We start from the raw sequence: 71,802 nt of genomic DNA on the forward strand, positions 1-71,802 counted from the left end.
CATCCTTACATACAAGAGTATATATGTATGTAAAGCCCAAGAAATATAACGATGAAAAGATTGATATAAATTAATGTCTATAATTATATATATTTGAGTAATAATGCAATAACTTTGAAATTCTATTAGGATGATAGGTATTCTATTTTTCTAGGGTTGGGATTGCTAGATGCCTAGGGTTGAATTATGATTTATGGCATTATGGGTGATTTATCATGGCTCTACTTTTGTTAGGAAAATAGATTATTTAGACACATCACACATGAAGTTAAAAGAGTGATTCTTCAACGTTGATAGATAAAATTAAGAAATGTCAAAGTAATAGATACAATTTAAGGAGATGTTTCATCTCAATTAAAAAGTTAAGAAATAATTTTTCATGTATAATTAAAACACATTGATATAATTTTACTATCAAATTGAAAAATGTGTTATATTTTAACTAAAAGTAATTAATAATTAGAATATATATTTATATTTTATATTGAAGGTGTTTAACAAGTAGCTAATAATTTATTAGTTTAGCTTATAATTGATAGTTGATTGTGTTAGCTAGTTTTAATAGGACTCTAGTTATTATGTTTCACCAGGTTTTTATATCTATCTGATTATTTGTATTTAGTCATATATTTGTATACTTTTGGTTATTGATTCAATCTACAATTATTCCATTCCCTCATCTAGTATCATCGCTACGTACGACCCTTATGGCCTCGAACGTGCATGATGCCTCCTCCAAACGCACAGTGACCACCGCCACTTTGTCTTCTCCGACTGTTACTCCGGCTTCTCTCACATCGGCACATCATCACTTTGTGTCGATCAAGCTTACCTCGCGGAACTATTTGTATTGGCGTACTATGTTATTATTAATTATTTTTTAACTATTATTAATAATTTATAATTATAAAAAAATACTTCGTAGTTAAAAATAATTCAATGTATATAACAGTTAAAACAATTATATGAGTGTCTGGATGTTTGTGTGTGTATGAAGAATTACACTGCAAGGTCGTTGTGCAATCATGTAGTATGTAGTTACGGTGCAATCCTTTAAAAGTTCTCTGGTTATGTTGATTCTCACCTGATTATGATTGTATAGGTGGTTCTGTTGATATTAAAAATTTAAATTTGAATTATTATAAACACTATAATAACTAACAACTGCTAAGGGTAAATAAATTAGACTTTTAAAACAAAATGTAATAAGTTGATATCAATTAGCTACTCAAAGTAATTTTTTCATTTTTAACTTATTAGTATATATTGTTATGTTATTTTTCATTTCCAACTTATTGGCATCAATAAGTTAAGCCAAAAAGTTATTACCAAACACACATATTAGATGTTTGGATAGTTATCAAATTAAATAAGCTAAAGTTGATCAAACAAGTTAGGTTTTTGACCTTGATAAGTCTTTTTAAACACCCTTGTATTATGCTCAACAAAGACTCATAGCAATTTGATTAATGCTATTAAAAATGATGAATCATGACTTCATCAGTAGAGGTGCAAGATTCAACATATTCACAAATAAATTTCTGTACAAATTGAATGACGGTGCATTTAAAAAATCTTTGACATAGCTATTGTTTATTTGAACTTCCCAAATGACATTGATCTTTGCCCAATTCAATAATGTAATGGGTGATTTGTCCTCATTCTTTGCAGTAATCTAGCTGTTTGTTTCATTTTCTACTTCTGTATATTATAATTTGAAATATTATAAAATAATGTATCTATATATATCTCTAGATGATCAATATTTCAAAGCATTATTGGTTTGAATTTATTGTTATTAAATTGAACATATATGCAGTATGATTAGCAATCATAAAAGCGTGCAGAGTAGAATGAATGTGTATTAGTTAGTGGTTTCACCATTTTAGGAGACAAAACACTTTTTATCTTTTACTAAAAAGCCAATTTATTCTCATAATATGTGTCCTTATCCCTTTACAAACCAATAACTATTGGGTTGCATGCATGCATGTTAATTAAACATATATGTATCAAGGGAATTGTTGACGTACCATATATACATACATATATATATATATATATATATATATATATATATATATATATATATATATATATATATATAGAGTAATTTTTTGTGATCTATAATAAAGTATCAACTCTATAGATAATTTCTTTCTTTTTTTTTTTTTTGTGTACAAGCTACTAATATAATGGCATAATATTTTAGTGACAATTAGCAGCCAGACGAAGTAAAGGTGCTCGGCCTAGGCAAAGCTAGTTTGCTAAGAGAGGTCAGTCCAAGTTCAACTAGATTATTCAAATCAATGAGAGAATTCACTCTAAATATAGAAGGCACACCAAAAAGATTAATTAGTTCCCGAGCAATGCAACTCGCTTGGTTGTTTGTTATTTGGTTATTATAAATAATATCCTGATACTTAATCGTATTGTACTAAAACAGCGACTAGAACAAGGCATTCAGTAAATAGAATGATATTGGTATTTGCTATCATAAATAGAAAGAAAAGACAATATTTGCGTAGATATAATGATAGTTGCAAAAAATATCACCTGCTTTCTTTCATTCATAATAATATAATAATAGACACCGTCACTTTTCGACATGGTAAAATTATTCATACACATATACATATGTATGTATAGTGGAAGTTGCACAAGCAAGCATGTGAGAGATGTAGCAAAAGGGGGAAATGGGCATGTGGGAGAACAAAATGGGATGTTGCATTATTGTGACAATTAAGAGACTTGGTGATTGTTCCCCTAATCATGTGGAGTTCTCATGGGCTGACACCACATTATTCCCCATCTTATTTATAGGTTTTTTTTTTAGGATTATGGAACATGCCTTAGCCCTTCATCTCTTTCTCTCCATCTTCTTTCTTTCTTCTTGCTACTAGACAAAATCAATGGATACAACACATAAAACAATGCACCAAACTATCTCCATAACAAATATCAAATTTCAAACTAGCCATACTTTGCAATGTGTGCCACAAATTATGTGTGCCACAAATTATTGCAATGTTTATTATTACATTGTTTAAAAAAACACATACTGTTAAAATTGTAGTCACACTTAAAAATTGGCGAATACTATTTGAAGAGTCAAAAGCATCTGCTCCACTTTAATCAAAAGAGACCATGTAAAAAAGTATACACCAAAAATATCTGTTTCACTTTGTTTGAAAAAGACCACCATCCAAGTATAGACAAACTCCGCTATGATCTATTTAATGTGAACTTACATTAGACAAACTCCGCTCTTATCTGTGTCACTAGACAAATTTCGCTCAAATATGTCTAACGCGGACTTACACTAGACAAAAATTCCGCTCAAATATGTGTAACGCGGACTTACACTAGACAAACTCCGCCCTGATTTGTGTAACGCAGACCAACATTTTTCTTATGAAGATGTAAGCTTCCAAACCCATTTAGAGTATATAGATGAAAGCTTAATTGATTACACTATGGATATATAGTTGAGTATTCCATTTTTCACATGTTCAACATAGTGCATTGTGCAAAAATAAGATTACAAATAAATGAAATAATGCAGGGATTATCCAAAACCTGACACTATTAAACTATATAGTAGACATTATAAATATGGAGTAATGAATAAATAAATGAATATATAATAGTCACAAAAGAAGACAAGGTAATCCATGAAGGCAAACCAACCAGAACTTGGATGGCAGCGGAAGAGGAAAGAACAACCGGCAAGCTCTACATACAACTGCTCTCTATGTATTCAAATGACAAAAAACACAGCAACAAAAATACGAAGATAAGGCCGGAGAACATTAAGGAACACAAGTAGTTTGATTCTATGTACAGGGGACTTGTGTCTTCTTGTTGCATGGAGTCGGGTTGAGCTAGCCACTTTCTGTGGGGAGCTCGGCCATGCTCCCAAACCCGCTGGCTGATTTTGGCCTCCACTCGGTTCTTCCCTTCACGATTTCAGTACCGCCCTCGAGGCGAAGCAAATGCTGGCACTCGATGGACCCAGAGCCGGCCAGATTGCCAATGTCGTTGCCCAAAATAGACGTGAGGGATTGCACCGTGCTGTCCTTCCTGCATTCCCGCCTGTACTCCAACGTCATGGAAGCGAGCTCGTGACTCTCCAAGATTGGCAAAGGGGCACTCTGCAGTAAACAACACCTTTACAAGTCGAGAAAACGGATAAATCTTGTAACAGAATCGAATATATAAAAGATGTGTAAAGTCACTCCAATCATTGACTTGAGTTTAGGTAGACAACAAGAACTGTCAAATATATAAAAGATGTGTAAAGTCTGAAGCATCTTCAAGAATGCCAAAGAACCATCGGTTTAGTATAGTTGGTTCGTCATTTCTGCAAGACTGAAATGGTTATAATGTGTATACATGCCCCGTAAACATTTGAGCATCAAATGAGAAGACATAAACCTCATATTCATATATATAATAGCTTGGTTTCATATTAAGAAAAGAAAAAAGTTAATCGGGGAAAAGGAAGTAGGTTATGTACCTCAAGAATCCAGGCAATATATTTCACATTATTAACATGCTGGTTCACATCTAAATCAGTCCACTTTGGCTGCAATGTGAAACGCATAACATCATCACTAGACTAGACGACATATGAGGCGAACACAGTGGGGCATTCAAGAAAGACATCAACAGACTTACAGTTAACCCAGTGCGAACATAGTCTGCTCTCTCATCATCAAGCTTTGGAAGCCTCTTACCGTCTTCATCAATAACAGGAGGCACATCCACAAAATAGCTTCCGATTTCAGCTCGAACCTCATCATCCATTTTTGCTAATTTCCTTGTCTCTTTATTCATCATTACCCAAAGGCTGAAAGCAATACAATAAAGGTCGTCATCCCAATTTCAAAAGACCAACATGAACAGTTTTTCTCATACTTCTCCCCGTGTGCATAAAAAAAATGACTATTACTTTTAAACACCATGAAATTTAGCAGACGATAAGATGTCTCTTTAGAAATTAGAATCATTGCAAAATACTACCAAACAAGTACTCCAATTACAGATACACCTCAGGACAAGGTTCATATTGGCACAAAACTGTTAAAATCTAGACATAGTAGATGGATAGCAACAATTCATTAACAATCTTCAGGAGGATATTCCTGCCTTTCCAAATTTAATCAAATAATCCAACCGCAAAACAGTCTCCTACCTGGAAGCTCTCATTAACATGTCCCCAGTATTACTATCGTGTATAACCCAATCACGCCGCATTCCATTCTTTCCTGATGCAGCTATCCATGTGTCTACTTGAACAACATCACCCCTGAGAGAGAGAGAGAGAGAGAGAGAGAGAGAGAGAGAATCAAAGCAAAGACCATCATTCATTGAATATTTATTCAATCACATTTTGATTAGTTATTCGTTATTCTACATATCACAAATAAATAGTCAGCACTTAATGCACAAGTAGGAAGACTAATTGAAACTAGCACAATAACAAAAGGTGACTATAATTTCAAGAATCAAGCAATAGAATTATAAAAGCTCAAAATCCTTGCATCATATGCAAACAACTGAGGTGATAGCATTATACAAGCACTTGAAAATAAGAAAGAAAAAAAGAAAAGAAGAAAAGAACAGTTGATGAGTGAACACTCATAGGTGTTTATAAGGGAACTAAACTTAAAAGTAAACATTGAAAGATGGCGTGCGATAGTTCATTCAATTCAAAATATATCAAAAAGTATTCACAAATTAAAGAAGACCGTCCAATACATCAATCTTGGAGATAACAAGCAAGACCACAACCTACCAAGTAGGATAGCGATCCACCACAACCTGCATTTTACTGACAACCCAAATTAAATTTTTCTTGCACATTTCTGGAGTTGAACCAAACCCACCACTCAGGAGACCTGCACTCTTTGCGTGATTTAGTGCAGTTTCCTGCAAATGTAGATAGACCTCGTGAAGGAAAACAAAAGATGCAGTAAAAATGTAAAATTATGAGCCTAGGCATCTCATTTTTTCCCCGATTACACAACTAATTAACTAAAAAATTAGCATAAAACTCTTAAATAAATGCAGGAATATACCTGCAAATGATTCATCATTGTTTCTATAGATGCAGTTCTATCAGCTCCAATTTCGTAGGACCTGATACTGAAATTTTGGCGAAAAAGAGAACCATCTTGTTGCACAAAACCTCCCAATCCAAATGAATCAATAAATGAATCAGAACGCTTTGGCTTCCAATCAAGCATCATCCACTGCTTTTCAGCAGCCAAGAAAATTGTTGTTATGGCAGCAAGAAGCATGCTCCAGTCAGGCAACTGATTGATAAAGGTCCTTGGTGAAGATGATGAAATCACCTCATCATCAGTCTTGTCCATGACACCTGTCTTGGATCGGTGTACTTTGGGAGGTGCTTGTGTGTTGGCCTTCACTTGCATGTTTCCAGAAGGAGAGGATTTTGACTTCAAGCCCCGTGCATCTATACTTGCAGGCGCAGTTCCTCCAAGCTGCTTTCCAGATGTTTTTGCATCAGATTTGGGGCGTGGATTGTCAATAGGGGAAAATGCAGCACAAGCAGCAGTTGCAACCATGATTAATTATGACACCTCAGCAGTCAGTGCAACTGCAACAATAACCGCAAAGATGGTCAAGATGAATCTTTTTGAGTTATTGACAAAAGGATGCAAGACAAATCAATATATATATATATATATATACATATATATATATATATATATATATATATATATATATATATATATATATAATGCAACCAATAGCAGCATCCTCTCTGCATGATATTTAAATGAGCTTACTAGGAAATTTAGGATATCACCAAATTCCATGATCAAGGTCATATATTTGCAGTAAAACATTAATTCCAAGTGAAACTAAAAGCTTGAAATAAGTATTAGGAATTGGACAATTAAAAAGGACATAATTCTTCAAAAGTCAACACGCTTTCTTTAAATCTTCAAACAGCACTAGCTCACTAGCAAAGTTGTACGTGGCAAATGGTTAACACAATTTTGGGTACACAAAGAGAAGAGGGATTTAACACCTCTTACAATAACTGTAACAATACACACAAAAGTTCAGATTTTTTAAGCCATAATGTTTAGTTTTGGTTTCAAAACCATAAATACCCTATTTATATATTCTGGTCACACTAAAAACAAAACCTAAAATTGTGATAAAAATTCTGGAGTAAACTAAACATGCCCCTATCGTAGCCTAGCCTAAAACATTAATGCCCAGAAATTTTAGCCTAATTACCGGAGAGAAAGTATGCGGTGGTACTAACTTTAAAATTTTATATCTGCATAATAATAATAATTGTGAACTACAGAATTCTCTAAATACGGAGTAATAATTTTACAACACCAAAATCTCCCTTAAGCCGACAGTTCAGTTCTTCACTAATTACTAAATAATTTTGCAAATTTGAAAAAAAAAAAAAAAAAAAAAAAAAAAAAAAGAGAGGATAATTTCCCATTCCCTCGGCAACCACATAGAAGTTTAGAAATGAGACAATTTGGTAGGATTCTGAAATGGCCCAAAAAAGAGAGGAAAAAAAACATGGATTTAAATTAATAATAAATGCAAACATCCCATATGAAAATTTAACAGGAAAAAGGGATTCAAGCATGTTTATGACCAAAAACAGTATTCAAACAATGAAATACAGTAAGCAGATCTGAGCAAACCAGCTTCCAAACAAAAGCATTAACTCCACATCCCACTCAACAACACCCAAAAAAAAAAATTAAATTAAAAACCAGCTACTTCCCAGTTCCCCCATTCAAGCGTATAGCATCCGAAGCTTCCTATTAAACAGTTCACTCATACACAAACCTCAAAATTCACAAAAAAGGAACGCAAAATTCATTGAAATGGAAACAAAAGCATACCTTTTTCAGCATAAAACCCTCTCGAGTACAATGGAACGCGCCAGGTACAACTATTACACGTTTGCGTACAAATTGATGCAAAGTGTGTGCAGTAACAGGAGACAGCTTTTCTACGATCAGCAAACCCGTGCGAAGCAGGGATTCTAGGGTTTGCGATTGTGAGTTTTCCCCTTTCCCTCGTCCCCTTGGAGAAACTTCTAGTCCGTACAATTTTTGAACATTCAAAGAAATTTCTTTCCAGAAAAGAACATGAGAGAGAAAATTGGAGACGGAAGGCCAGCGGCTTTTTCGGTGTTGAAGATATAAGAATCCAGCTAATTTCACTTGTATATATAGCCGGGTTTCCGACAGGTGTTGGACTCCTAAATATAATCATCATTTAAAAGATTTTAATAATATACGGAGTATTTTTTATAAGTTAATTTTATTTGTACACAAATTTTTTTTTTTAAAAAAAAAACATGAATTTAGGAGAAAAATATTAATTTATTAAAATTCAAATTTTAAATCAATTTAAAATCCTCCCAACCAATTAATATATTTCTTTGGATAATTAAGTACTCTTGTTAACTTAGAGTTACATTAATATAAGACATCATTGCTTATTAATTGACTACTCAATTATTTTTTGAATTCAGTAACATATCGAATTGGTACTATAAATTATTTTAATACAAATATATATAATAATTATACTCTTTATATGTGCAATGTGGAAAATAAGTGTAATGTAGAAAGTGCAATATGAAAAAAAAAAAAAGTCTAATTTTAAAATTATGAGTATATTAGTGTTCGTTAGAAATTATGAAAAATATTTTCAAAAAAAATGAATTTCATAGTGAATCATTTTTCAAAAACAAAACTATTTTCATTCTTAGATGTTTAGCTGAAAATTATAAATAATGTTTTCATGTTTGACGGAAAGTCAAAAAATTATATTTTTTATATTTAATTCATTATTTTAAAAAAAATATGAACATAAATTTATTATAAAATTATTTTATATAAAATATTAATTATTGTAACGATGGTAATAATTATTTTTTATAGTAAAATAAAATAATAAATTAAAATTTATAATAGTTATAACTATTAGTAATTATTATAACAAAACATATGTAAATAACTAATAATTAACTTGTAACTTGTTGTAACAAAAATAAAAACATAAATTGATAAATATAATGATTATAGACTAGCTACAAAAATTGAAGAAAATTTTACTCTTTACATTATGAATAGTAAGCTCGATATTTATAAAAACTTCTAAGTGAATTGCGGCAAATTATTGCATGGACCATGGTCCACACAGCTGTGTTGACCAAAAATAAAAAGTACATTATTTTTATACTGAAGGTACATTATTTTTGTACTGTATGTACATTATTTGACAGTATATATCAAATAATGTACCTTCAGTACAAAAATAATGTACCTACAGTATAAAAATAATGTACCTTTGGTACAAAGATAATGTACTTTTTATTTTTGGTCCATGCAATAATGATGGGTGAATTGCTCCGTAGTGTATCCATCTTGGAGTTCCTTGATCCATTTACTTTTTTTATGTTGGTCCACGTGAGTCAAGCCATGTATACCATCCATCAAATGTAATAGCTTTAAACTAAAGCAATTTAAAAAAAAAAAAAAAAAAAAAAAAAAAAAAAAAAAAAANTGAGTCAAGCCATGTATACCATCCATCAAATGTAATAGCTTTAAACTAAAGCAATTTAAAAAAAAAAAAAAAAAAAAAAAAAAAAAACAAAATCAGTTTTTGAGTCATGAGTCAGACCAATATTTTCATTGTTTTGTCCAACACAACTCAATTCATATTTTAATCGGTAATTAATAAATCTAATAAGTCTAAACTAAAGAAATTGGATTGAAAATTTTAAATATTTTCTAAGTCTAAACTGTAAGATAATTAGCCTATCAGTCAATTTTGACCTATTTGACCATTATTAGTTGTTTCATTTGGTTAAAAAATCAATATAAGTGTTTGGTTAATAAGTTTTTTGTAACTCCAAACTAATAAATTTCAAAAGGCTACTTAAAGCAACATTTTCAATTAGCCTTTTGAGAAAATATTATATCAAACAGCTATCAACTAACAGCTAATTTATCAAACACTTTTCTACAATCAGCTAATATTATCAATTAATTATAACTTCTAACCCAATAAGCCAACAGCATCAGCTAACAGCCATTTACCAAACACGGCCAATGTCAATTTTTTTTTATTTGACCCAAACCAACTAAACTCATATTTTAACTCGATTAGCTAATCAGTTCAAATAATAACCAGAAAAATAGTTGGTAAACTCCTCGTTATAGATGGCCATGAAATAATAATTCAAAAACATGTTTTATGAGTAAATCTCATAAGACATTTTCAGCTAAAATTGGTCATTTTCCTATTGATACGAAATTAAGAATGTGTATTTTTCATTGATTTCATTTTCAGTCTACGATGTGTTTGAAAACTAGAAAAATGACTTGTAAAAAATTTGTTTGGAAAATGAGTCATTTTATAAAAAAATATTTTCATTTGCAATGTTTTATTGCATTCCAGACAACTGTCGTGTTTGGTACTTTGGTTCATTTTTCAAAAAATGAGCATAAATGTATAATTAGATATTTTAATTATTTTGTCTATAATATAACACATTTATAATAATAATAATAAGTATTCAAAATAATAATAATAATAATTATTATTATTATTATTATTATAACAATTTTAAATTTCTAGACAAAAATATTTAGCATCCTATACAGAGTAATCACAATGTAAATCAACAATAATGAAGAATAAATAGAAGGAAAAATTACCGTGTTTGAACCTCGGAAAATGATTTTTAGTGTTTCCTGTGTTTGGCAACAAGGAAAATTTAAAGTCGATAGAAAACAATGTATTGGTCAATGGAAAATAGCTAATATTTCATAAAAATGACTTACCTTTTTTCCTTTGCAGCAGCGGAACAACCAATCACCCCCCTGTCGCAGCCACCCCCACCACCCACCCACCCACTCACCATCACCCACCCCACCACCATCTCCACCTCCACCTCCACCACCACTACCAACCCACCCACCACCACCATTGTATTTTAAATATTTAAAATTAAAAATAATTACTCTCATTTTCCAGAAAATGAATCAAGCACACCAAAACAGTTTTATAAAATGCAACCAAACACTGGAAAGAAAATGTTTTCTGAAAAATGACTCATTTTTCAGAAGTCATTTTCTTGCTTTCCAAACACACCCTAAGTAGCCAAATTGAATTGATTTGTTTTTCACCAAATACAATTTTGTTGTTGAATGCAGAAAGAATGTGTTGTTGTCATATAAAAAGTGTCACCACCAATTGTCGCCGAAAAACTTCGTTGCATAAGATGTTACTACACCCAGAAGGCTAGAAATTTGCGCCGTGAAGAGGCTGCTACAATGTCGAAAATTTGAAGCTACCGCCATAATTAATGGTCGACGTTGCGTTTGGAAAAGAGAGGAGAGAGGAAGAGTGTAGAAAGAGAAGATGAAGAATGTCGCCAAAGTGTGTGTGAATCTCAAGGTTGCAAAAATCGACGCCTAGGCACTAGACGGTCGGTGGCCGCCGCAAGGAAGGCCAGAATCGGCCTCCTCCTCAACCGACTAGACGCTTTAGGTGGCGCCTATACCGCCTAGCTGGTCGTCCCGAGTCAGCCCCCCCCTCCCCCCGCCCTTTTGTTTTTTTTTTTCGTCGGAAAAAGCAAAGCAGCGACGAGAGTGACAAACGCGTCGAGAGGCGATGTACTGCGCCAGAAGAAACATTTGTACTGCATGCGACGAGAGAGACGCCAGATGGGTCGCCGCTACCTCTATTTGAGGTAACCACAGCCCCCACCGCCACAGGTCGAACTGTTGCGAAGCCGCCACTGATGAGGTTGGAGCCTTGGAGGTCGCCTGTCTAGAGCTTTGAGGTGGATGGCGCAGCGAGATCCACTACCGTAGATATAAGATGGAGCTTTGCAACGGATGGCAATGGAGCTTTGGCCTTTGAGATTTCACTATTTCATATCTGACTTCTAAGATTTGTGAGCTTTGGCGCAACGAGATCCACCGGCTAATGTTAATTTTTCTTAATATTAGCGAGATCCACGATTACACGTCCACCATAGTTCCCTTTAATGGCCTTTATTAAATTAAAAATAAAATAAAATAAAAAGAAATCGAAAACAATGTCATTTTCCATCCTTGCGAAACACTGAAAACTCAAAAAAATAATTTTCAGAAATCATTTTTCGAGTTTCCAAAAACACCATAGTCAAACACTAGAAAACTCATAAAACTCATAGCCAAGGACCTTGTAGTCCAGTGGCATCAAACCATTCCCTTTATATGGGAGGTGGTGGGTTCGAGCCTCAGTGGAGTTAATACTGCATTGCAATAGAGTTAGTAGTATTCAAAAAAAAAGAAAACTCATAAACCATGACTTTTCGAGTTTTCAAACATACCCTTATAAAGTAATTAAAAAAATGACAAAATATTATAAAGGTTTTTTTTTTGAAAGGATAAATGGTTTATTTATTTGTGATAAATTTGATAATTTTTTTCAAATTTGTTTTTGTTGATTAGTCATATACGGAGTATTATATTTGGTAAATATATAAAGAGTTAATTCCATTTTTGATCCTAGATTTATATGTGACAATACATTTTAAATCCTTTTTTATTAGAACATCCACTTTTGGTCCTAGTATTATTGTGGCATGACCATTTTGGTCATTTATAAACAAATCAGTTTAAATATCGTTAAATACAATGACATTTTAATAATTATAATTAAAATAATTTCTTTTGGTTCAAGTTTAGTTATATACCTTTTTTAATTCTATAGTTAAATTACGTATGACAATTGAAATAATTCTTTTTCAAACTTTTCATGCGCATAAAAATAAATTTTGGTGCAAAATAAAATAAAAATAAATCAAATGCAATTTCATTGTTATTTGTAATTCTATTTTCCATCTTATATTGATATATATATATATATATATATATATATATATATATATATATATATATATATATATATATATCTTTTTTAAAGTCATTAAATAATAATATTGTAATTTAATGGTAATAGAATTTATAATATACATACATACATACATTCTATTAAAATAAAAAATTATAAATCAAAATAGATATGTCAAATTTAATTTATTATAATGTTATTAAATTAATTGAAATTCACATCTTTAATAATGATGTATCATGTCAAGATCTATCAATTTAAAATGAAGATGAATAAAATGAGATAATAAAACTAAAAGAAATAAACTTTCAATAAATTAGTTAAAAANATATATCCTTTTTAAAGTCATTAAATAATAATATTGTAATTTAATGGTAATAGAATTTATAATATACATACATACATACATTCTATTAAAATAAAAAATTATAAATCAAAATAGATATGTCAAATTTAATTTATTATAATGTTATTAAATTAATTGAAATTCACATCTTTAATAATGATGTATCATGTCAAGATCTATCAATTTAAAATGAAGATGAATAAAATGAGATAATAAAACTAAAAGAAATAAACTTTCAATAAATTAGTTAAAAACATATTATAGATCTACAAATATTGATCCACAAAGTCTATTATGGACCTATTATTTAAAGGGTCACACTTGTGTGAGACCGTCTCACGGATCCTTATTCGTGAGACGGGTCGGGTCGGGTCAAAGTACCATGCAAATGTCATACTTATATGTGCAAATCTCACACTTATATGCTCAAATATAACACTAATCAAAAATACAATTTTTGTTACTTATAAGAGAAAAAATAATACATTTTTCATAATAAGTTATGTTGATAAGTGCCTCTCACTTATAAGGGCAAATATAATACTTTTGAGGAAAAATGTAATACTTTTAAATCGAAATGTAAAAGTATTGTATTTTCCCTTAAAAGTATTACATTTACCCTAATAAGTACAAAAATTTTATTCCTGATTAGTATTACATTTGAGCATATAAGTATGACATTTGTGCACATAAGTGTTACAGTTGCATCTTGATCCAACCCGACCCGATCCGTCTCATGGTGAGACAGTCTCACACAAGTTTTTGCCCTATTTAAATGATGATCTATAAAGGTTTTGATTGTGCTACGTTTATGGGTTGGAAAATATTTAGAAGCAAAACTAAATGGTTTCCAGACATCTATTTACTATTTATGATAACAAACAAAAGTTTAAGGCAAAAACTTGTGTGAGATTGTCTCATGGGTCTCAACTCGTGAGACGGGTCGGATTTTTAATTAACGAGGTAAAAAACCTGACCCGTTAATTAAATATTGGATTCATTATTCAAATATCCGACCCGTCTTGCGGATTGAGACCCGTGAAACGGTCTCACACAAGTGTTACTCAAAGTTAAAATATCACCAAAGTAAATTCTGACAAAACTCATATATCAATGTAGAATTTTAAAATAATAATGTTTTTTCATGCAAGGAAAAAAAATTATATAATATTTATCAATATGTATATAATAAAAAAATTATCAATTTCTCTTTTTATCCATTTATGTAGACATATATTATATTTATAGTATTTTGTACAATATGAAAATATATACACTTTTTTAATAGAATTGTGTTTACTAGCACAATTATACACGTTAATTACTACAATGGTTACTTATTAAAAATATTATTTTAAAATATGTCTAAACTCATAATCTTAATTAAAAATTCAAAGTATTTAAAAATTTGTCTAAATATGTAATATAATTAGGGACTACATTAATCCATATAAATTTAAAAATTAAATTCTTTAATTTGTAAATGTAATTTTCTTAATTATAATTAATAAAATATAAATATAATTAAAAATAAAATTAACAAAATCTGTGTTCATAAATATTTATATTTTTAAAAAATGCATACATACATATCCTTATACACTATACTAATCATACAAAATTAAAATGCTATTTTTTAATTTCTAAATTTAATTATTTTAATTATAATATATCAATATAAATTATAATTACAGAAATTATATTATAGAATTTGTATATATACATATTAATAAATATTATTTGTATATACACTATATTACATAATTATATAAGAAAATGTCTTTGATTGGAGTTTAAAATCACATATACAAATTTTAAAATTTACAATTTTTTTTAATTTCCATGTATAATTTTTTTAGTTATAATTTATATTGTTAGAATTATAATATATATGAAATACGATTAGGAATAATTCAATTTATTTATTTAAATTTTTCTTTATAAATTTATCTAAATATGTAAAATTATAGACTATATTAATCATACAAAATTTTAATTTTAATTTTAATTTTGTATGCTATGATAATAGATACTTGACCAAATATATGAAAATTCAACTATATTATTATATTGTACATTTTAATATATTTTTATTTTTTAAATTTTTATTTAAATTTATAATAACAAATATTTTTTTGTGCATCGCACGGGCAAAATACTAGTTGATTTAATAAATAATACTTCACTAATAAAATATTTAATAATGGTGTAAGAGTAATTAGGTCCTAAAAAATGAAGTATAATATTATAAAATAATGCACAATTTAACTAGTACTCCGTATAAAGATATGGACATAATTTATGATATAACGTACATTGGCTCTAGATTATATTAGATATATTTGTAAATATTTTTATAATATTGAAAAATTTTAATTATTTATTAGTTTCATAAATAAAAGTAATGCGTTAAGTTATTTATAAATACTTTTTTTTTAAATCAATTTATAAATACTTAATTATTAAGGAATACAATTAGTTATTCATGTTTGATTACCATATTACATTGCTTTATATCTTTTTGTAATTTGTGCACGCCCACTTGTGACAAGACATTGTAGTCTAGTGACAACAAGTTGTACTCTCATATGGGAGGTTGTGGGTTCGAGCCTAAGTAGAGTTGATGGGAGGTTGTTGATTCGAGCTTTGGGAGGTTGTGGGTACGAGCCTTAGTAGAGGTGGTGCTTCAATACTTAGAGAAAACTGCGTTATAACAGAGTTAGTATAAATTATATAAAAATATATTTATACTAGTTAAAATTATCATATTATTTTAACTTTGAGGGCAAAGTTTTCAATAAAACCATTCAAAGCTTAAATTTTTCAAAAATGCTGATACATTTTAGAATCAATTTCTCATTTAAGTAATGTCAATTTGAGTGTATAAATATGCAAAATTTATCTCGTATAAAATAATTCAATTTCACTTTGACTTGACTCAAATTGATAATAGATCCAATTTAAAATAATGCCTAAAAATGAGAACTTACATGTCTATTTATGCTAATTTTTTAACATTTCATGCATGTACACCCATAACGGCCGTTTAGTTTGAGGGAATTACGATTCTATTCCCACCTAATTTTGAAGGCAAACAAATTCTTTCATTTGGTTGTAAAAATTGCAATTCCCTCATTTTTATACAATTAGAATCACATGCCCCTTATATTTCTATTACATGGTTTTAGGATGAAAAAAAAATAATCTTAAGACAAAATTATCCTTATCTTTTTTTAAAATAAAATTAATGTCTGACATCTCCTTGTCAATTATAGTGTATCTTTTTCTTTACTCTCAACACAGAACATCAATCAATATGTCAACCTCAATCAATTATGTTTTCTCAAAACTCTCTTATCTATTTTATTGCTTTCATGATGTAATTCTAGAGTTTATTTATAGTGTGTTACATAAATTTTTAAAAGCAAAAAATTGAATTTGATATGTGTGTTTTCACTTTTCAACAACAAACATTGTATCATGTATAGAGGTATAACGTACAGTATAGCATATTTGCCCAAATTTTCGACAACAAAATTTTCATTATTTCTATGCAACAATCGATTGTGTATGGGAATTAATAATAATAATAATAATAATAATAATAATAATAATAATAATAATAAGTATGAGCATTTTTTACTTTATACTACTTATTTCATTTCAATTTTTATGTATACCAAACATTGGATTTAAAATTTTGAATAATTCAATTCATACAATTCCAAACACTGAAATTTTAATTCCACATTATCCATCTCTCATGTATGGAATTGCAATTTCTTTACTTTCTAATTCTCTCCCTCAAACCAAACGCCCTGTTAGAATTAAAATTTTCAGTAATTATATTATATTCTTGTAAACCTAATGCTGAAATTTAAAATTTCACATTATTCATCTCCCATGAAATTGTAATTTTTTTCATCTCTCGTGAAATTGTAATTTTTTTGCTTTCTAATTCCTCCCCAACAAAACTCCACGTAAGTATTGCTCTACTCCTTGCTTACTAGTTAGGTCTAAGTAGTTCTTTTCAAGATGATAAGCAAAAGCAATACTTCATCGTAACGTAGTTCCATTTATAGTGAATTATTCATCTTAGAACTTAATCATTAAAAAATAAAAAATAAAATAAAAATAAAAAAAGAGGTGGGTCCCGATTAGTGTGTGAAACACACTTTAATCATAATCTTCATACATTTGAAACATACTATTTTAAAAGCATTTGATTTTCCAACTTGAGTAGTAAACATATGCAAATCGCAATTTTTTAGATACGTGAAAGATACCAAATTACTTTGATTAGTGGCCAACAATAATTTACCAAGGGTATAATTTTAACATTTTGTGAAGAAAAATTTGCAAGCGAGTATTGATGAACACTAATAAATATTTAGACTCATCATTATTGGCAAAGCCCGCCCCACCAACGGGCTACGATAGCTTGGCGGTTAATTAATCTCGTTTTGACAGCTCTATTCTTATTGGAGTTTATTCAATACACACTTATGTTGAATTGTTTTACTTTCTTGTGTTCCTTTGTCGCCTAAGGTCATAACTCATAAATTGTCCAGAAGTTACTAGTTCAAACTGAGCATATCATCAGGCAACTTTCACCAAAAATCGAATTTAAAATTTTACGACTAATTGATTATCATGTCGTAACTGTGTAAGTACATCATTTCCACTACCCATAGCTCATCTAGTTATTATTGTAACTAGCTTATTATATTGACTACATACACATTATTTATTCATTATTAGAAAATTGTAGTTTTCGTACCTAAGTTACAAAGTAATTGTAGATTTCGTCCCTAAGGGTTGGTTATACTCACTTTTTGTTTTTAAGTTATCATTGACACTACACTTTTTATCCATTTACTAATAAAATATTCTGGACGAAATTTGCAATTTTAATATGACTCAAGGACGAAAAAATGAGCACGAAATGGCAAAAAAGTGCAATACAAATGATAACTTAGGGACGAAGAGTGAGCATGACCAACATCCATGGACGAATTATACAATTACCTTATAATTTAGGGACGAAAGGTGCAATTTTTCATTCATTATTGTATATTTGTGAAGACTACAATGTGACAATATCTCAATTAAGGCGAAAATTTGTGTAAAATTGTCTCACGGATCCTTGTCCGTGAGATGAGTCGGGTCAATATTAAATGTAATACTTATACTGAAAAATGTAATACTGATAAAGAATAAAATGTTTATTACTTATATGAGAAAGTAATACTTTTACATTTTGATTAAAAAGTACTCCGTATTATATTTTTGCTCAAAAGTATTACATATTTCCTTATAAGTAACATACTTGCTAACATTACTCATAAGAAAAAATGTAATATTTTTAATGAAAAATGTAAAAATATTACATTCGTTCTTAAAAACATTGCATTTTCTTTTACAAGTAACAATCATTTTATTCTTAATTAGTATTAATTTTTAATATAAGTATTACATTTTCTTATTAATTCGACTTGAACTTATCCGTGAGATGTTCTGATGCTTTTTAATTAAATATTTTAAAATTTGTCCAAATTTACAATGCCGTTGAACTGTTGAAGACTTGAAGCCCGTCAATGAGCAAATGAAAGGCGAAATGGTGTAAGGTGACGGTGCGGTGTGAAGGGATCCTTTATTATTAAGAAAGATGATATGATGGAAATCTATCTCTTCTTCCGAGTATGTGAGTAAACCCTCGCCGGCAAAGGACCACAAGGAGGTTAATCAGCCTAGGTTGCCCATAACTGGGCGGCTTAAACCCGGGTGGCAGACGGTTTCGAACTCAAGACCTCACGGCCGCGAGCGTCTTGGTCTTGCCATTCATGCTGCCCTTACGGGCTATCTAGCTCCATTCTATTATTAGTGAAAGTTGTGTGTGAGAGAGAGAGGGCGGTTCCACGTTTCTGATTGTATTGTGATTAGTCAATGACTTAACTTTTTGTGCCAACCTGCCAGGTATGGGCTCCTACTAAATTTGTCTGAAATTTTAGAACGTGGAAAAAGTATTATACTTTGGAAAGTTTAGGTCAAATCAGATTTCTTAAAATCAATAAAAATATTTTATTACAAACTTAGTATTTGTATCTTATGTTATTTATTTAAAGAAATGTAACACTTTACTAGTGAAAAAAAATCTCAACTCACTACAAAAGATTTAACTTATCGAAAATTTCAACTAACTACACGCTGTATGGTCACAAACATTTTTTGTACTATACGTATTATGTTGTCAAAATTCAAAATTCAAACGTGTGTGTATATATATATATATTATTATTATTTTGCACAGAAAAATGCATTCTTCTAAAAGTTTAAGTATATGTTTCATCATTTGTGTTAATGTCTTGAGTTAGTATCTCATATGTATTTGTGGTAAATGTATATTAGAGATTTTTTAGAAAATAACTAAAAAAAAAAAAGAAAGAAGAGCAATCAAATGTTTGAAATAATTTCAATGGTAATTTAATTGGTCTGATTCAAGATAACACCAAAAATATTAATTAATTCTTCCAATAAAATTATTCCTAAAAAATATATTTCCCACAAGTATTTTTTCACAAATTTAATTGATGAGAAATAACAAACAATTTTGCCTCTCAATATGTGAAATCATTGAGAAATCTTAGTGTATCTTGGCCGAGAAAACATATTGTCAAACAAAAAAAAGAAATAAGTTATACTTCAGATATATACAAAATTACTCAATTATTGGCGTATTTATTTGTTCTTCAATCATTTTTGAAGCGGTGATTTTGATCCGTATTTGTTAATATTTGGTTAGATTTGAATGGAAAATTATTATTTTTTAATAATAAAAAAAAAGCTTAAAGGACATGAATAATATGAAATTTTAATATCCTCTTCTTCCACTTATATGAGACCGTTATTCCTAGTAAATTTTTAGCCCCAACTTGATGATAAATAAAGGTACGAGTTATATATATATATATATATATATATATATATATATATATATATATATATATATATATATAGGGTATGGTTCCCGTGCGAACGTGCAATCATACACCATTAGATATGCAAAAATGCACCACAATATATTTAAAAATATAGTTCCGTGTGTTGCATTTTTGTGGTGTATTTGTGCATTTAATTCAAGTATAATTATGAATACGTGGTGGTGCATTTATGCATATCTGGTGGTGTATGATCGCATGTTCCAAGGTGATACATTTTTGTGGTGTATTTGTGTATTTTACTTTGGTACATTTTTTAACACGTTATGATACATTTATGCATACATAATGGTGCATGATCGCACAGTTCGCATAGAAAAGTCTGTCCGCATTTGATCCGGTATGTGTATATATATATAGTGTCCGCATTTCATATCTAACCTTGCAATATAAGTTTTTTTAAATTAATTTTTCTTCCAAATCATATGAAATATTAAAGAAAATATCAAAACTATCCCATTATGAATAACATAAAAAAGAAAAAAGTATGCACTCTATATAGTAATTAAGAGATCGACTCTATACTTAAGTACAACTTAAAGGCTAAGAATATCATTTATTCAATATTTTAATCCTAATTAATATTTATTAGTGATTTAGTTATATTTATTCATGACGAGTTACGAGAAATATAGTATTACTCCATAGTAATTAGAATTACTATTTATTTATTAATACTCATTATTGTGGAGTATTATTTTAATGATAATGTACATTAACCAGATTTTATTCTAAATATGTATGAAATAAAATATTATAAACTTATATTTAAGATATGAAAGTCAACTGTAGTGGTCAAAAATCAAAATTTATCCAGAAGCTTCAGAAGCAGCCTGTTGGCTTGCGACGTGGTTGCGATTCGCAAACCCCGTTTGAAAAGTTTGCTTAGGTGGTCAGAGTCTGTACTTTACGACCATGCATTAATCATTCAGGTTATCACTTCCTAATTTACTATTTTTCTTTTCTTTTTTTGCGAAAAACTTAGTACTATAATTTTCTTAGTTAACACATTAGCAAATTTCATTTTTAGTTTTTAATTATTGCGGTATTATCATATTTAATTTAATCATATCTTTTCAATTTTGTCTTATTATATTCTTAATTTTTATTTGTTTGTCACAATTAGTCATATGTTTAAAAATTTGTCATTCATTGTTTAATAAAAAATGCTAACATTTAATTTTATCATTCAAATTAGAATTGAGAGCAAAACAGATTTAGGTGAATCTGCATATATATGCTAAAAGCATATTTGAAAAATCTCGTATGCATGCACATCCGCTAAGGGTGTGGATTCAACATAATTCGATATGCTAATAACATATTGGATGTGGACAAGGTGATAACTTTAAGTTTTAAAAAATAAAACAAAATTATAATGCAATATTTCAAACATTCAAAAATCAAAATCACAAAAATTTCAACCATCTTATTGCGAAAACAAAACAAAAAAACAAACAAACAAAAACCAAAACAAAAAAAAAAATTAATTTTTTTTAAAAAAATTAAATAATTAATTAAAAATTAAGAATGATTGATATATTAGAAATGAATATGAGTTGAAGCAAACTGACCCGAAGGAAGAGGGAGAGTCGCCTCGGGCAAGGTTGGCCCAAGGTGAACAAGTTCGAACCACGAGGTCGACAATGACTCGGGCTCACCCACTGTGATTGACTACAACATGGAGATGAAGGTCACAGAGAGGCTTAATCGGCAAAGTCGATCTTCGTGGTCGGCCCCCAATGTCTGCCTCTGGGGTCGGCCTCCTTGTTATGCCTTCGTCCAGTTGGACGGGAAAGTCGCCAGATTTTTTTTAATTACTTTATCTGAATTAAAAATATTTTTTTATTTTAATTAATTTTTAAATAATTACCAGCTACCTAGATGTTAATTGCACTTTAGTCTATAGCTGATAGCCTATTTGACCCTTATCCCTTACTATGGCAAATTATTGTATGGACCATGGTCTACATAGTGCTGCGTGGACCATAACAAAAAGTACATTTTATACATTATTCATGTAATGAATATATATTATACAAGTAATGTACTTTCAGTACTCAAATAATGTACTTTTTCTGAATACAATGTATATTTTTAATATGCTAAAAGTACATTATTTGTGTATTAAATATACATTATTTGATAGTATGGTCCACACATTTGTGTGGATCATGGTCAACACAATAACGATTGCCTTATTATTATGAAGGAATAAGAGTCAAATTGGCCACTGAATCAGATGTGTAAATGCAGTTAGACCATTGTAGTGAAAAATAAAAATAAAAAGTAATTGAACCATTTAACATTATAAAATGTGCAATCCACTCCAAGTGACTAGAAATAACAAGTTGACACATGTAAACTTTTTAAAAATAATAAAAAAATAAAAAGATCTTTGACAAAATATCAACTATTTTGATCGTAAACTGCTAGATCCATGAAAATTGTCTTGTTTCTATGGATCAGAAGACAATGAAAGTTGAAGAGATGAAGGCAGTCGTCATGATTGCCTTCATCCATTCTACCTCCTTTGTCTCTAGTTGAAAATGCTTTGTTCGTTTCGATCTTTGTCTCTAGTTGGAAACGCTTTGTTCGTTTCGATTGGAGACACCGGGGGACAAGGGGGGGAGAGAGCGAGAGGGGAAGGCAACTAACATGGTATGAAAATTGATTTTTAAAATTTTGACCATCACATCTCCTATATACCTTTACTATTAGTAATTTTTTATTTGATTACACACGTTTGACTTATCTAGTGTGTCAATTGCATTTTTTAAAAGTTAAATGATTCAATTAAATTTTTGTGTGTAATTCAGTGACTAAATTAATACATATATTTATTATAAATAATTAATATAAAGACTGATATGTTCTTACATAATAACATGAATCACGTTAATATTTTTTGTATGACTCCAATTTCTTTGCTATACAATTAATTTTTTACTCACTTCCAAATTCCATTAAATTGTACAAGTTTCAAAATGAAATGTCCAACTGATTAAAATATGAAGGCATGCAATAAAGTTTGCAAGAAGCCGAAAGCAAGAAAGTCTTGATTGTGGCTTTACGCTAGTTTATAAGAGCGGCACAAGAAATTGACTAAATTATATGTTCAATGGGCCGCGGGCAGCTCATTTTCTTGTACATCTGAGTAAAAGATTTTGCCCAACCTTAATGGACATGTTCTCCACAACATATTAAATAACCTTAAACTAACTATTTGACCTCGTAAAGTTTGTAACTATGAATAGGAGAAAATTTGAGTAAGAATATAATAATATGTTTTCACTTATTATGCACTTCAGAACTTATATTTTAATTAGTTATAAGGCCTCAAACCTATATTAAAAACTTGTTAACAAATGGCATTATTACTAGAATTTCGTGAATTTATGATGTTTTAGAGTACGCCGGTAAACCAATAGAACGCGTAGCAAATTCGCAATCATCATTTCTTGCGACAAAAAGTGAAATTGCCTATCTAAGAGACCTTCTAAATTTGTGGAATGATTAATTATAATGACTCAACTGACCAACAGAGATTAGATTTTTTCTTACTGTACACAAGGAGCCAATTCAGTTTGAAATATTGTCCCCACACTGTCGCTGGTGACATTCGATCATTGGTCTCTTGTGACAAATTTCACCCTTGTGAATAGTAATTCAGATACCAATGCAGGCAGCAATCATCTTTTCTGACGCCGAAGAAGGATGGAAAATATGTCTTGATAAATTGGTTTTAAAACAGTAAAAAAAAAATTACTTAATTGCACGATTTTATTAAGTTATGCTATACTAATATTATGAGAAAGTGGGTTGTTAATTTTGGTTGTGGGTTTAGTGCTTTACTGGTTAGTTATCTTAGAAATATTGCTATATATAGCATGTTAATTTGTATTGTAATTCATCATCAGAGTTAATTCAATTATGTTTCTTAATTGATTGTTACTCTTTTGTATTTTTTATTTTTTCTTTACTTCAAGTATATAGATATATTATATTTTAATATATCTAACAAGTTTGAGTATGTATACTGTAATTATTGTTTGTTTGTCTTGTTTCGTTAATAGTTAGAGGGTCAATTTGACCACCATCCCTAATTATTTTGATATAAATTATTCTATTATTTAGCATAAAATTTCAATCAACTCACAATTAATAAATAAAGGTTAGAAATGTTCCAACAGATATTAATTGTGATTAACCTGAAGGGTGTGGTTGAGTGAAAGGGACTCATTCATCGTTAGTCAAAGGTTAAGGGTTTGATCCTTGATTTTGGGTATGGAGTAACATTAAATCTTCAGGTCAGTTGTCCCACCCAAAAGAGCGCAATAGAGGTGCTTACAATATAATCCAGCGAGGGGATTATGTATTTGTCATGTGCATTTATCATAATTGAGAATTAATTTTGTCTTAAACATGGTGGTTGAGTGGGTCGAGCGCAAACTATATGCTGGGCTCTTGTCTAAATCATGTATTTACAATTAACATATTATGTACCTTTAATTAATAGATCATGTATCTGTAAATAAATTGAATGTATATAATATGTCTTTTTTTTTTGTTGCCCAAATGTATCCCTACAGCCGATAGCCAGAAGACTAATCTTCCGTCCCAACGATCAGCACACTAAGTGGTAGGGGACTAGTCAAATGATATGCTCCATTCATGTATATAATATGTTAGTTGTAAGTACATATATAATACATTCACTGCAACATATACATAGTTTATTAACTGCAGATACATAATATGTACATGGTCCACAATGCGCATAGTGGACCTTGGTGCATGATATAACTATTAGTGGATGGAGTATGATTCTCGTACTTAAAGATCACAAGTTTGATTCTTGTCAACGGTTCCTCGATCGAGCCATCACACTGGATCTTCCTAATATGAGATTTACTTAATATACACTCTTGAATAATGCAACAAATTTTTATCCAAAAAAAAAAAAAAAACACACAACAAAAAACATTGAGATAATTAAACTGTTATGCCTTAATTCTAAATCCGACAATGGACCGTGGCCCGTTACTATAATTTTTTTTTTTCTAAATAGTTCTAAAGAAATTTAATTACATTTCCTTATGTGGGCCTATTACGAATGCATGGCCCATTTAGCCATTTACTTTCTTTTTTTTTTGGTCATATTTTTATTTTTCATGGTTGTTTGTTTTAATTTTTTTTCATAAAAATATATAATTTTTCTAATTAGTAAATGATATGATGTGACAAAACAAATTATACATCTAATCTAAGAATTTAATAACAGGCAAAACGGTAAATAAACTTTTGAATTATTTAAAAATATGTGATTACGCTCTTAAACTGAAAGAGTTTCATAGTACCCTAAACAAGATATAAATTATGAGGAAATGATAAATTTTAAAATATAGTACAAGGAAGCGAAAAACTGCAAGTTTTAAAAAGAAGAGTTATGTAAATATATAGGATGTAAAAACATTTTCCAACACGTACGAAACACTCGTGTTTAAGAATTTTTGTGGAAGCTAAGATAGGAGACAATATTGGGTTTCAATCAAATTAGGTAACCTTCACAGCTTGTTGGAGCCTACGTGTTGACATTGGAAACCAAGTGGTAAAGGTCAACATTTATCAATGTCCACCTACTCTTCAACTACATTGCCCATCACTCTACAATGGGAAAAGAAATGTTGTCATTGTTATATTATAATTCGTTAATCCACTAAAGAGTAGAATTTGAGTATAATATACTTTATATAGAGATTAAAATACATATTGGATATTGCTTTTTTAAACACTTAATTAATACCTTTTACGATTTAATTATTGCATAGTTAACTTAATAATTTAGAGCAGTTGATAAGTGAGTTGTTAATACAACTGTAAGATTAAAGGTATGATCCTTGTAAAAGGTGCACAGTGTTATATAGCTCTAGGCCATTTTTTTTTCTTAAGTAATAATCAAGCTCTGCATTTGTGACTTGAGTTGAGTTTGGATTAATCTCATATTGGTGGAGATATTGAATGTGGTAAGCAAAATAAATAAATAAATTGTATCATTACTTATAACATGCATGACTCAATAAGTTATTTATTTATTTAACCAATGTATAGTACTTCGTTTATCTCATTTTACTTGCTATGTTTACTATTTATTGGTCAAACCAATTCTTTCTTCTTTTCTTACCTTTTTAGTATTTTTAATTTTGTTGTGTGTTTAATAGTATTTTTAATGTAGTCTCTAAATATGTTTATATACAAATACTAAACTTAGCACTATGAAATTTGAACTAAAAATAATTTCAGTCAAATTTCATTAACCAAACCAGACACATAAAATTTAATGGAGCCCGTAGAGAGAATAATATATTAGTGTCAAAACGGGCCAACCCGTCATGGCCTTACCCAGAAATGGGCATGGCCGAGTCGTTTTTAGATGGGTTATGATTTTCACAAACTTAGCCCATCAAATGGTGGGCTGGCGGGCTAAACGGGCTAGCTTGTCAGCCCACTTATTATTAGTTGTTTAATTTTTATTTTTTTTATAATTTATACGGAGTATGTTAAAATATTTTTGAAAAAAAGTATATCCCAAAATTCAAACATTTAAATCTAAATTAACCATTAATACTATTTCAGTATTTCCAATCAAACACATCAAATCCTTCCATCCTTGTACAAATTCCATGTGTGCTTATATAATTAGATTTTAGTTTGTATTTTGTAATATATAATTATAATTTTATTTTATTTATATTTAACACTAATATAGTTTACATGTAATATTTTTATTTCTGTAAATATAATATTATTAAGTTACAATGAGTGTCCTTAGCAAAGTTAACATAATTAGTCTTAACAGCAATTGATTATTTAAAAGGTTAAAAGTTTGATACCTGTAATAAATAATATTTTTAAATATTTATACAAATCCCAATTATACTAAAAATAAATTTAGATAAATTTGAGGATAGGGTGAAGTGTGAGGTGGCGGGTTATACGAGTTGGCATGTGGGTTACATAGGCCAACCTGAATAACCCACCAACCCCAACCCCAACGGGTTACTTGAACCGGGCCCATTTAATCCAACATAAAATGTTTTGGAATAGAGTAAATTTTTTATTTCCTACATAGGCATTGTTTGACAATAACGGTTAGCGGGTTTGACTAGTGAATTGTATTAATGACTTGTAAAAATGTATTTGATAAAATTATCTGTTTAAGATTAGCGATTAACATGTATAATAATAATAATAATAATTATTATTATTATTATTATTTTTATAAAAATTTAAAAATATACGGAGTATATAAAAAGGGAGCCGTGTTGGCTCTCCTTAATTGTACCACTTCTCTCATATCGGGTGGAGAAGTGACATTGAGGCTTCTCATAAAAGCAACCTCAAGTGTCCATGCGATGTGCAGGGTAAAATGTAATTTCATATGTCACCATTGACTTCATTGGACTCCAACCACTCTTTTTTTTCCTCAAATATGGAAAATCATCCATTTGATAACTAGAGGCATGAGCTAATGAATAGCATGCTCAGCCCAACAAAGTAAGCTAGGTTTCCACCCCAACTACTTAAAAAAAAAATAAAATTAATTCAATCAATGAAATTGCAGACTCACCCACTCATCTCATGTTAAAACCTAGATTTACCCCAAAGCATATAATCTAGAGTCACACTTGTGTGAGACCGTCTCACGGATCCTTATTCGTGAGACGGGTCGGGTCGGGTCAAGGCACCATACAAATGTCATACTTATATGCTCAAATATAACACTAATTAAGAATACAATTTTTGTTACTTATTAGAGAAAAAGTAATACATTTTTCATAATAAGTAATGTTGACAAGTGCCCCTCACTTATAAGGGCAAATATAATACTTTTGTGGAAAAATGTAATACTTTTAAATCGAAATGTAAAAGTATTGTATTTTCCTATAAAAGTATTACATTTACCCTTATAAGTAACAAAAATTTTATTCCTGATTAGTATTACATTTGAGCATATAAGTATGACATTTGTGTATATAAGTGTTACATTTGCATCTTGACCCAACCCGTCTCATGGTGAGACGGGTCTCACACAAGTTTTTGCCTATAATCTATAAATAATAAATATATTATTCAATTATTAGTTTAAACTTTTAGTTAAGACAGAATATATATCATTTAATTTGTTGTTAGGATCAAGTTAAGCTCAAGCAGAAAAAAAAGTCATAATATATTTATTTACTATGAGGATGATATTTTTTGAGAGATCTAACAAGTTGCCATGAAAGTCCACATTCAAGGTGTTGTGACGTGTGAGGTGTGGGATCATATTTGACGATGTTTCCTAGTAATTCAATGGTGATAAAAGGAAATCAAATATTCAATTTTATGTCTTAAAAAATCCAAAGAGAGAAAATAGCAATAAAACACAAAATTAAAATGCACACAAGACTCTCGTTAAAGTTGGATCATTAATGTAGTCTTTATGAAGGACTCTATATATATAAAAAAAAGATGATGATCTTTCAAACACTCTAAATCACACACACAAAATGGAATAAGTTGCAAGAGATTCGTTGTTCAATTATACTCACAAAAAAACATGCACCGAAGTGGCATTCCATTGCTGGACCATGAAGTTGCGACAACTCCAACAAGTTCAATTCAAGTTAGGGTTTCGAGTTACATACAACATCTCTATCCCAACTCATCACCACTTAGACCATATTAAGTTTGAACTAATCCCAAGGAACATGACGGATGAAGTAAATTTTGAGACGTACACCAATTGACCTACATGCTCCCAAATGTTTGTACACTAATGTACACAACAAGTTTAAATTTTTCAGACTCTACACCTTGCGATTGCTAACAAAATAAAACCTATGAATTTATTTTGCATTGATTAATCATTTGAAATGTTTTTTTTTTTTTTTTTGAAAACCAACCAAAAGAACTTCATTAAAGCAAATGTTTATTTAATTATATTTTCTTTTCTTTATTTTATGTTTCTCAATTCATATTTAATAATAAATACATGAAGGTTTTAGTATGAACTTGAGTTATATTGGATAATATCATAATAATACAGGAAGATATCAGAGCATATATATACAAATAGAATCCTGCTGTAACATAACAATCTACCCATCATACCTTGAAAAAACTTTTTTTTCATAAAGTGTTATGAACATGTGACCAAATAGTTAATGCACAACTACATATGATATTATCATTATTACAGAACGTTTCTAGACCAATATTTAAAAATATATGTTTTATTAAATAAAAATTTGTATATCATACAAAATAACAAATATTGATTTTATGCTATATAAAATTAAGTTTTTTTTTAAAAAAAAAAATTGAAGATTGAAAATTTAAGAGGTGAAAGCATTGAGTAGGAATGGCCATAACATTAAGGAGACGAGACGACCCCAGAAGTCCAGAAGAAGTCCATTCTTTCCATCAACACATCATTTTCTGCTCTCCAATTAAATACATAAAATACCAACACAAGATTTTTGTGCATTTGCGCGTATATATGTATCTATCTATATATACATATACGTATATACACGTTTAATAATTAAATAACGTGTATTTGTTGGGAGTCGGTAGAGAGGCTGGCTCATTCAAAGCTGATATTTTCTTCTTTCTTGGTCATTCTGGACACCAAGAACACAATTGCGCAAACACAAAACCTTGACAACGGAAAACACAAATAATTTAAAATTCTTATCAATCATCGCAATTTACTGGTAAATTCTCTAATTCTTGTCATTCAATTTTAGTGTTTTAATTTTCATGTTAGAATTTCTTCATTTTGTTTGAATTCGAGTCATCTTCCATTTTGTGGGGATTAATAATCGGCTGAAAAGTTTTTATTTTTGGAAAGAGCTTCGATTTTGGTATTTTGTATTTGTGGGGATTAATTATCCGCCGAAAAGGTTTGGTTTTTATGAAGAATTTGTGTTTGTGTTTTGTTTTCATTTTAATTGGATTTCCATGTAGCCTTGTGCTCGAAGCTTGGAAGATTCGGGAATTTTGATTTCCATGGCTTCAAGTCCCCGTGTTTATTCTTGACATTGCTTTGCTATAAATAATATTGAGTAATTAACAATTCATTTACTTCAGCTGATTTGAGCTAGGATTTTGTGTTTTTTAATCTTAATTAAGATGTGTAATTGTTAATGGGGATATGGTTTTAATCTCAGCTAGTTTTCCCATGTTTTGTTCTTTTGTTGTTTTGTTTTTCTTAGACCACAATCTACCGCCAAGGAACCAACTGAGCTACCCGTGCAATCATGGTTTTGTTTTTCTTTTCATGGGGGTGGGTGGGGCAGGGAGAGAGGGTGAGGGGTGGTGCGTCCTTGACAGAACCAGAAGCCTAATTTGATTCCTGTTTTGAACTGGGTTGATGTTCTAAACTTGATATGTAGATTAAACAAAGGGATTGCTTTTAAGTGGAGATTATGCTATTCTCATCTATAGATGAAAGATTCTTTTCTTTAAGTAGAGAAATAGTGGCATGCTGAGTAAAATTGATTGTTTGGTAGGCTATTTTAGGCTCAAATTAAAGAATTTATGGGTGTAGTTAAAAAAATGCCCTTTTCATGTTCTGGTTTTGCAATGTGCATTTTCAATAGAAGCTTTAAATTCTGCAATTTTTAAAAATTATTTGTTTTTGCACGTCAGTTGGCTTTTAGAATCTTCAATAACAATCTTTCTTATGCATTGATGATCTGCATGTAGAGGAGAATAACAGGTGCTCGTGTGTTTATTCCAGGTAAGTGTTCTTTCAAGCTGGAGATTATTTGCATACTTTGGTTGCCAGTATTGTGTGAGATGGCCCTCTAAAATCTAAATCATTGGGGTAAAAGCGATTGTGATTATATACTTGGCATCTATATAGATTGCCACAATTGCTTTGAGGTTTTTTGGATTTGAATGGCTGTTACCTCTGAAGAACCAACTGGAGAAAGCCCGACTGATGCATCCCCTTTGCTCATGGAGCACACAGAAAATTGTGAAAGCAATGAGCATGTTATTAATATAGAACAAAGTGGTGATCCTTCATCTTCAGACTCGTCTGATTCTGAATCTCCTCGTGGCTTGAGTTCATCTCGGCAGGATGATAGACCATCTGCGAGAAATTCTCAATCTTCTTCGTCAAACGGATCAAATTCTCAAAGTCCTTCAGTCACAAGGAGAGGCGAAGGATTTGGTCGTCATTGGAGCCCATTCAATACCGTTCTCTGGATTTCCATTGAGCTAGTATTCACTTTAGGGCAAATTACCGCAGCTGTCGTTGTTTTATCTGTATCAAGGCATGAAAACCCGCAAACTCCATTATTTGCTTGGGTTTTGGGTTATGCACTTGGATGTGCTGTGAGTCTTCCTCTTCTATATTGGCGATATCTTCATCGCAATCAGGCTGCTGAGAGGAGGTCAGCTCAATTTCGACAAGGTTCACGTCGAGTTAATTCCTCTTCGGATCCTAATTCTTACATAACCTTCTCCTTAACCCGGTCCTCGGAGGATGAAGGTGGCCGTAATACATCCGCAGATAATTGGAATGTGCAAAACAATGAAGCTCGAAATGCAAGGTAACTATCTGCTTCCTTATGATGCGTTATGATAAATTGGCTGATGTTTCTTAAGCGTTAATCTTCATCATCTGAATTCTGAATTCAATACATGCACCTTCACGATCTTTTTCAAATTTGTATTGACCTCAACAGAGTCGATATATTTCTGTGTTGTAATTTAACTATGATATCTCATTCATTCAACCCCAAATTTTTTTTTTCTTACCAGGATTGTTGCGTTTGTGGACCATTTCAAAATGGCCTTGGATTGCTTCTTTGCAGTTTGGTTTGTTGTTGGCAATGTTTGGATATTTGGAGGGCATTCTTCCGCTTCGGATGCTCCCAATTTGTATAGGTACTGTTATGCTCCTACGAATTCTTTCTTTTAGTTGTCCCGGTCCTCTGCCACGCTCGCAATGCTAACCCGCTTTTACTCGATTTTCAGGTTATGTATAGTTTTCCTTACCTTTAGTTGTATCGGGTATGCTATGCCTTTCATCTTATGTGCAATGATATGCTGCTGTCTTCCATGTATCATATCGTTCCTTGGCGTTCGTGAAGATATGAATGGAATGAGAGGAGCAACTGAAGAATCTATTAACGCTCTTCCTACACATAAGTTCAAGCTAATGAGAACTGTAAGCGAGATAAGTGAAGAGAGCGGGTCAGAAGTAGAAGGTGGTGTTTTAGCAGCAGGAACGGATAAGGAACGGGCCATATCGGGAGAAGATGCTGTAAGTTTGCAACTTGTAACTCACTTAATTTGATCTATACTTCGTCGAAGGCACTTTGTGTTGTTAACCACTTTTACCTTACCATCAGAAATTCTTTTACATTTTTCTATGCTCGAGGGACTTGCATCCTATTGTGTCTCTTTTTCCCTTTCCCCTAAGGTTTTCGTCTCTACAAATGTTCTTGGGAAAGAGCGTTTTAGTGAATTCTCGACTTTCAGTCAGATGTTTATCCCGTATTTTCATCATTTACTGTTAAGACGTCATATTCAACTGATGCATACTGAACTGTTACAGGTGTGTTGCATATGTCTATCTAACTACGAGGACAATGACGAGGTGAGGGAGTTGCCCTGCTCGCATTTCTTCCACACTGCATGCGTAGATAAGTGGTTGAAACTAAACGCGTCCTGCCCCCTTTGCAAACTCGAGATTGGAGCTGAGATTGGAGCTGAAAACGAACATTCTCCATTGGCTGCTGAAGCCAGTCAACAAGTGTGAAGGGCCTAACGATTTGGCAAAACTGATGCCCCAACAAGTGGGAAAGTGAAGCTGGCTTGCGGTGAGTGATAAGCCAACAACGACACGTTTCCTATTTGATTACTGCTGCTCCAGTTCTTGGCAGCGAAACCCAACATGTACAGTTTTAAGCTGAGACCAAGGTAGAAAGGCTTATGAGCAAAGTACTATTCAAAGTTAGAGATGTTAAAACCAGATATCAGGCTTGAAAGAAACAAAATGTTTGCACGCGATCTGAGTTTACCATCATCCATAAGTTCGATAACCCTGTAAATATTTTTTATTTATTTATTTTTTTTTTTTTTGGTTTTTGGAGATCAATGCTCTCTGTTTTGATGGCTTACTTTCATGGCTCCTCTGCATACCCTCTTCTGCATTCTGAGATTATCAATGAATTATTCAAGAAATTTTAGTTTCAATTGTTTTGAGCTGAGCAAAAGATTTTTGTGAAAGCAAAATGAAGATGCAGAAAAACTCTGGTCACTGATTGCTGGAGAGGTGCCATTGGTTTGATAGTTTCAAGAACAGTGTTACTTATAAGTAGATGATGACAGAAACCAGAAACTTGTAGGGAAGACAATACTATGGTCTGAACTTTTTTTTGTTTTGTTTTGTTTTGGTTTTTTTTTTTTTTTTTTTGGAAATAGAATATTTAAGAATCTAGTTCATTGTAATTTCTCAGCAATTAAAGGAACTCATTTTGTTTCCTGTTAGCTATGTATCCAATGGTAGACACCTTTGCAAAAACATATTAGGTCATGAAAAATTCTTATTTGTAGAATCAAACACTTACTACTAGATACTATTGTGTAGTTGTTAGTGTCAAATGCTTATCACTATTGCGTAGCTGTTAGCGTCACGTGTTGAATGCAGGTTAGCGAAGCTGTTAGCGCCACGTGTTGAATGCAGGTTAGCGCCACATGTTGAATGCAGGGTGATGGCAAGATATTGTTACAGCTGCCCAGATTCTGACTTTTCTAAGAATGTAAAATGTCAAAATGTTTATGCATAAGAAAAGGAATTGCTAAGAATGAGTCAACAAAAAGCTACAGCAATAGTTATCAACAGAAACTTTGTATAGTTCAACACTTCAACCACTTGCTATAAAATATGTACTCTGACTTTCAGCCCAGAAGACTATTCTGAAAAATGGAAAGTTGAAATATGAACCTGCAGGCATTTGAGGCACCAGATAAAGAAACAGCTGATGTACCATGAAGTTCAGCAAGAGAAATATGTTTTCCTGGAAAAATGTTTTTCTCATACTGTTTTGTTCTTGCTTTGGTTTTTGCAGTTCAAGAGATACCATTACAATCAATCAAACCTTGCAAGGATCAGAAACTATATTCTCAGAGGGCAACAGGTTCAAGATGGGATTTTTCAGCCCTGGAAATACTTCCAAGTATTATGTAGGAATCATGTACAACAACCCGTCAAATGCTGTTGTATGGGTTGCTAACAGAGACAAGCCTATGAATGACTCCAGAGGAACGATCGCAATCTCAGAAGACGGAAATCTTGTGGTGTTGGATGGACAGAAGACGAGAATATGGTATTCAGATGTTTCTGAACCTCTGTCGAATACTACTACTGCTCAGCTCATGGATAATGGGAATTTGGTGTTGAAAGACGGGTCAACTGGAAGAAAATTATGGGAAAGTTTTAGCAATCCTTCGGATTGTCTTCTTCGAACAATGAAACTTGGCACTAAAGCGTTGAGATCATGGAGAAGTCCCTCAGAACCATTTCCAGGGAGTTTTTCATTTGGTATTCAACTTCTGAACATTCCACAGGTTGTCATATGGAACAGCAGCGAGCTTTACTGGAGATCTGGTCCATGGAATAAGCAGATATTCATTGGAATATCTCAAATGGGTTCCTACTATAACAATGGATTCGATTTCACTACTGATAGTGATGGCAACACAAGCCTATCATTTGACTACAAAAATTATCAGTCTGAAAATCTTTACCTTCATTTGGGTTCAAATGGTTCTCTCTTGCAGACATATTGGGATCAAGGGAAGGAACAGTGGGAGGTGACATGGGAAAGCCATTCAAGCGAGTGTGATGAGTATGGCAAGTGCGGGTCTTTTGGAATCTGCAATCCCGGTGAGTTGCAGCAGGTCTGTTCTTGTTTGCGAGGATTTAAACCAAAACGGGAAGTTGAATGGGGTAATGGAAACTGGAGCAGTGGCTGCGTTCGAAAGGAAGATCTTCAGTGTGACAGAAACAACTCGGATGTTAATAAGAGCAAGAAAGACGGGTTTTTGAAGTTGCAGATGGTGAAAGTGCCAGATTTTTCCACTTGGGTGCCTTCTAGTCAAGGCACTTGCGAAACTGACTGCTCGAGAAATTGTTCCTGCCTCGCTTATTCATTCTATCCCGGCATTGGCTGTATGCACTGGACAGGAAGTTTAATTGACCTGCAGCAGTTTTCTATGGGCGGAGCAGATGTATATATCCGTCTGGCATATTCTGAACTCGGTACAAATTCTCTTTACGAATTACAAATACCAGTCTATTTGCTGATACTTTTATGTTCTGATGGGTAAGAATCTTCGATTATTTCAGACTTGAAGAAAGAAAGCAAACACAAAAAAGTCATTATTGCAACTGCAGTGACTATAGGCTTACTTGCCATTGCTATTTCTGCATACTTTTGTTGGCGTTGTTTGGCTAAGCACAGAGGTAATCTGTAATCTACCGACTCAATTTGATGATTATATGAACATTCATTTAAAGGCTTCTGTTCTTTTGAATCAGGAAAGAAGAAGCAGAAGCGCGTTATATATTTAGGTAAAACATCTTCACCAAACATGTCTGGAGAAGACACAACCCGAGCTAAGCTTGAGGAGCTACCGGTATTTGACTTCGAGATCATAGCAAATGCAACTGAAAATTTTGATCCACGCAACAAACTTGGGCAGGGCGGTTTTGGTCCTGTCTACAAGGTAAACACGGCTTTTGGCTAGTGACTATAATGGAAGATTGTCCTGTGCATAATGAAATTAGACGGGACATGTTTTATGCAGGGGAAGTTGGAAGATGGACAGGAAATTGCTGTAAAAAGACTTTCGATATACTCTGGTCAAGGGCAAGAAGAATTTATGAACGAGGTCGTGGTGATTTCTAAACTCCAACACAGAAATCTCGTTAGACTTCATGGTTGCTGCATAGAAGGAGGGGAGAAGATGTTGGTTTATGAATTCATGCCAAATGGAAGCTTGGATACTCTTCTCTTTGGTTGGTTAATAAACTGATAGTGATAATCGACTTTTTTTTTTTTTAATATATTTTTCGAAGTCTCAATTAAAAAGTGTTCATTTTGGTGGTGATCATTCCTTTCAGATCCTCAGAATGAAGAGTTTCTTGATTGGAGCAAGCGCTTTATGATTATTGAAGGAATTGGTCGAGGCCTCCTTTATTTGCATAGAGATTCAAGATTGAAAATTGTTCACAGAGATCTCAAGGCAAGCAACATTCTATTGGACGAACAATTGAATCCCAAAATTTCAGATTTTGGCTTGGCGAGGATTTTTGGAGGTAACCAGCATCAAGCTAATACACAAAGGGTTGTTGGCACATAGTAAGCATATATTCAAATTGTTTACTTTCCTTTGCTTGCTCACAGAACTTGAGAGCTCTATTTATTTGAACACGTTTTCCTGTACTGTTTAATGCAGCGGCTATATGGCACCGGAATATGCAATGGACGGAAGATTTTCAGAAAAGTCAGATGTCTACAGTTTTGGAGTTCTATTACTAGAAATTGTTAGTGGAAGGAAGAATTCTGGATTTTACCATGATGAGTTTGCAATAAGCCTTCCAGCACATGTAAGTTCTTTCTAATCCATAGGGTTGTAATAACCGGAACTACCCAGATTTAACGCGTTTTTCTTGATTCAGGCATGGAAAATGTGGAACGAAGAGAGGGCGGAAGAAGTGGTAGATCCTAGAATATATGATCGGCGCTTCGAAATGAACATGAAACGATGTGTACATGTCGGGTTGTTGTGTGTTCAAGAATATCCAGAAGACAGGCCTAATGTTTCCACTGTTCTATCAATGCTTAGCAGTGAAATTGCAGAGCTTCCTGGGCCTAACCAACCTGCATTTATTGGAAGGAAGAGCTGCCCTGATACAGACAGTTCTAAGCAAAGCAATTTGTCTGTTAATAGTACCACTATTACTGTTATTGAAGGGAGGTAATTTTATTCATCTGTTAATAGTACTACTTAATGATCATGAAGAACAGTGAAGATTTATACAAATTCTTTTAAGAAGGAACAAACTTTTAGAATTTGGATGAAATGATGAACAGCAGAGTAATGGAGAACACATTACTATGTAGCATTATATAGTTAAAAAAAAAAAAGACAGGGATTAAGAATTTGGTCTCTGGTACCTCAAAAGACACAAGCTCAACATGATGCTGCATTTTCTACTGTTGTTCCTACATTCTGAATCACAAATCCATATATCTTCATCTTCAAGTTCTCAATCTTCTCCACCAACACTTCATCTTTCTTGGATATGAGATCCAACCAGCCGTTTACGCGCTTCAGCTGTGAAAGAATGGCTGCAATTGGGCCACCAGCTTGGGAGCATTTCTGGAACACCTGAAAGCCAACATTAAGTGACTCTTCGACGAACTTGAGGAACCATAGCTCCATCTCTGAGAGCAGCTTCTTTGCAAGCTCCAGAGTCTCATTCATTCCCTGGCCCCTTATCCAGACAGAGGGAACCATACTGTGATTCTTGACAGATGATTTGGAAGGTTTCTTGGATGGGTTCTTGTCGAGTGTGGATGGAGGTTCGAAGTTCTGGTTTGTTAGGAGGGAGACGACTTCAAGATCAGTGGCCAGGGCGGCTTCAACCCAGAGCGAAGACGGCTTGGAATGATCAATGGAGATGTTTTCTTGAGGTTTTGCTGTGGAGTGGGAAGTGGTGATTGATTCAACAACTGAGGTTGATTTCATGACATCTTCATAAACTGACAAGAAGCGGTCAATTGTAGGCAAGGGGTTTTCAGGCTTTGAACTTGAAGAGAGATCAGAAAACATGCTGCAAAATTGAAGTTCCATTGTTAATGAAGCTCAAACATGCTGCTGCTATATGTAGATCAGAAAGCCATGGATAAAGTGGTTACCTCAAACCCCTTACAATGGACTCTGTGGCAAGAGCCTCCTCTAAAGCTTCAGCAGCAGCCATGGAAGCAGCAACTCTCCTTCGCATAGCCTCCTGCAATAACAATACCATGACATGCATCATTCAAACAGGAAATTTGCAGCTCTACCATGATGCAGTCTTTTTTTTCTTCATTTTTTTTTTGTGACTAAGAAAACCCGCAACAACTGCCTGGGTAAATTTCACCTTATGACCTTAACCAATAAATCTCATCTTAACTCTAATCAGTAAGGATCACAAAGAAGTAAACCAGTCAAGTTTGTCCATAACTAACCGACTCAAACAAATAGCTGTCATAATTTCTTGTTTAACCGAATTGTGCTAAATTCGTGCAATTATAGTCAATTTACTAACTAAAATACTAAATTCTATACACAAAAAATGTACTAACTCTTTCCCACAAAAGGGGAAATCCTTTGCCCAAAGGCCTCTTACTCCGACCTCACCCGACAAGATTGTGGAGGGGTAAATCAGGGCAAAAATGTATTGGCTCTTGTCCATACCTTTCCCAGTTTTGCAAGGTCAGAAGTGAGTGAATCCAGCGGAACACTGCCATCAGTCCATTTCTTCTCATGAACAGGGATGACCGGAGCCATGTTAGGCTTCTCCGGCGCCGGAAAACTTTCAGTAGATTTCACTTTTTCATCATTTGTACCGTCATCTTGACAAATACTTACATCGCTTAAACGCCTGGAGATGGCAGCCTGAAAAGCAACATAATTAGACCATTAAGGAAAGCATAAAAAAAAATCACAATTATCTTGTTACTAATCTGAAATCTGAAATTCAATTTGTTACTGTTGTTGTTCTTAGTTGTTGCAGTGAATTTAAATTTGGAAAGTGAATAAAAAGAAGAGAAAAAAGGAAACAAATTTCGATGGAAAAAGTTTGAAAAATTTGTCTTTGCAATATAATAAAAAGGTTAAAAAGCAAAACTTTACCTGGGTTCTCAGAATTGCTTGCAAATCAGGTTTATTCTTGGTTGGGACCTTCTCTTTGTGCTCCGACGATCCACCGGAGACTGCTGGCCCTTCATCCCAACTCTTTCTACTGGATTTACTGGACCCTACAATGGCCTCAGAAACCTTGGAAATTCCGGCGGCAATGGCGGTTATCTTCTTCTTCCCGGAGGAATCCTTAAGAGCACCGGACAACCTCCGGCCAGGCGAAAGCGACATCCTCCTAGACACCACCGGACTCGCCTGCCGTCTCCCGGATGTCGGTGAGGGTTGCCGGTATCTCGACGGGACTATAATCGCCGGCTCTCTAGAATTCCGGCGATTCTCCTCCTTGGCTGCCACGAGGCTTGGCACAACACACTTGGACGGCGCCGGTGAAGCTGACCTCTTCACTTTTCCGGCCGGCGACGGATCTCTCTCCACCACCGCCACATTTTTCTTCCCCGCAGATATTGACCTCTGTTTCACGGATCCGGGAGACGAAAACCTAGGAGGAACCGGAGCCTTCTCCGATGAAATTTTAGTCGAAACTTCATCCAAATCCACATTCTCCTTCGCTGCAAACACTTTCCTAGCCCCAATTTTATCCTCAGTCTTCCCATTCCCCTTCGGCTCGTTCTCGCTCCTCCCGTTCCTCGACAAATACGCCGCAATCGGATCCGAATCCGAAACCGGCTGAATAACAAACCCCCCGTTTTTCGCGGAAACGCGGGCAATTAACGCCTCGGGGGATCCAATAAAGGAGTGACGACCGGCAATAGGGCGGACGTTGACCGCGCGCGGGACGGGAGGGGAGTCAAAGACGAAGCGGTCGACGTGGACGAACTGGCCGAGCTGGAGACGGTTAGTGAGAATCAAATCGGTGTCGCGGTCGGAGAGGGAAACGTAGGTGGAATTCAGCGAGTCAGATAGCTGAACATAGAAGCCGTGGTGGGCCCATAGCGAATCGGAAGTGGAAAGCGCCGGTACGATTCCCACCACCTGGAGAAGCGGCGACCGGTGGTCGCCGGTGACCCTAACGTTGGTGTTCATCGACTGGAGAAGCTTCAGGAGGATACCTGGAGTAAGAGTAGCCATTTTTGCTACACTGTAAGGTCAGGGGGTGGGGTACTGAGTACTGAGTGTGAAGGAGAGAGATAAATGAAGAAGACGAGAGTGAAAAATGGCCGTTAGTGGATTTGAAAAATGGGGAGCCCGCCCCTACTTTTATTATTATTGTTATCATTTTAAAGTAATAAATTGTTTTGAATATTTGAAAATTTGTGTTCAGGTGGGGACGCCAGCGCATAGTAACGGCTACGGCAAATCAGCTAATGGGAGAGTGGATTACAATTTACATCCAGCATTTGTTAAATATTTATTACCATAAATAAATTTACCTGTACCCTCCAAGTTTTTTTTTTTTTTTTAGCATATACTAATATGGTATTGTGTAGATTAATTAATGTTAGCTCATAAATTTTGTGTGAATTTGTAATTTATTCAGATTTTTATTTCAAATATTGAGAGAATTTAATTAATTTATTATACAGATTGGGAGGGGATGTGGTTCATGTGATGCATGTTCCTACTTTTATTGCACTATTATTGAGTTGTTGTGCAAATTATGGTGACTATATTTTTAGATGTTTATTTTAACTTGATGTATTGTTGTTATCATAGGGTTGTTTCCTCCTCAATGGCTTTAGGCCTCTTTGGATTTTATATTTGCTTCATTTACTTGGGCGCTAGCCAATGCCTATGTACCACCATGTTCTTGTTAGGAAGGGGTTTGTCCCCCTTCAATATTTTTTTTGGTAACCCTTTTTTTTTTCAAATTATATCTGAGACCTTAAACTCACCCCAGGCCCATAAGAGCAAGGCCATCAGTGAATGTTTTGGAGTTTTTGTCACATTCAAAGCTCACATGGAAGAGAGAGAGAGGTGAAGAGATAAGGTTGGGAAGCTTATGCAAAAATGGGGTTCATGATTGACAGGTGGGGTTGGGCATTCATGGGGCATGAAAGGTGTTGTGTGCGTTTCGTGCACAACAGTGCCCACTCGGGCGCATGCACATGCAATACACACTCCCGATGGGCGCATCAAGCGCACCTGACTGTTCAGCTTTTTTAATTTTTTTTTAAATCTTATTTATTTTATTTTTTTCCTCTCCTCCCAATTTTTCTTTCCTAATCACACTTACAAAAAACCCTTCAAAAACCGTGGAATAACCCCATTGATAAGGATGCTCTAAGGAGGTACATTAAGTCAATCTAATTTCGAAACTTAATACCAAATTGTATACTTCTATGCACAAAAAATTCATCCAAAACTCAAACTTCCAATGTTCGTGGCAAAGATCATCCAAAACTCAAACTTCCAATATTCGTGGCAAAGATCAAACCTTCACCATGCCGCTGAAAGCCTGAAAAGCAAGTTTTAAGTGAAACTTCTTATCTACTTGACTAATGTCCTATATGAGTTATATCCCATTCAAGTCTTGTATACCACGACGCCTTGCAACCTTCACATTGTATTATTCTCTTTTTGAAACTCTTTGTAATAAAATGACACTTTCCCACTATAAAAACAATTAAAAAGAAATTACTAAGTGAACAAAAAATTTTAAAAGATCACATATCTCTACATATTTGCAACTCATTATATTTTACAAATGCCTAATAATTGGCATAATTTATATTAGGACACAATGCACACGCAATAGTTTGCACTATTTTATTTAAAAATTACATTAGCGAATCAATATTTAAATGGGAGGTTTACAACTTTACACCGTTTGTCTTTTTCTTTTGACAGTGCAGTAAGTACTTGAAATGAGGTTTCATTTAACAAATCATCAGAAGGGAAAGAATCCATATGTCGTAACACGCATCATCTCAGCTGGTGTCACGGTTTCTTTAACAAACCATCTTTCGTTGTGTGTACATTTTAATTACAGATAATAAAGGGAAAAATATTTCTCTCATCCCAATTTACAGAAAGCTTTAGGCTACAAAGAATAGGAAGATCATGAGGAATACAATCAATACCAGGAATATCTTGATCATCAGCCACCTGTTGGATGATATGCTGTTGAAGTACCTCACCAGTTGCCCTTGTGCCCCTTCCACATTTGCCAGCGTGTCTTCCATGTTTTCGTCGATCCTGTCAACACCCACAAACTTCCCAAGTTAAATACAATTTTTTATTTTTGTTTTTGTTAAACATATTCCCAGTATGCAAACAGGCGTTTATTTCGTGAATTAATAGGAGATTGGAGTAACTTATTCATAAACCATCATTTGCAATCTATTTACACCCGCAAATAGGGGACCAAGAGCCACAAGGAGTTACCAAGAGTGGCAAGGTGGGGACAACAACCACGAGCTATGGAATAAGCCAAACAACTCATTAATCTCCCTATTGGAGTTCAAACAACCACACTTTTTATGTGATATGTGAGGTGGGTCTTGATTTTCTAACCTCTCTAGTTAAAGTCTGACCACTTGAGCTTTATAAAGGATCGAGAACAGACATGTAAGTAGCCAAGAACATATTTTCATATGAAAACATAAGGAAACTAACCTAATTGCCAGTTCCCCTTGCTGAGAAACCATGGTTGCCAATTGTGTGAAAATGCTACTCAGCTCATGAATAGTTGATTCAACACTATGAAGGGCCTGATTCCTGCTTTGCATGTAACTGTCTTGTAAAGGAGCCAATTGTTGCTGCTGTTGACCTTGCTGCTGTTGTAGCAATGGCTGGGATTCTCCATCTGCCTTGTTTCTGAGGAAGAAATAAACAATGAGGTTGTAGATGTGCCAAGATTGAAATAATAAAAAATGACATATAAAACCAACTAGAGTATAGAGTTGTTGTCTTCTATTTAAGTCAGCTAAATTACTATTGATCAGTGATACTTTCATCAAGTCTTGTTGATATGTTTCTTCTAGTTTTGCTACACCGGCCAATATAGTTGCTTGTACAGTTGTACCTGAATCTTTTTCATTTTCCTCTTTGAGTCTTGGGTGAGTTTTGTCTATCACTATATCAACATAGCAATTTGACAAAGATACCTTCACTTCAAATTATTGATAGAATTTCAAGCATATATGAAACAGGAAGGAGTTGGAAAGGAGTGAATATCATGTAAGTTCAGAGAGTTATTTTTAGTCATTGTAAAATCTATTGATATCAAACATCAAAAGCTACATTAAAATGTACTAGTATAGATGGTTGTCAGATAAGACAGATCGTTCTTTAATATTTGTGTTTAAGCCTAGTTGCAAATAATCATTCCAAGTAGGACATTTTCAATCCTGAGATGTTAAGGGTGATGGATAACATCCTTCTGTCTTCTCCTCCTCAAGCAGATAAAAACCCACATAGATAAGGTACATCAACCTGGTTAATAAATGTATAGTTTAGGTGCCTGGTTAATAAATGTATAGTTTAGGAGTGTTACTATACCTAAGAGGTAACTGAGATGAGGATGCAGAGTTATTAACCCATGGAGGGGGAGATACTGATGCAGAGCTACTAGCAGCTGCTCTGGTAGCTAAGGGACGCTGGCGAATGAAAGGATTAGTGGACTCTTTTGATGCATTTGAAGAAAACAGCTGCCTTCTGTTCTCATGAACCTTCAAGTTCTGCAATGAAAATTCAATCTCACCAATTATGAGGAGAAATAAATAATTCTCTAAATAATAGGAACAACAGTGTAAATCAATGGCTCATTGAAGTCATGTGCAAGAGAGGTCAATATACCTCGGTCCGAATGGTGAGGACCTCTTTGAACTCCTTTGTGGTGCTCATTAAGCGATTTTTCAGGTTGTCAACAACAGTGGTTGTATGGGTGGTCGTATCTGTAGACATGCTTCCACTTTCATTTTGGGAGTTGCTAAGGAGCTGCAGATCTACTACAGCGGCATTAAGTCCAGTGATGTCCTGCTTGATCACAGCTGTCAACTCTTGAATCTCTACTGTTGGATCATCAAAAACTGATGTTCTTTTTGCCACTGTAAGGACACAGGAATAATTAGGATTTTAAGAACCAGGTTGGTTCTGTGATTATGGAAAAAAATAAAAATAAAAAAAAATGATAAACACAGCTGTATGGGTATTCAGGGAACTGCTTTGCATGCATCCTATACATACTACACACACAAATTCTACCATGACCTTAAATTCACAATTTGATTGACTAAATCTTATATTTCCACAACTATCTATGTCCAAGGGTCCAATAATTAGTCTTGCAATAACTGCCAGGAGAGAGTTCCTTCAGAAATGGTAACTTAAGCAAGCATTCAGTACTATTCATTCAATTTGATGATGCCACCATTACAACTATAAACAAAATCAGGATAAGAGCATACATGGAAGTGGGAACTCAAGTCAACAAAAAGAAAAAAGCTAGGCCACATAACAGGCTGAAGGATCTCAGATGTACCTTCTTATTTAGTTCAAAGTAGAATCTCATTTTAATTGAAACAACTTGCTAGAAGGAAAGCAATCTTATACAAGGTTTGGTTCATCTAGATCAATATCCCCATCACGTATCACTTCATGTAAATGGAATTGGGAATTTGCAATGGCTCCTTTCAGATCCAAAGAGTCGAAGGATTTGTCTACGTAATTATTGAACTAAGCCTAGCCAACTGTGAACTAAAAATCAACAGTAACAATACAGTTGCTCCAACAGTATTTTAGATGTTACACAACCTTGTTATGAGAACTCAATAACCCTATGATGCTATTAGTCACGTAAAATGGAAAATAGAGTTACGTATAGTAAGCAATCAAAGATAGTCTACTGCAGAAGAACTTTTAACTGGACTAAATATCAAGGAGCAATAATGTGAACGGGCATAATAGTTTTAATTTTTCATAATCATCAAAGTTTAACAAAGGCTCCAAAGGTAATGGAATAACCAAATTGTTAACTGAATGTTATGCTGTTACATCACTTTGTTGTCACATTATATAAACCAGAGCTAGAACAGGGATGATATTACAAGTTTGCTTTGAACAAAATGCAGAAAAGCAAATATTTCTGTGTGTACATATATACATATAAAGAAGCTTATTTGCTATCAGTTCTGAACATAAAACTCCATAATGAAAACAATTGCAATGACAAAATGTTTTACGAACTGGATGTGGTCCTCGAATTATTATAGCAATTTTCTTTTATTGCAAAAAAAAAATGAAATTCTTAGAATATCAGAACTTATCAAAACAGTATTCAATGTAACTAGGAAAGTATAATATTATCATAGTATGATCCTCAGGTTTCAAATTTAAAAAAATACTTGAAGATTTTGGTAAATTATGAATTTTCTAATAGAATTATCCAATTGACGATCTAAGATTCAAATGATTCACTCAGTTCAGTAGGTTTAAGCTCGCAGGAACATTTTAATACCACACCTATGCACCCAAATTCAAAATCAAATTATTCATTACAGGGGGGCAAATTAATAAATTTCAATCAGGAAACTCACATTTAGCGAGCTTAGAGAGCTTCTGCGAGGTCTGGTGAATCCCCAGCCCAATTTTGGAAGCTTTCTTATTGAACTCCGAGTGAAACGCAACAGCCGGTCGAGTTGCCTCGGCCTTGGCCCCTCCTCCACCATCGACGGCCCCGCCGCTCGACGCCGGTGAGGAGACCGGTTTCCTCAATTTCTCTGCTACATTGTTAAACTCCTGTGTCCGATCCCTGCACGACGATTGCGCCGATCTCATACTCGTCTTCGATACTGACTCAATAGTTTCTTTCCCTCATTTCTTAGAAAAATCCATTTGGTGAAATTGTTGCTTTTATATTTCAATCTTATTTTAATCCAAAAAAAAAAAAAAAAAAACCCCATTTATCTTGTTTGGCAAACCTAGCTGAAAAGGTAGCTGAAAGTTTAAAAGTAGCTGAAAACTGAAAAGCTATAAGCTCGAAGCTGAAACCTGAGGAGCTGGTATGCTTAAAAGTGTTTGGTAAAATTAGCTTTTTGATAAACTGATAAATGTAAAAAAGACTAAAAAAGACATCTTCATACAATTTAAATAATTTTAAATTTAAATAGGTTTGTTTATATATTAAAATATAAAATAATAAAATCAATATATTTAAATAAAATATAAAGTAAGAACATATATTTGAAAATATATAAAGTAAAAAAAATATTTATAATTCATAAGATTTGTTCATACAAAAATTAATGTTCAAACATAAATATCAAACTTAAATTACAATCAAACATAATGAAAAGAAAATATCAAAATGGTTTTAATTGAGAGGGGTAAAGGATGTCATTTATTTAAAATAATAAGGATAATGATGGAAAAAAGTTAAAAAACTACTAGCTTATTTTGAAAAGCTACCCCAAGTAGCGTTTCAAAATAAACTCTTATTTTAAGCTACTAGCTTATTTTGAGAACATTACCAAACAGAGCTTATAGCTTATTAGTAGCTTAAAATAAGTTATAAGCTCCTAAATAAGCTCTGCCAAACAAAGTAATTATGTAGCTTATTTGAAGGTATATGAGTATATCGGTTAGTTGACACTCGTAGTTACAAATTAATTGTTTGATTAATTTGACTTTTTTAGAAAGATAGTTTACTTTGTGATTTTTAGGTATGAGAATATATACCTATTTGATTATGTCAAAATAGTTATTAATTTATTATGAATTGATTAATGAGAAAATAGCACTTTTTCTCCTTATGTTATGTGTTTATAGCACTTTTTCCCCCTGTGTTATTAAAGTGACAATTTTTCCCCCTAAAATATGAAATTGACATTGTTACCCTTAAAAATAATTATTTCATTTATTTTTCTTTTCCAACAAATTATTACTTATAGGTATGGATGATCACGATTCGATTCGAACCTAATCAAACACTGTAGCAATCATACCGAAATAGTATGGACGGTTCTGGTTACGATTCATAACCGAAAAATAAAATTAAATAATTGTTGAACCGTGAACCGGAACTTAACCACAGTCATATATAGTAAAAATGATCAAACACTTATTTTGATAAATCGGTACGGTTTGGTTCCAATTTCGATTTTGAACCGCCAATCAAAACTTATTTATTTATTTATTTTTATAATTTTATTTCTAAATTAAAAATAGTCTAAATTCAACAATTATTTTATTTTATTTTTTCTATCCTGAATCGTAACCGTAACCGTCTATACTATTTAAGTTCAATTGCTACAGTGTTTGATTAGGTTCGTATCGAACTGTGATCTTCCATACATATTATTAATAATTGGTTGGAGAATAAAAATAAATGAAATGGTTATTTTTAAGGGCAAAAATATCAATTTAATATTACAACGGAGAAATCTATCACTTTTAAAATAACTGAGGGGGAAAAACTGTCACTTTAATAACACAGGGGGGAAAAGTGCTATAAGCACATAACATAGGGGAAAAAAGTGTCATTTTCCCTTGATTAATTCGTTAAGAAGTCGAGAAAGACCGAAAGTGTAAAGTAGGGAGCCTCCGGAGAGGACGGCGAGAAGAGCAATCCGAGAACTCGGTAGGAGGGGGGTAATGAGGATAATCCGTGCGAAGTTAATGGCAATGATTAAATTAGCCATTGTGGAAAGTGGTTCGACGCAAAGGAGACGAGAAACCAGCACGAACTCTCATGATTAAGGCATTAAAGCATTTATAGCTTCATTTATGACATTAATAAGAGGCTGAGCGTTTCATTCTTTCTAGCATTAGTATTCAGTAGCATGTATAAAAGGTCTAAGAAGGCTTTGAATAAAGTTAATTCCAGCAATGGTCATTCGACTATGTTGATTTTTCAAAATTAGTCTCCGACTTTTAATTTGGACAATTTAGGTCTATTGACTATCAAATTCTTTTCAATGTTGGTCTTTTCGTTAAATTTTGGTTAAGTTGATATCAAATGAATGGATAAAATTGTTCGTTCACCTGTATAGTGTATTATTACTCGTATTTCTCATGTCATATACGCTATATATATGAATATAATCTCAGTCGACTGAGATTATATTCATATATATATAGCGTATATGACATGAGAAATACGAGTAATAATACATTAAACAGGTGAACGGACAATTTTACCCCTTCATTTGACATCAACTTAACCATAATTTGACGAAATGACCAACATTGAAAACAATTTGAAAATCAATGAATCTAAATTGTCTAAATTAAAAGTTGAAAACTAATTTTAAAAAATTAACATAATCGGAGTACCATTAGCTGGAATTAACTCTATCGGAATATACCCGAGAAATTGAGAGAAAAAGTAAATTTTTAGCAAATCATTTCGAGAGATTTGATAGAGAAAGTAAATTTGTTGGTACTGTTGACTCGCCGGAGTTCACAAAACCAACATGGACCAATTGGCAATATCGGGCGGGTATTCTTAATCAACGAAACAAAACACAGTCACAAAGATATTATCGAAACGGCGCCGTTCCTTGGCAAAACAATCAAAGAGAAAAACCTCATCTTCCAATCCCGTTCTCCAGAAAAACCTCCCCTGCTTGCTTCCCTAATCGCCGCTGAACTTCGACGGCGAGAACCCAGTTAGCCCCATATATGGCCTCCAGTTGATTTGGAACGAGATTTCCAGTCACCTAGACTGTTCATTACTTATCTCATTATCTGTAAGTTTTCCCATTTTATCGTCTTTCTCTCATGGAATTTCCCTTATGGTCTGTGTTTATCCGTCTAACTTCCGTTTTATTATTTAAAAAATTCCATTTCTATTTGATTCTATTTTTTCTTAGCTTGAATTTTCACATAAACATATTTCTCAATATGTTAAGAATAATAGAACTGAAAAGCAAACGTTTTATGTAGTAATGAGAATCGAGAACTGGAAAAAATCATGTATAATGGCATAATGTCAACAGTGAAGATTGATTATAGAGTTTAGTGGCAGCTAGTCGACGATAGTCATATCTTAGGTGGATGGCTAACTGCTAAGAATTGTAGAATTGCTGTGTAGTTCAACCTTTTTAGGAAAACTCAGAGTAAGATATGCATACATATTTATATTGGTCTATTTAGGGTTTAAACGGCATTTCTTAGTTCTTGAACTTGAGTTAAATCACTGCTGTGTACTAGTGCTTGATTATTTTGGAGGGAACACAAAGGCGAATTTGAGATTATTTGCCGAAGATCCAAAGTGTGTTACCTTTTTGCTTTTCCTTTTCCCAAGTGTAGATGGATATCGTCTACATTTTCCTTTGGCTCCTTGATGCCGTAGATATTTACTTTGGCACTCCTATTTAGTATCTCCTCACCTCACCCAAAACAGAGCAACTAAGATTGGAACTTTGCAAGTAATGACCGTATGAAGATATTCATGAAGCCAAATGCTTCAAGAGTTTAGAATATCTTAGTCATGCTGGGATTATTTTTAGGGGGCCTTTGTTTTTGCATTCATGAAGTCTCTAATGCTTATGGAGTTTATGAATCATTCGCTCTATAGAGTTAGCTACTTATACAAGGTGCATCCTTTTTTGGGTTGCATCAATGAATTATTGCTGTAGGAATATTAAATATGCAGAGCAGAGAAATTTGTAGGTTTTTGGGCGTGCTCGTTGATTGAATCCATGTTGTCATGTTTTACGAATTAAAGGCTCAGATCCTTGATTTTATGTTTTGCTATAGCTGAGATCTGAGTAATTTTATCCATTGCTTTAATGGAATAATGGGAACTGGTTACTGTCTAGGACTTGAGGAGAAAAATAAAATTCAATCTAATTGAATTTGAGTTGCTGCCTATCAAAGTTCATTGCATAAGAATCTAATTTATTTTGTCAGCAACTTCTATCTTGGTATATGCCTGTTCATCATGATATTCTTTTCTCTGGTGCAGGATTTTGCCAATTCAGACTCAGGAAATATGAATGTCATATGCTACAGTGCCGTTACAAAACCAAACTTTTTGCTTGTACATTGCGAGTTATCTGCCCTTGCATTCTGCAGACCTCAACTTATTTCAGCTTCGAATTTATGTATATTACATCACTATGAGAAGAACAGCTCAATAATGAGGCTACGCTGCTCTGCTGCGGGTAGAACACTTTCATCCAGAGCTGTAGATTTTAAATCGCCCAAGTCTAAAACTGTTAATGGCAGTCAAAGACAGAAAAGTGCTGCATCCTTGTATACTCATCCTAGTTTGTTAGAAATGAAGAATGAAAGGGCAGCAAACCGTGCACGTGTTTATGAATTCTTGAGAGGCATTGGTATTATACCCGATGAGCTTGATGGATTAGAGCTTCCTGTCTCTGCTGAAGTTATGCGAGAGCGTGTGGATTTCCTTCACCAACTGGGACTTACAATTGAAGACATCAATAATTACCCCCTGGTTTTGGGCTGCAGTGTGAAGAAGAATATGATTCCTGTCCTTGATTACCTTGGCAAATTGGGTGTTAGAAAATCTACATTCACAGAATTTTTGCGCAGATACCCACAAGTCCTCCATGCCAGTGTTGTAGTGGACCTTGCACCAGTTGTTAAATATCTCCAAGGTATGGACATTAAACCAAACGATATTCCTCGAGTTCTGGAGAAATATCCAGAAGTGTTGGGGTTTAAGCTTGAGGGCACAATGAGTACTTCTGTTGCTTATCTTGTGGGAATTGGAGTGGCAAGAAGAGAAATTGGGGGAGTGTTGACCAGGTATCCTGAGATATTAGGGATGAGAGTAGGTCGGGTGATCAAACCTTTCGTGGAATATCTCGAGAGTTTAGGAATTCCAATATTAGCCGTGGCAAGGTTGATTGAGAAAGATCCCCACATTCTTGGATTTGGGCTAGAAGATAGAGTGAAACCAAATGTGCAATCTCTCCTACAGTTCAATGTCAGGCAAACATCACTCGCTTCAGTCATTGCCCAATATCCTGCCATTTTAGGAATGAATCTTGAGGAAAAGCTGCAAACTCAACAAAGTTTTCTCAATTCCCTTCTGGATATAAGCTCCGAGGACTTTGGTAGAGTTGTCGAGAAGATGCCACAGGCTGTGAGCCTCAACAACTCCCCAACACGGAAGCATGTCGATTTCCTCAAGGCATGCGGTTTTTCCTCAGAACAACTGAAAAAGATGGTCGTCGGGTGCCCCCAATTACTCGCCTTGAATATTGACATCATGAAACAAAGCTTTGATTACTTCAAAACCAAGATGGAGAGGCCATTGGAGGACTTGGTTGATTTCCCCGCGTTCTTCACATACAGCCTCGAGTCCACCATAAAACCCAGACACCGAAGGATTGCAGCAAAGGGCTTAAAGTGTTCTCTCGCATGGATGCTCAACTGCTCAGACGCGAAATTCAAGGACCGGATGCATTATGACTCCATTGACATGGAAGAGATGGAATCGAGTCCTTCCTCCTTTGACATGAACAGCCTGATGCAACCCAGAAGCTATGATTCAGAATCTGAGTATGATGAAGATGACAGTGACACTGATTAGTACAGACTATAATGTTTGATCAGTGCATAAACTTATTCTGTACAATATATTCAATTATGTTATGTACCATTTTAGAAATATATGCAACCTAGCACTAGCTGATTCTTCATATTTCCATACCATCATTACAAAAATTCTTTTCCCAGAAATCATAACCTTTCCCAACAAAATTTAAAATCAATAAATCAATATTATAGGTCCAATTAATTTACTTCAAATACAGCTATTGCTATTGGTGTGCATAACATATGGACGACTGGAGCAAGTGATGATATAATTTATTCTGTAAATATCCTTCAAATAAAATAGATTCGTTGAACCTTTAATATGGATAGAGTTCTGTCCGTGAATTCTAGAAAAAATAAAATCAATACGTCGCCTGAGAGATTCGAACTCTCGCGGGGAAACCCCATGTACTTAGCAGGCACACGCCTTAACCACTCGGCCAAAGCGACAACTGTTGATAGATGATGAATATATTTATTATTTACTATTTAACAAGAGCCGCTTGCTATTCTATTTATTTGATTAAACGTATTACGAAATGTGATTATGAAGGTCATGGAATATAAGTGAATGTTATTGGTCTACGCCTCGCCTACTTGGGCCATTCATTGTCAATTCATTCTATAATTTGCAATTTTGCATACTATATTGCAGGCGGTGAATAAGTCAATCCACCAAAATAATATATATATTAACAAGTATTTCAAAAAATATATATACAATATATATAATTTGAAAAATTTATGGCACGAGCATCAGAGTTGTCATTAGAGTTTACTTAGCACGAGCACATTGAGTTAAAAAACTCAACAATGATAGTTATTATGTTTAAATACTTAAACTTTAATATTTGATCTTGGTGTCGATCTTGTGAACATCTAAGTTTATTTAAAAGAATAAACTAAATCATTATTCTGTCTGTCAATTGCATGATTTTTATTCAATTAAATGTTAGTGTGTAACACTCATATCAGCAATGTAATGCAAAATGTCTTATGAGTACAGTTGAGCTGGTCAATCACGTAACTCAAAATAAATAAATTGAAAGGCTTTGCTTTACTTGTAACCTTAAAATGCAGTGTTTGAATTTTACCAAACGTGAAAACTAAACTGAATGTAATGTATAGCTGGATACTATTCACTAAAAACTTGTCAAAAAATGGGTAGGATTAAATGTGTTACAGAAACAATTCAGCTGCTCTGTTACAGCAATATTTAAGCTAATATACATACAGCCCCCACCAAGTTGTACATTGTCATAATTATTTGCTCATGCTTTTCCCCAGTCCATTTAGCCTGCAACTTTATTAAATAATAAGGAATATATAGCAGCCTGTCAAACTAAACACCAATCTGAATCCTCTTACTTTTTCCCACTCGATCTATTTCAGCCTGCAACTTAATTAATGCATCAAGGAAATATACATTTATCTAATTAATGCACTAAGGAAATTCACATTTATTTTTGAAAGTCTACGTTTATTATTATTCAAAATTTTTAAAATATCAACCGTTAGAGCATCTCCGTAAACTAATTTACCGGATCAAATCAAGAAAGCCAATAAGCCGTTCCCACTGAAAATTAAACTTGGAGCCTTGTGGTTACCAAGCCAACAGTCTCACTAACTTGGTTAGGGTTACCCCTTATTATTATTATTATTATTATTGATCTTCAAAAGCTTAATTCATTGTATTCATATCATATAAATTGCTTAAGCTATATATATATATATATATATATATATATATATTCCTACAAGGCCACACAACATTAAATTTAAGATTTTTTGGTTGGTTTTTACGTTTGATATCTGATTTTGATCGTAACAGATGGAACGAAGTATTTGACTTGAAATAGTCCTATATATTCAAATGCCTACTTTCATACAACATCCAATATCCTGTCGGTGTCAAAAAAATTTCAAAATATATTTTTCTTTGTGAATTTACTTTTTACTGTCCTTTTTAATGTACAACTTCAAGTTTTCATTGATCATATATTGGATATTTGGATGAACATATTATATAATTAATATTATGAGGTAAATTTATATTAAGAAGCCAGGGAACCATAGTCTTTTATATTCTCGGCCCGCACGAACCATAGTTTTTTTTTTAATCGGGTGACGTAGAGATTCGAACTCATGGCCTTTGGCATGGGGGTTGGCTCTGATACCACGTTGAAACATGTGCTCCATCTCAACTAAAAATTTAAGTTGATAGTTGAATTGCACATATATTATATGCTCAACACTTTTGAAGGAAAAAAATTATGAACTCAAAATCTTTTAAGTGAAATTCACCTTGTAATTCTAGTCGTCAAGCTTGAAATCTTGTGTTTACCAAATTAACTGACCAACTCAATTGAGGTTGCCACTAAAACCCAAAATCTTGAAGACAAAAATTTGTGTGAGACCGTCTCACGGTTCTCAATCCGTTAGACAAGTGGGATCTTTGATTAATGCGTCGGGTCTTTGACATCATTAATCAAAGGTCTGAACCAACATGGTTGGCGTGGTGGTTCAGCACTTCGTCCTTTAAGCATGAGGTTGGGGGTTCGATCCTCACCCATGTGAATGAAGCAAACTATTTGGGCAGCCTCCTAGCCCCCTACCACTTAGTGTGCTGACTGTTGAAACGAAAAATTAGTCTTCTAGCTAAAGAATCAAAGGTCTGACCTATCTCACGGATTGAGACCCGTGAGACAGGGGTATGATGACACCATTGTTACTTTCCATCCATTATAGGACATTACTTTAATAGATACTACTTCTAGGCTAGAGTGTACCAAATATGTCGTAGATTTTCTTCATCACTCAAAAAAATAAGGGTGTGTTAACCCGAAAAATGATTTTCGGAAATCATTTTCCAGGCTTTTGGTGTTTGGCAACGTTCGAAAAATGTGGTCAACGGAAAATCAAGCCATTTTTCTGAAAAAATGACTTTCGAATAAAAAATTCGGCTCTAGTTTTCGGCCCCGGAAACCAGAGCAGATCTGCTCTGGTCTCTGTCGCTGGAAACCAGAGCAGACTGCTCTAGTTTCCATTGTCGAAAACCAAAGCGGCTTCTTGTTATTTATTTATTTATAATAAATATTATTAATTTATATATTTTTATATTTGATATAAAATAGTAAAAATATATAATTATACATTTCTACTCATTTTCCGGAAAATGAACTAAACACACAAAGACAGTTTTCCAGAGTACATCCAAACACGAAAAATGACTCAATTTTCAGAAAACATTTTTCAGAAGTCATTTTTATACTTTCCAAACACACCCTAAATGTAATTCCATAACATTTATTTAATGTGTTCATATATTAGTAGAAGAAGTTATCGAGTATTCCATTTGAAAGAGCCATTTCATGCTACTTGACCACAAGGTCTTTGACAAGATTCTTAACTACTTAGAAAAATAATTTTGGGCTTAAAGCCACAATGTTTTAAGTTTAATGGCGGTTTTAAGTTCACTAATCATTAATTATTAATGATTTTAATGGTTTGGACCGATATTTGATTTAGAGCCGTTTCATTAAAAATACGGATTCTGTCTAATAATTTTATTTAGATTTTATTTTCATAGTTTTTGTTCTGAGATTTAATATAAATATAACTAGTAATTTACCCGTGTGATGCACGGTCTAAAATTGTAAACTTATTTGATTTACGTATATGTTAATTGAATTGCATGGTTTTGGGTATATTTCTGTTTCACAACTATGAGTTAAACATTAAAGACTAAAAATATTAAATTTACAAATTATTAAATACTTCTTTGTATACTACATTAGGGGTTGAATTTCTTTTGCATGTGGTTTTCTACCGTATTGGATGTGTTGACCAAGGAGAAAGTTGATTTTGTTGTGGCAGTGTTATATCATGTTTGGAGGGCCCGAAACTCAGCAGTCTGGGGTGCATTACCGTTGCCGCGCAGGACACTAGCCACGGCGTCAGCTACGCTCGGTGCTTGGAGAGGCGTCCATGCTTTATCCCCTGCCGTCACTGCCACCGTAGCTGCTGTCGGAGGGATTATGCATGCCCATCCACACCACGCAACATGTTACTTCGACGCCAGTTATCACCCTTCCACCATGAAGGCCTCGTTCGGTGCGACTTTGCTCACGGCTGGCGGCGCCTTTATTGCAGCTTGCTCAGGGCCACTTCCGGACTGCTTCTCCCCACTAATGGCGGAGGCTGCTGCTTACAAGGAAGCTTTGTCATGGCTGCGTGGAAGGGGACTCGCGGAGGTGGCTCTTTCGACAGATTGTGCACAGCTTCGGACTCAGATACACTCTACGGTTGCATCCTTTTCATACGTTGGTCTACTGCTCGATGCATGTAGGGCGGCAATGTCCACGTTTAATTCTTGCATTATTAGTTTGATTCCAAGATCAGCAAATGTTATTGCACATACTCTTGCTTCTGCATCCGGTTCTCAGGCTAACATTTTGTACTAGGATTTGGTCCCTCCTGACTCGATTTCCAATCTTTTATTCTAATCAAAGTTAATTGTTGGTTTTCAAAAAACATTAGGAGTTGAATTCGAATTATTATCTAACTCATTATATATCATGAATTTGAAGCCTTTAAGATTACTTACTCTAGATGCGGCTATATAACCGTCCATGCGCAAAGACTGGTTTTTTAAGAGCAAACCAGCAAACCAACATGAGATAACATCTGCTCCTGACTCGTATTTATAGTCATTATTTGGGGGACCAACACCCTAGTACTTGAGTAATCACCTGTGAAAAAATCTTTGTTTTTATTACGTGCTCTGACAGCTTGGTCACTATCAATTTAGTACCATTGCAAAGTGTGGGTGGTCAATGTTTCTCAAAAACATCACATCGGATCCAATCTTTAATGTCAATGAGTGATTGGGTATGCCTAAAGTCCGTAATATCACAAAATATCACATGTACAATATACAATACTTACTACATTATATATATATATATATAATGCTATGGACCAAATTTCTACACCCCAAATCCTAAAGGTATTTCCACGGGAATGGCATTTTACTTGTTGCAAAGTAAATGAGGGAATGGCATTTTACTTGTTGCAAAGTAAATGAAGAAAAATGAAAGTATACCGTATTTCACAACCATTTTTTATCTATTGTCGTGCGCTCACTCAGTACTACCATTTTTGAACCAAACTTCTCTCTAACTACATTTCTATGCACGTTGTGATTCTAACGCTATCTGAGAATTATTCAACTTTGATTATTCAGCTAATCATGTGTTTAAATGGTGCGTATGTGGCTCTCTTTCAAAAAAGATCACAGCCTCACAAGATCAAACCTCACTAATGAGGAAATTGAACAAATACTATCCTCTAATAAAGTTGCTAATATAATATTAGCTCTAATATGCTCTGATCCGAATTCTAATATGCTCTGATATTCTTTTATATATATATACTTTGTTTTTGCATCACTATGTAAAAAATTGCTGCCCAATTGTAATTTTTTTACCAATAGTTGTAATTTGTTTTGTAGTGTTTAAATAAAATTTTTGGGACAATATTTTATGTTTACAGTTTGGCAGAACAATCAATGGCAGAACAAAACATTGAAGACTTATTACATATTCCAAATTGGAATGGTTGGACTGGATTTGTTGGTGCCACGTTTATTTGGGGAGATAAAGTTCGTATAGTGAAACACATTAATAAGTTTTCAGCTCAAGGAGTAATGAATGATAATATATCTTATAGTATATTGCGAATTGGGGAGGAATACTATGACTTGGTGTTACACCTTTTTCAAAGTAACAATCCTCACTCAATTAAAATATACTACCTAAGTCGAAAAGAGAATTCTAACTTTCTGGCAATTACTGAGAGAAGTGTTTCGTCGTGGGATGATCCTATCATAACAAACAATAATCTTCTACATACGGATAACTTTGTATATCCGTTCAGGTATAATTATATATATATATGTATATATATTAATCACTTTTTAAAAATATATATTTATATTTAGTTTAATTTTTTTTTCTTTTAATATTTTGTAGATGTCTTTTGAAGAATGTTGTTCATGTTCTGGATATATATCTTGATTTTTCATTACATACGAATGCTGTATTCATTACGGAGAGTCCAAATGGTGAGCAACATTTGAAGATTGGTGTTATTGTACCAAGTGAAAGAGATGTGACAAAGCCACTATCTTGTGTAACTAGTTTGGTCCGATTAGTTAGACAATGGCTTCATCAACATGGACATCGCACTACACGCGACTTCAATTTTCTGTTAGACTTGCTAACCCAGTTAAAAGAGTGAGTACTTCAAATGTTAATTTTATGTTGTTTTTTTTAAGGTCTAATTATTTTTTTTTTTTTTCAGTGTCGAAAAATTAAAATTGATCTCAAAATATCTCATCTTCTATGTGGGCAACCAGAAAGAGTTAGTCTTCCATTTCGTCATCAAAGCTGATCTGCTATTAGGCCATACTAAAGATTCTGAGGTCACTAAGTCTCTCGTATGGGCTTTTTATAAGATGGGGATTACAGCAGTGATGGAACTAAACTTCGCGCAAGAAGTCCATGCTGGGCACATTGGAAAGCTATTACCCCAATAAAAGATTGTTGGGTGAATGCATATAGGACTTTTAAACACCTCCATTCCAACCTTTCAAACCTTCCTACATATGACACTTAGCCTTAGCTATTCACGTAACTCTTTCACTTCAACCTCCTAAATGCCAACACATATTCATTCCAATTTGTCATCCTTGAGAGACACGACACTCGGGGAGTCTTGACTCTTCGTTTTACCACTTCCATACCACATCCCATCATTTTACCTCACCATAAACAACAACCTTCAATCTCTATTGCATCTTAATTTATTTTATTTTCATTATCTTGTTCTTGGATTAAATTCTGTGTAACATGTGATTATCCAAATATGAAATTTAGGATCACATATTTTCAAAGTAAAAATTTAGCCATTAAAATCTTTTTTAAGTATTTTTTTTTATATTAATTGTTTTTTTTGTTTAATGTATTCTTTTCTATATTAATTGTTTTTTTGTTGTTGTTTTTAAACAGTATACTAATCATGGGTTGAACGGGGCAACTTACGAACAGCTCTACGATAACATAGAAGCTTATGTGCCCAGGCAGTTGGGCAGCAATTTTTTACGCAGTGATGCAAGCGGATGGAATTCGATCATATTTTGTTTCAGATGAATAAAATCTTTAGGTATAAACATCATTTTCAATAATTTTTGCATTACTTTTATCTATGTTTGGTCAATATTGTTTTTTTTTTCATTTTGTGTTGCAGCTTCAACGAAGGATATGATCAGGAAAGTTGTTATGGAATGAAAACTCTACCATGATATTGTGCCCTTTTTAAAAAAAAAATCCATGTATCAGATTAGTTGAGAACTATGTTCAAGCTGCATGCTTCATTGGCTTTTCAATCTACATGCTAGACAGCAGAACTTATGATAATCTTAATTGTCCAAGAGAAGTATGACTTATTTAGCTATTCCTGTTGTGTGGAAGTGGAAAGCAACTAGATAACTTTTGTAATCATTGTGTGGAAGTAAAAAAATTAATAGCTCTGATATGTGCTCTAATATACTCTGATGGATCAAGGTTATGATAATGGTTTTAAAACAATGAAGTGATATACATATTAAGATTTCATATGCAATGACATGATGCGATAATATACTTACTGTTTAAATCCCTTTTTAGTCTACAAAGCTGTAGCAATACAATCACAGGGCTGTTAGACTCTTTGTTAAACCACAGTTCAATTTTTGAGACATAATCCAGGAATGATCTAAGGTAACAGTAATATAAGATTTCTACATGGTTATTATGGTTGATATATGCATTTAGTGCATCTTTTGCATTTTGCAGTAGTAGACTAAAATAAATACAAAAGTGGATTTTAACATATATAAACATGACTTTTATATAAAGAATTAACCAAACAAATTAGATTTAACTTTCATAATCTTACAACTGTGATTTTTTTTTTAAATTTTTTTAATTTTTTTTTTTTGTAATAAGCACTTAAAACTTAAAGCATGATTACCAAGTAGTATTTGATGGCTGATTACTTAGTGGTGTAACACCAGTCATTTTAAAACAATTTGGTTTGGCTAATTCTTCATTCTTGACATTCAATTCAATTTTTTAAAAGCATGATTTTAAAGCATCAGAAAGCATTCAGGATTACATTCAGTGTGAGCTATAGTCATTTTTAATTACCTTTGACTATGCTACTTATATTTTTCGTTATCAGTATTACAATCACAACATATAGTAAATAAACAACAGGCCTTTGCAAGATTATAACCAATTAGAACCGACTTAGTGAGATGCTAATAAACCATAAACATTTACTACAACTAATCAATAACTCATTATATCAGACTTACCTCCATGTCGTGAAACACACATTCGTGAGACTTTATACTGTTGCTAACAATACAATATGGCACCAAATAGGTTTGCACACACCTTAGTTTGATTGCAGTGAAGGTCCGCATAGGTGTGATTGCAGTGAACAGAGGCGCCATTTCGTTGGCAACGATGAACATCAAATTAGTCTGAATGTATGTATGTATATATTCTCACTGCGTTATTGTTGTATAATACTACACACTGTTCATACATATTTATAGCTGAAAATAGTAACGTTTCGGAACCCAAAGGACATCCATAAGAATGAATGTCATGAAAAACGAACAGCCGTCTGATTTCAAATATGAATAATTTACAATGTAAACCATTTAATAAACAAAACCCTAAAACAAAGAGACGTCTACATTGAAAAAAGAGTTAATTCCAGCAATGGTCCTCCGACTATGTTGATTTTCCAAAATTAGTCCTTGACTTTTAATTTGGACAATTTAGGTCCATTGACTTTCAAATTCTTTCCAATGTTGGTCTTTTCGTCAAATTTTTGGTTAAATTGAGGTCAAATGAAGTAGTAAAACTGTTCGTTCACTTGTATACTTGTATTTCTTCTGTCCTATACGCTATATATATGAATATAATATCAGTCGAAGAGACATCGACTGAGATTATATGGCTTCGATTGAGATTATATTCATATATACAGCGTATAGGGCAGGAGAAATACGAGTAATAATACACTAAACATGTGAACGAACAATTTTACCACTTCATTTGACCTCAATTTAACCAAAATTTGACGAAAAGACCAACATTGGAAAGAAATTTGAAAGTCAAGGGACCTAAATTGTCCAAATTAAAAGTCGGGGACTAATTTTGGAAAATCAACATAGTAAGAGGACCATTGATGGAATTAACTCTTGAAAAAACAACTCTTCGCATACCCTGTGCGTAAACAGCATCGTTTCTCCAAAAATCTTGGCCGCGAAATATCCTTCACCAATACGGCATCGTTTCTCCAAATTTTGGGCGGGAATTTGAGCACCACGATTTTGCTTTATTAAGATAGGATAGAGTAAAACTGCAATATAAATATAAAAGAGCAAAACGAGAAAAACAAAAACAATAATAGAAATAGAAAACATTAATACCAACCAAAGACCTTGTAGTCTAGTGGCACCCGGTTGCACCCCACATGGAAAGGGGTGGATTCGAGCCTTAGTGGAGTCAATATTAGCTCTTTGTGCTTCATTTGGTTGAGAAAGTAGCTATGAATAGAGTCAATAATAACACAAAAGTATACTTGTTCGTGAACTACTGCATCGTGATGCCAGGGGATCGTCTTCTTGTAGGCGGAGATAATTTCTTGGACCTGCGGGTCCTTTCACTCACCAAAAAAAAATAATAACACAAAAGTATACTTGTTCCTCCACTTCAACACCTCTTGTATCTTTTTGGTTTCTGAAATAAGTTTAATAAAATACAAAGAAAGTCATTATATTAATTATTGAAAATTAAAGTATAATTACTATAATTAAAGTTTTGTCTGCCTCCAAACATCATTGTCGCCCTAGACAGTCCTTTTTGTTTGAAGATATAACCTGTTAGTTGAGAATATTATTCATTTGTTAGTTTGTTGAGATTTTTGGGATTTTAATTTTTATTTAAATAAGTCTAAGTATATGTTCTTATGCAATCTTATATTTGTATTAATATGCATGTACATAATAATCTTCCTAATTTTATAGTATTATTCCTTTGCCACTTGCTCTCATATTTATAGTTTTTGCTTTTTTTAGTGGGTAAGCTAATAATTCATTAAGATTTAATTTGTTATGGTGTTGATAATGTCAAGTATATCTAAATATAATATATTTGATTATACTTAATATTAGAAATATTAGTGTCGGATAATATCGGTATAACTAAATATACCATATTTAATTATATCGAATATTATCGACATAGGAAAAAAATCATAATTACATTTATTCATTATTGGTAATAGAAGTGCCTGAATGCAATAATGTAAAGGAAAAAAAGTTAAATAGATCCTTAAATTTTATACAAAAAATAATTAGATCACTAAAATTTTTAATGTTACAATTTTACACATAACTCCTCAATTTGATTCAATTGAATTTTATAACTTGTTAAGTTGATGCAATTAGGTTAATTAACCGGTAAAATTAAGGTGATAATCGATAATTAAATTTACAAAAAAAAAATTTAAAAAAAAAAGAATTGACTTCTCCATCAACAAAGAAGTTGTCCATTTTCTCAGTCTAACTAGTATCCGTCTAGCTAGACGGAGAAACCATGGTCCGCTCTTCCGTTTGAATCTTTATTTTAATTAATTTATTTATTACATTCAACTTTTTTACTAGTTATATGTTCCTTTTAGATAACCAACAATTTAGTTCATTCACATGAGAATTGTTATATTTGTATTCAATAACTCAATTGAACTGTACATATTACAAGTCTATATATAGAGGGAGAGTCACAGATAGACTAGGATAGAAACTCATATCATAACAGTATAACATAAATACATAGAGTCTTAATAATTCACATCATGTTTATATCAACTTATTTGACCTGTGAATCTTAATTTACCCACTTGTATTATGTATTGACCAATTAAACGATGTTGGTCTTCATCAGGTAATTATTAGTTAAACTAATACAGTACTAATAATAATAGTACATAAGACTAAAACTTGTGTTTTATGAAAATGAAAGGGTTAAAAAGAGGATTGGCATTTGCCAGTTGGATGGATGTTGAGTAGAATTATTTGAAAAGCGCGTCCATGTTGGGATCCAGCTGGTAACGCTTTTACTTAGAGCATGGTCCAACCTCAACCTAATCTTTAGACCCTTCACACTTATATATATTTTTAATTAATAAATAAATAATTAATCATTTGCATCACTCTCTAACCCTGTGAGCTGAGGTATCAACAATCATTTTCAGGGCATGTCTGTATGCACTGTGTCCTATTAGGCTATTATTTATTTATGCCATTTAAAATCAAATAATAAATGTAACAAGAATTTATAAAAGAGTTTTGAACAATTGATAAGTAGATTGTAAATGTAATTATAAGGTCGAGATAATAACTAAATTCAAACTAATTTCACAGTAATGAGACATCGGAAGCTGTATTCAAATATTTTAAGGGTACATGTTTGGAACAATTCAATCACAACTGTAATTTCTCTCTAAAGAGTCGTTTCGATGAACTACGGCCGACGAAGCAATCCACTGCTCCCACCGATAAATATGATTATTGGAGCAATCCAACTGCTTCAATCTCACCATCACTCTCTAACTACTTTAACTCCATCATTTTCTCCGATCCCATGTAAAAGATTTTAGCTGGAATAATTACCCTCAATAAAAATTGTAAAAATTGAAACATGTGTTTCATCTCAACTAAAAGTATAAGCTAATAGTTGTGATATGGATAAATTCCCGATCTAAGTAGCCAGGTATGACGTTACCGGTCTATTTCAACCTACCGGTCTATTGCTGTGTATTGACCTGACCACCTCTGCCCGGTCTAGTCAGATCGGTCAGGTAAGTCACCCGACCTACTTGGGTAATCGGGTGTCCTGACCTCAAGACCGGGGAAACATCGCTTGTATAGTCTTGACCCGTTCGGGGGCTTACACCTGGCCTTCACCCGTAGGACCGCATTTAGGACCGAAGCATGCTTGACACGCGTAGCACATGCCGCCGGCCCGGAATATGTCCCCAAGATCACCTATAAAAGGTGCATTTAATGCTTGTGGAAGGACTTTTGGCTGTTTCTACTATATAATAGTCAAAGAGACCGGGAACCTATGACCCACTGTCACGTAGATCGGATTCTCCTAGGTTATTATGTTCTGTACCCGATTTAATATTAATAAAGAGTATTCGTATTCGTATTCCAATATATTACTCTATCAAGTTGGATTGTACATTTATGTTTATATATTATATATGCTCAACAATATGTCAATATATACCTAAAAATCTTTAATTTTCTGTTTGTTCTAGCTAGGCACAAGTGTGCAAGTATGCACCAAAAGTGCATATTAATTTATTCATTTTATTGTAGCATATAGATTTTGTAACACATTTTTCTTATTTTCAATACTTAATATAATATTAGGATCGGAGCAACCCCAACCAAATTAATCAAGTTGTACACACCATTGAATAGTTACTATAAATTTTTCTCGTCATTAAAAAAAAAAAAAAAAAAAAAAAACTACTTTGTACTTAATATAATGCTCCATATATTAGTACTAATCATACGAATGATGCTACATATATACGGATCACATATAATGTAGGTTGTCCCTATCGATCTTTTTGGTGGACGAGAAATCAAATGATTTTTTTTGTAAAGGTTGTTATATTATGTTAGCTAGCATTAGAGTGAGTTTTCCATGGAGTTTACCCATCACCATTATCGGGCGCAGAGGCAGTTGCGACTTTCACATCACTTTTGTAATTGCACATTGCACATGCACACATTTTTGTTTTTGTTTTTTCAACACTTCATTTCTTCTGCTTTGAATTACTTGTTCATCAATCAACTTATTGTTTAATTTGGGGCCCGGCCTCTTGTACTCTGCCCAGAAGCTTTACAATCAACTTTTTGGGAATTTCTATAATGTCATATATATACGAAGTCTTATAATTTTCGTCATATTTTGTTGGAATTGTTTCCTCTTTGTTGATGCTATATAGTATACATAAAGTAGGGAGTAACAATTTGTGCTTCAAACGAAATAAGTATATATAGTTTCTCAAGTGAAAATTTGATTTCAAATTTTGTTAACAGAATAGTAGTTTAGAAAGTTCTGTCCAATAATAATTTGGATTTGAAAGGAGATTTGTATAAATAATACTCCGTATTATATAAGATAATACATGAAGACAATTTAAATACTCCATACAATAAGACAATTTAGACCATCTGCATTGCTGAAAGCTACGTGAGTTACAATCTGGCATGGCACTACCACACTACAATCTAGCAAATTAAACGCTTTTATATTGCCAAGACCTTATGGTCTAGTGGCATTAAGTTGCACTCCCATATGAGAGGTTGTAGGTTCTCGTCTTAGTGGAGGCGATATTAACTTATGAACATATACTGCATTGTAACAGAGTCAGTAATTCTAAAAAAACACTTCTATATTAAAAATGACAAAAACTTGTGTGAGACCGTCTCACGGGTCTCAATCCGTTAGACGGGTCGGATCTTTGATTAATGAGGCCAAAAAACCGACCCATTAATCAAAGATTTGCTCCATCCATTTATCAAAGATCCGACCAGTCTCACGGTTTAATACCCGTGAGACGGTCTCACATAAATGTTACTTATTGAAAATATATTACCAATTATTGTTGGGGGTAACACTTGTGTGAGACCATCTCACGGGTCGGATCTTTGATTAATGTATCAAACTATTGATTAATGGGTCGGATCTTTGATCTCATTAATCAAAGATCAAACCCGTCTCACAAATTGCAGTTGTTATGCCGTGGACCCGAGTCCATAGCATAATTTACTCACGAATTGAGACCCGTAGGGCTGTTAGCGAACATAGCTTTCGACAAACTACTCGTGTTTGAGCTCGGTAAGCGTTCGTTTATGTTTGTTTATTAAGGTAAACGAACATTAACAAACAAAATTTAGAGCTTGGTTAATAAACGAACAGAGTCTGAACAGTGGTAAGCTCGTTTGCTAAGTGTTCGCGAACAAGCTCGTTTGTGTTCGTTTAGTCGTGTTCGTGAACAAGCTCGTTTGTGTTCGTTTAGTAGTGTTCGCGAACAAGCTCGTTTAGTGTTCGTTTAATAATGTTCGCGAACATGTTTATATATATAAAATTGTTCGTGAAGATGTGAATGCAGATTATTTATTGTTCGCGAACAAATTGTGTTCATGAACATGTGCAGGTGTTTGGTTATTAAGTGTTCACGAACGTGTTCATGAACGTAAATGAACATGTTTGTGAACATGTTTGTTAACGTTTGCGAACACATTCGTGAACGTGTTCGTTAACATTAACGAACACGTTCGTGAAGATGTTCGCGAACGTTAACGAACACTAACGAACGCTTAACAAACGAACACGAACAGGATTTTCAAAAACCTTAACAAACGAACACGAATAGCCTCCGTTCGTTTATGTTCGGTTCGTTAACAGCCCTAGAGACCCGTGAGAAGGTTTCAATCAAGTTTTTTCCTATTGTTGGATGGAGAATGATAAATAATATAGAAAGGCTAGAGTTTTAATCGGAATGGCAGAGATTGTGGTTAATATATATATATATATATATATATATATATATATATATATATATATATAAATGAAAAAAAAAAAGATTTAAAAGTTATGAGCTTAATTTTTAAATGATACTTTTTTTTTTTGGTTTGGTTTGGTTTGAAACATTTTTAAATGCTACTTGGAATAACATGAGATGGAATAATCAGTTTGTATGGATAAATGATAACTAGAGAATAAGATAACACATTTAGGTGATATTTGGTAAAATAGTTAGCTTATCAGTCAATTTTGGCTTATTTGACCCGTATTAGCTATGTCATTTGATTGAAAAATCAATATAAGTATTTGGTTAATCAACTTTTTGTAACTTCACAACGTTAAAATTCAAAAAGTTGCTCAAAACAACTTTTTCAATTAGCTTTTTGAGAAAAGAAATTATACCAAACAACTATCAACTAACAGCTAAATATTTAAAAAAAAAAATCAACTAAAAGCTAATTTACCAAACACATTTTTACAATCAGCTAATGTTATCAACTAATTATACATTATAACTCAATCAGCTAACAACCATTTACCAAACAGGGCCATAGAATTAATTCCATTTTTGTCATAGATTTATAAGTGACACTTCACTTTTAATATTTCTTTCCTATAACATTTTCATTTGGTCATACTATTATTGTGGAATAACCATTTTTTTTTATCATTCCTCTACAAAATGCGAATGTTCTAAAAAAAAATGACTAAAAGTTGATTGTCACCTAAGGGTCTGTTTGAAAATAGGAAAAATATTTTTCAGAAAACTATCATTTTTTGTTTGGCTGGACGTTAAGAAATTAAAATTTTTATGTTTTGTTCATTTTCCTGAAAATGAACATAATAACAATAATAATAATAATAATAATCTAAAAGCATATCTAATCTAAAAACATAATAGTGTGAATTCTAAAAACATAATAAGTGTGAATGAAGGTTATACCCTTCATTATGTCCGATTTTTCGTTCAATTTTTCTTCTTTTTTTTTTGTATATTACGCTATAAAAGTTGTACTTTACAATATATTAGATAAACGTACCCCTACCGTTATAACTTCTGTTATCTTTTTTACTATTGTTACCATGTACATGCATCAACTATATATATATTTTTTATTTTTTCAATAATAATAATATATACACATTATACATTAGAGTTATATGTTAATTATTTCCTTAAATATAAATATAAAATTTATAAAAATATTTTACATTATTATTATTTACAATAATATCTAAAATCTAAATAAATTTTAAATTTTAATATAAAATATTAATATTTGGCACCTATTTTTGTGCATCGCGCATTGAAAAAACTAGTAATAATAATAATATGTGGTGATAGTGGTGGTGGTAGTGTGGGGTGTAGTAGTGGTGGTGGTGGTCGTGTTGGTGGCGATGGTGTTGTGATAGTGGTGGTTTTCGTGTTGGTAGTAGTGGTGGTGGTAATAATAATAATAATAATAATAATAATAATAATAATAATAATAATAATACTAATGATAATCAGGAATTAAACTTTAAAAAAGAAAGAGTAATGAAAGAAATGGAAAATAAATAATCCAAAAAGGCAAAAACTTGTGTGAGACCATCTCACCATGAGACGGATCAGGTCGGGTCGGGTCAAGATGCAAATGTAACACTTATATGCACAAATGTCATACTTATATGCTCAAATGTAATACTAATCCGGAATAAAATTTTTGTTACTTATTAGGATAAATGTAATACTTTTAAAGGAAAATACAATACTTTTACATTTCGATTTAAAAGTATTACATTTTTCCTCAAAAGTATTATATTTGCCCTTATAAGTGGGTGGCACTTGTCAACATTACTTATTATGAAAAATGTATTACTTTTTCTCTTATAAGTAACAAAAATTGTATTTTTGATTAGTGTTATATTTGAGTATATAAGTGTGAGATTTGCACATATAAGTATGATATTTGCATGGTGCTTTGACCCGACCCGACCCGTCTCACGAATAAGGATCCGTGAGACGGTCTCACACAAGTGTGACCCATCCAAAAAATGTCTTCTAACTAAAGAATTAGGAAGATATATATATATATATATATATATATATATATATATATATATATATATATATATANATATATTTTTTTATTTTTATTTTTTTTATCAAATTCATCTTTTTTCTTTGACTTCATTTTTTAAGCACCAAAAAAAATTTAAAAATAATTTATGGAAGTTATTTTGCAGGTTTCAAAACGGATCCAAATATTAAAATGGGAATGAATAAGGAAAATAGCAACAAAAAAAATTATTTGACCCCCGTGAAGAAAACGGGATTTTAATATGCGCCGTAATTGACGTGAAATAAATAATAATAATAATAATAATAATAATAATAATAATAATAATAATAATCATAATAAAACAAAAAGAATAAAATTTAAAAAGAAATGACCAGCAGGCCAGATACGCCACCAAACGCCAAACGGACACCAAAACTGTCGAACCGAGTAAAAGCCGGAGAAATACGCGGGCCACCCGCGTGGGTCCCACTCCAACTCTTTTTTCTCTCTATTCCCCTCCCATGTGAACGCCCCAGCATAGGACAAATTAAATTTTAAAAATAAAGCAGCAAATGGACAAGTTTTGGATGGGTAAAATATACGAAATCAATATATGTGATAGAAGTTTATATCTTATTTTAATTAAAAATAAATTATAAGTTCTGATTGATAAAATTTAAAGGGTTTAAAATAATAACTTATTTTGAAATACTCTAGGGACATTTTAAAAATATGCTATTGACTATTTGACTTTTAACATTTTTATTTCCTTTGTTATCATTATTAATTTATAAAAATGACATGATATATTTTGCATAATTAAAACCTGATATTTAAATATTTTCAAAACATTGTTTCTCCCTTCCAAAAATACACAAAAATTAAATCCAAACATTGTTACTTTGGTATGAGTTTCTAATTCATAAATATATATATATATATATATATATATATATATATATATATATATATATATATATATATATATATATATATATATATANTATATATATATATGAGTTCTAGTGCGGAGATGCTCCTAAGTGAAAGATGAGTTAGATATGAGCCGTTGATCAAATCTAAATTAACGGCTCAAATCAAGGATCATATATATTTTTCTTTTGAATTAGATAATTGAAAACAGCAAACCTAGAATCAAATCATTTTGCACTTGGGAACTAAAACTGAAAAAACACCACTGTACTGTTGAGTGAACAAAAAAACTGTAAAATGGTGCACCTTAATAAGGAAAACAACGCACCTTAAGAAGAAAACTCACACACCTAAAATTTTAGACCAACACATCTTAAGAAGTAAAACAACGCACCTTAAGAAAGAAAACCACGCTCCTAAAATTTTAGGCTGACGCATTTTAAGTTTCAACAATCGATGCACCTTAAGAAGAAAAACCACACATCTAAAGCTTTAAGCCGACACACTTAAGTTTCAATAACTGAGCACACAGCACAAAAGTCATGCACCTTAAGCACAAAGTTCACACACCATAAGAAAGAAAACCACGCACCTTAAATTTGACATAGATACAAAAGGACCAAATTGCCACCACATTTTTTTTAAATCCTTATTAATCCTCGATGTTGATCTTGGCAAGATCAATGGCTCTCATCTCACTCTACATTCGCACTTAAGCACATCAAAATTTAAATTTGCTTGTATAAATTTATAAAAATGTCCTTTTATGTCTTTTTTACACTTATCATTGGGAAAATAACTTTCCCTCTGTTTGGGGAAGTCATTTTCCAGACACGCAACTTATTTTCTTAGGCTTTTTCTTCTTCCGCCGTCACCTCCCACATCTTCTTCCTCTGTCTTCTTATTCTTCCTCCGCCATTTTTTTTATAGTTTAGATTTTTTTTAAAAACTTTTGGTGGCGGACCTCGACCACTGGAGAAGGTTTCCGGGTGTGAGATGAAAACCCACAGTCGGAATACATGCGGATACTAGAGTTATGGTTTCTGACGGAAACCAGTTCGGTGTTATTATTATTATTTTATAAATAAATATATTGCTCCGTATATGTTTTTGTTTATTTTCTAAAAAATGAACCGAACACACCTAAGATATTTTTTTGCAATACAATCAAATACAAAAAAAATAAAAATATTTTATAAAAAATGAATCATTTTTCAAACGTTATTTTCCATGTTTCCAAACACACACATAGAAAAATTTTGATTTTAAGATGGGTGGGGCAGTCAAAGACCTTGTGGTCTAGTGACACCCGGTGTCTCGATTTATACGTCAACTGTTGACTCTTTGTGCTTCAGTAGGTTGAGAAAGCAGTTATGAACAGATACTACATTGTAACAGAGTCAGTAGTACAAAAAAAAAAAAAAAAAGAGATGGGTGGGGCAAAAAAAAAAAAACGTTTTAATTAATTATTTATTTTGTCCCTTTATTCGTATCTCGTTTCGTCTTTGTAACGTCTAGGATAACTGGGTCATATCGGGCGGCACCATCTCTTTCGGACTTTCCCTATATCTCCTCTCTCTCTCTCTTCTCTCTCTCTAAAACCGGTGACTCAGTAAGCAATCTAGAGAGATAAACTCATTTGCATTGCTTTGCTAGTCTGCTGCATATACGCCGGCGTTTTTCTTCTTCTCATTCGTCAATCTTTTCCCTCACGTCCTTATAAGGCAATCGGAAAATGTCGTCTTCACCAACGCCGGGATCAGCGCCGGCTCCGACGTCACCCCCAGCGCCACCCACCAACAGTAGTACCACCCCGCCGCCGGCCGCCGGCGCTCCACCACCTTCTACACCAGCGCAAGCTCCTCCACCGTCGACTCCTTCCCCGCCGCCACCTTCCACTCCAGCTCCGTCCACTTCTCCCCCGCCGCCGGCGACGCCGTCCACGCCGGCTCCGTCGGGGACTCCCCCGTCGACTCCTTCTCCACCTTCCAGCTCCCCGTCCCCTCCCTCGGGCACGTCTCCTTCTACTCCGGCGCCGCCGTCGCGGTCCACCCCCTCGCCGCCCGGGACAAGGGATTCGCCATCGCCGCCAGCTCCTAGAAGCGGAGGCGGAGGAGGAAGCTCTTCCACCCCATCCCCGCCGTCTGATGGTGGATCGTCGGGGATATCGACAGGGTTGGTGGTGGGAATAGCCATTGGAGGAGTATTGATATTGGCAGTGCTGAGTTTGATGTTCATTTGTTGTAGAAGGAAGAGGAGAAGAGATCATGGACATTACTACCCTCCACCACCACCACAACCACCTTCTGGGCCTAAAGGTGACACCTTTTTGCTTTAATTGTTCAAAATTCTTGATTTCCTCCTTT

The 71,802-nt window shown here is 33.2% G+C and overlaps 8 protein-coding genes and 1 non-coding gene across 10 annotated transcripts in view; 5 read left to right on the forward strand and 4 right to left on the reverse strand.

Annotated features, from left to right (window-relative positions):
* Positions 1 to 3,603: 3,603 nt before the first annotated feature.
* Positions 3,604 to 8,208, reverse strand: LOC115999631 (palmitoyl-acyl carrier protein thioesterase, chloroplastic-like). Its single transcript, XM_031239470.1, has 7 exons — positions 7,914 to 8,208; positions 6,084 to 6,625; positions 5,801 to 5,934; positions 5,198 to 5,311; positions 4,681 to 4,852; positions 4,520 to 4,588; positions 3,604 to 4,154 (listed from the first exon to the last, which is right to left on the reverse strand). The coding sequence occupies exons 2-7, from the start codon at positions 6,591 to 6,593 to the stop codon at positions 3,885 to 3,887; spliced, it is 1,269 nt and encodes a 422-aa protein (XP_031095330.1). The 5' UTR covers positions 6,594 to 6,625; positions 7,914 to 8,208; the 3' UTR covers positions 3,604 to 3,884.
* A 21,659-nt stretch (positions 8,209 to 29,867) lies between these two features.
* On the forward strand, positions 29,868 to 33,537 carry LOC115998118 (E3 ubiquitin-protein ligase At1g63170-like). 2 transcript variants are annotated; one of them, XM_031237597.1, is made up of 5 exons: positions 29,868 to 30,038; positions 31,033 to 31,886; positions 32,098 to 32,223; positions 32,314 to 32,602; positions 32,897 to 33,537. In XM_031237597.1, the coding sequence occupies exons 2-5, from the start codon at positions 31,228 to 31,230 to the stop codon at positions 33,098 to 33,100; spliced, it is 1,278 nt and encodes a 425-aa protein (XP_031093457.1). In that variant the 5' UTR covers positions 29,868 to 30,038; positions 31,033 to 31,227; the 3' UTR covers positions 33,101 to 33,537. The 2 variants fall into 2 exon arrangements, with proteins under 2 accessions (XP_031093457.1, XP_031093456.1); XM_031237596.1 differs by having other exon boundaries at positions 31,067 to 31,886.
* Positions 33,538 to 33,987: 450 nt separating this feature from the next.
* LOC115998115 (G-type lectin S-receptor-like serine/threonine-protein kinase At1g11300) lies at positions 33,988 to 38,532 on the forward strand. Its single transcript, XM_031237594.1, has 7 exons — positions 33,988 to 35,605; positions 35,693 to 35,809; positions 35,885 to 36,072; positions 36,154 to 36,364; positions 36,470 to 36,707; positions 36,805 to 36,955; positions 37,028 to 38,532. Exons 1-7 carry the CDS (start codon positions 34,333 to 34,335, stop codon positions 37,328 to 37,330), a joined length of 2,481 nt encoding a protein of 826 aa, XP_031093454.1. The 5' UTR covers positions 33,988 to 34,332; the 3' UTR covers positions 37,331 to 38,532.
* Positions 37,451 to 40,438, reverse strand: LOC115998116. The gene is made up of 4 exons (XM_031237595.1): positions 39,250 to 40,438; positions 38,812 to 39,012; positions 38,271 to 38,362; positions 37,451 to 38,185 (listed from the first exon to the last, which is right to left on the reverse strand). Exons 1-4 carry the CDS (start codon positions 40,342 to 40,344, stop codon positions 37,543 to 37,545), a joined length of 2,031 nt encoding a protein of 676 aa, XP_031093455.1. The 5' UTR covers positions 40,345 to 40,438; the 3' UTR covers positions 37,451 to 37,542.
* Positions 40,439 to 42,068: 1,630 nt separating this feature from the next.
* On the reverse strand, positions 42,069 to 46,047 carry LOC115998509 (syntaxin-32-like). The gene is made up of 5 exons (XM_031238092.1): positions 45,753 to 46,047; positions 44,014 to 44,264; positions 43,717 to 43,895; positions 42,832 to 43,032; positions 42,069 to 42,411 (listed from the first exon to the last, which is right to left on the reverse strand). The coding sequence occupies exons 1-5, from the start codon at positions 45,991 to 45,993 to the stop codon at positions 42,252 to 42,254; spliced, it is 1,032 nt and encodes a 343-aa protein (XP_031093952.1). The 5' UTR covers positions 45,994 to 46,047; the 3' UTR covers positions 42,069 to 42,251.
* Positions 46,048 to 48,664: 2,617 nt separating this feature from the next.
* Positions 48,665 to 51,835, forward strand: LOC116000265 (transcription termination factor MTERF4, chloroplastic). The gene is made up of 2 exons (XM_031240312.1): positions 48,665 to 48,905; positions 50,126 to 51,835. The coding sequence occupies exon 2, from the start codon at positions 50,153 to 50,155 to the stop codon at positions 51,722 to 51,724; it is 1,572 nt and encodes a 523-aa protein (XP_031096172.1). The 5' UTR covers positions 48,665 to 48,905; positions 50,126 to 50,152; the 3' UTR covers positions 51,725 to 51,835.
* A 262-nt stretch (positions 51,836 to 52,097) lies between these two features.
* Positions 52,098 to 52,179, reverse strand: TRNAS-GCU. The gene has a single exon. It is a non-coding gene; the product is annotated as a tRNA-Ser (tRNA).
* A 3,365-nt stretch (positions 52,180 to 55,544) lies between these two features.
* On the forward strand, positions 55,545 to 56,192 carry LOC115999530. The gene has a single exon (XM_031239376.1). It carries the CDS (start codon positions 55,545 to 55,547, stop codon positions 56,190 to 56,192), a length of 648 nt encoding a protein of 215 aa, XP_031095236.1.
* A 14,979-nt stretch (positions 56,193 to 71,171) lies between these two features.
* Positions 71,172 to 71,802, forward strand: part of LOC115999224 (proline-rich receptor-like protein kinase PERK1) — a 3,817-nt gene continuing 3,186 nt past the window's right edge. The window contains exon 1 of the mRNA XM_031239057.1: positions 71,172 to 71,754. Within this exon, the coding sequence (XP_031094917.1) occupies positions 71,172 to 71,754 (583 nt within the window). The remainder of the gene's footprint in view (positions 71,755 to 71,802) is intronic.

This window comes from Ipomoea triloba, chromosome 12 (assembly GCF_003576645.1).
Source record: "Ipomoea triloba cultivar NCNSP0323 chromosome 12, ASM357664v1".
In the NCBI taxonomy this organism is placed as follows: domain Eukaryota; kingdom Viridiplantae; phylum Streptophyta; class Magnoliopsida; order Solanales; family Convolvulaceae; genus Ipomoea; species Ipomoea triloba.

What these genes read in the sequence shown, in the direction of transcription:
- LOC115999631 (XM_031239470.1), bottom strand. Translation starts at nt 6,593, where the DNA reads ATGGTTGCAACTGCTGCTTGTGCTGCATTTTCCCCTATTGACAATCCA. An exon ending in GTGGATCGCTATCCTACTTG is followed by an intron (nt 5,312 to 5,800) that starts GTAGGTTGTGGT and finishes TCTCTCTCTCAG; the next exon opens with GGGTGATGTTGTTCAAGTAG. An exon ending in ATGTTAATGAGAGCTTCCAG is followed by an intron (nt 4,853 to 5,197) that starts GTAGGAGACTGT and finishes TATTGCTTTCAG; the next exon opens with CCTTTGGGTAATGATGAATA.
- LOC115998118 (XM_031237597.1), top strand. Translation starts at nt 31,228, where the DNA reads ATGGCTGTTACCTCTGAAGAACCAACTGGAGAAAGCCCGACTGATGCA. An exon ending in AATGAAGCTCGAAATGCAAG is followed by an intron (nt 31,887 to 32,097) that starts GTAACTATCTGC and finishes TTTTCTTACCAG; the next exon opens with GATTGTTGCGTTTGTGGACC. An exon ending in GATGCTCCCAATTTGTATAG is followed by an intron (nt 32,224 to 32,313) that starts GTACTGTTATGC and finishes CTCGATTTTCAG; the next exon opens with GTTATGTATAGTTTTCCTTA.
- LOC115998115 (XM_031237594.1), top strand. Translation starts at nt 34,333, where the DNA reads ATGAAGTTCAGCAAGAGAAATATGTTTTCCTGGAAAAATGTTTTTCTC. An exon ending in TCTGGCATATTCTGAACTCG is followed by an intron (nt 35,606 to 35,692) that starts GTACAAATTCTC and finishes CGATTATTTCAG; the next exon opens with ACTTGAAGAAAGAAAGCAAA. An exon ending in TTGTTTGGCTAAGCACAGAG is followed by an intron (nt 35,810 to 35,884) that starts GTAATCTGTAAT and finishes CTTTTGAATCAG; the next exon opens with GAAAGAAGAAGCAGAAGCGC.
- LOC115998116 (XM_031237595.1), bottom strand. Translation starts at nt 40,344, where the DNA reads ATGGCTACTCTTACTCCAGGTATCCTCCTGAAGCTTCTCCAGTCGATG. An exon ending in AAGCAATTCTGAGAACCCAG is followed by an intron (nt 39,013 to 39,249) that starts GTAAAGTTTTGC and finishes GTTGCTTTTCAG; the next exon opens with GCTGCCATCTCCAGGCGTTT. An exon ending in TCCATTGTAAGGGGTTTGAG is followed by an intron (nt 38,186 to 38,270) that starts GTAACCACTTTA and finishes TCAATTTTGCAG; the next exon opens with CATGTTTTCTGATCTCTCTT.
- LOC115998509 (XM_031238092.1), bottom strand. Translation starts at nt 45,993, where the DNA reads ATGAGATCGGCGCAATCGTCGTGCAGGGATCGGACACAGGAGTTTAAC. An exon ending in TCATCTCAGTTACCTCTTAG is followed by an intron (nt 43,033 to 43,716) that starts GTATAGTAACAC and finishes TTTCTTCCTCAG; the next exon opens with AAACAAGGCAGATGGAGAAT. An exon ending in CAAGGGGAACTGGCAATTAG is followed by an intron (nt 42,412 to 42,831) that starts GTTAGTTTCCTT and finishes GGGTGTTGACAG; the next exon opens with GATCGACGAAAACATGGAAG.
- LOC116000265 (XM_031240312.1), top strand. Translation starts at nt 50,153, where the DNA reads ATGAATGTCATATGCTACAGTGCCGTTACAAAACCAAACTTTTTGCTT.
- LOC115999530 (XM_031239376.1), top strand. Translation starts at nt 55,545, where the DNA reads ATGTGGTTTTCTACCGTATTGGATGTGTTGACCAAGGAGAAAGTTGAT.